General features: G+C 43.2%; 1 protein-coding gene and 1 long non-coding RNA gene across 2 annotated transcripts; one reads left to right on the top strand and one right to left on the bottom strand.

Annotated features, from left to right (window-relative positions):
* Positions 1-24781: 24781 nt before the first annotated feature.
* On the bottom strand, positions 24782-44646 carry LOC146062611 (uncharacterized). The gene is made up of 4 exons (XR_014471419.1): positions 44537-44646; positions 34761-34845; positions 29063-29228; positions 24782-25205 (listed from the first exon to the last, which is right to left on the bottom strand). It is a non-coding gene; the product is annotated as an uncharacterized LOC146062611 (long non-coding RNA).
* Positions 44647-58482: 13836 nt separating this feature from the next.
* On the top strand, positions 58483-60386 carry GPR6 (G protein-coupled receptor 6). The gene is made up of 2 exons (XM_083176909.1): positions 58483-58688; positions 58996-60386. Exon 2 carries the CDS (start codon positions 59015-59017, stop codon positions 59996-59998), a length of 984 nt encoding a protein of 327 aa, XP_083033035.1. The 5' UTR covers positions 58483-58688; positions 58996-59014; the 3' UTR covers positions 59999-60386.
* The last annotated feature ends 11703 nt before the right edge of the window (positions 60387-72089 follow it).

The raw sequence follows: 72089 nt of genomic DNA, 5'->3' as shown, positions 1-72089 counted from the left end.
CATAACGGGTGCCCGCTTCTCCTCGTTATGCAGGAGAAGCGGGACCCGTTATTTGAGAGGTGCTAAGGGGGGGGGGGTAGTACATCTGCCCCATTGTATCAGAAGCAGATACAATCGCAATTACATACAGTATATAGGCATTCTCTATATCATTTTAATGAGCAAAAGCTGCTTAGCATTGAAGTCAGTGATCCTTGGTGGTGGTGGTGGGGGGGGGGTTCATGGTGCACTGATCAGGTGCTGGACTAAGTTCACTGTGCGTGCGGCTTTTGTTAGTCTCTCTTCTGCTAAAATTATATTTAGTTAGCACTCTCCGATCTGTCAGTTTCCATCTTGCTACTGTACATTGCGGTGCACTACAAGGTCCAATGTAGCGGAGTGGCAAAGAGATGAAGGTTTGGTAGGTAGAAGCCTAGCTATGGAGACAATGAAGTTCATGAATACTCGCTTACTCACATGCACTTTGCACCCCAAATTATGTATGCCAGCTTACACATGTAAAGGTGAAAGAAAAAACAAATATATAAAATTCAATTGCTTCTGAGCGAGATCCGGAGCCTAGGCACAGCACATGGCGTGCTGTAGCCTTACCCACTAGGCCATATGGCTACTGTACTATAGGACCGGCAGCTCATTCATACCTAATGCAGCTGAGCTCACTGTGTGAACAGATTTGCAAATGTCTTCTCCGCGAGAAGAGTATTGTTTTGTTCTTTTTACAATTTTCCAATCAGTCAGTTAAACATCCAATGCAGCTTGGGGACATACTGTACCATACAGGAACAGATAGTAAGAGCAGAAATAAAGGCATGAGTGATACGATCCACATGAATTTAAAGTTACCTGCAGCTCTGCATCCAGGTGGTGGGCAGACGGTACTGTACTATACTGTATCTTTACATTTCTGGTTACTGTGCATGATCTGTATTCAGCGATCATGTAGCCCAGGGCTCATCTGTAAAGCATATTACTGCATTTAACATACCGTAAAGTAGTTATTGCGCTATTTTACTGTAATGTATTTCATGGGAGACCTATGACATGTAATGATGGTGATAAGCCATAACCATAGATAATGATGGCTTATTTGCATTTTCACACTGCAGCACTGGGTGATTGACCAATATAATAGTGACATTACTTGGGTGCCCTGTGACATTACTGCATACCTAATATACCCGTGACATTACTGTATACTTGCATACCCTCCCAGAATGGCCGGCAGGCTCCAGAAAATTGGGTGCTCCTTCCAGCCCCTAAACCAGGCATGTCCAAACTATGGCCCTCCAGCTGTTGTGAAACCACAAGTCCCAGCATGCCTTGCCACAGTTTAGCTATTAGGGAATGCTAAAACTATGGCAAGGCATGCTGAGATGTGTAGTTTCACAACAGCTGGAGGGCCATAGTTTGGACATGTCTGTCCTAAACAGATGGATAAGTCCCTGCATGTTGCCCGGTTACCCCCTAAAATGCCACAAATCATGTATTTTTAGCCCCTCTCCGTAGACCTGCAAATCACAGCATTTGACTGGAATGGGGTCAGGGCTTAATGGTGTCAGACTTCATCCCTGCCTGTCCCTGACCTCCAACAGGCAGCCTCTGTGTCTCCTCCATAGGCTTCACCTGGGGAAGAGCTGAGAAAAAGCTGGGGGCCTGGCTAATAGAATAGTGACATTACTGGGGTGCCAGGGAAATGGCACACTGCAAGCACTGAGTGCCTGGCTAATATAACAGTAATATTACTAGGGTGTCAGGGTAATATTACACTGCAAGCACTGGGTGCCTGGCTAATATAATAGTGATCTGTAATAGGGACAGTTGGGAGTTAAGTGTATACAGCTCCGCTGGAGTGCCTCTGTTTGTCTTCAAGCCGAGCCATATATATATATATATATATATATATATATATATATATATATATAAAATCTCTTATATATTTGGCTACATCTGTCACTCAAAGTGTGTGAGTGTGTCTGTAACGCTGGGTGGAGCCTCTGACTCACATGACAGAGAACCAGCCCAGTGAGCCCCCACCCGCGATTCGCGGAAACCCCCCCCCCCGCGCGCGTGATCCCCCTTCCCACGATTCGCGGCACCCCCCCTCCCGCGATTCGCGGCAACACCCCCCCCCTTGTGACCCCCCTCCCGCGATTTGTGGCACACCCCCCCCTGCGACCCCCCCCACCCGCGATTCGCGGCACACACACACCCCCGTGGCCCCCCTACCGAGATTCGTGGCACCACCCCACCCCCCCGTGCGACCCCCCTCCCGCGATTCCATAAAGCTTATTGAAACGTTGACTGCACACAGGCTGCTGTTGTTAATTATTATACCTGAGTGCCGCCGGACTTCGCTGCTATTGTGGGAACTATATGTTTCCTAATTACGGAGGGCAACAGGGACAGTCATCGCTTATAGTGAGTGCCAGAACCCACTGCTGCACTATATATATATATATATATATATATATATATATATATATATATATATATATATTTAAAGCATACTGTAGGCTTTAGAATGCTGAGAAAAAACAGAGGAAACATTAGACAACATAGTAAGGCCTGACTTTAAAAAGAAAAAAAAATCAACAGATGTCAACAGTTTGACCTGACAATTGAACAGTCTGCCATGCAGTACACTTCAGAATGATTTCTAGTGGAACATGAACAGCTGTTGTACAATTAAGGACTTTAATGTGGAACGAGTGATTATGTTCCATAGCACAACATGCATCACTTGAATAATGAAGAGAGTAAAGGCGTCAACAACAATACAGATATGCACCATTTTGCAATGTTTTATGTGCTTGTACTTATCCAGTGCCCTTTTGACTGCTTTATGAGTCTGTTAAAGACCTAAGAAAGTAAGTTACATTTATATTTTGTCAATGTAATAAAATGCAGGAAAGCATTAGACCCTAAATTAATAATAAATTCCAATTTATTGGTAGTGCCATAAGAACAAAAAAACACTTCATTATTGGCAAGATGTTAGCTGGTGCACTCCAAGACCTATTTAAGTCTCAAACAGCATAAATTATTATCTCTATATTTGATATTAGCATTCCTGACAGTAGAATACAGTAGTCCAGAGAGAAGTCATGTGTGTAAAGACAGAAAGGTTGTAATCTATTGCCAAGAGGTCATATACAGGACTAAACCAGAACCACAGGAATTAAACATACTTGTCTACTTTATAAATTAATTTAGTGCCCAGGACAAGATAAAAAATACACCCAAACAAAACAAATAAACAAACAAATACTTTTCTCCAAGCGCCCTTCTTCACTGCCCTTGCACAAAGATCCCCCTCACATACTCAAGAACCCACTCTTTATTGATACATACTCTGCATGGTGGTCTGTCTCGCGTTCAATGGGCTGCGACCTCCAATCCTCCCCTTGGCTACACATCTGGGGTAACCCAATGTTCACGCCGGGGGTAGATAGTTCCATCTGCTATCGACTCCGATGTAAGGGCCTAAAGAAAATTTCCCAAGTCTTTGACCCAGGAGGAAAGTTATACACTATATCTGTAGATCAGCGGTTATTTGGTCTACCACCAACAGCTCCTTCTCCCTTTATCAACTACGCCACTATGCACAATCTCTCCCTCTCCTATACCCACTATCTGTAGCATCAAATAAAATGCTAAGCATAGCACATAAGTTTCAGCTAGGCAAATTTAAAGCCAAACACATATACAAAATATTATCATCCCTGCCCGCAGAACGGGTTTGGAAAGATATCACACTTCAATGGACTAAAGAAATTCCTTTATTAACCGAACACACAAGTATATTTAAATATTATCACAAAACACTTTGAATCCTGAAATCCTCAGTTCTCCAAGAAGTCCATGTGAAGTTTGTCCATAAAGCATACATAAGTTTCTATGTCCAGGAGGAGAGGGGAGACTGCTTGAAATAAAGATTTCACGCGGCCTCTTTCGTTTATAACTTGTGGTCCTGTGGCCACATAAAGAAATTTTGGTATAAGATAATACACATTATCAAGGTTAATTATCACATACAAGAACAGCTTGACCCATTACCATTATTATTATTTGCGAACTGCAACATCTGGGCCCTTAACCCAGCTTACTTACACCTGATACCTATCCTAACATTAACGGTCACGGTGGCAATAAAGGTAACCCTAAATCCGTTGATCACTTCTCATATTCCCATGGTAAATGAGGTCGAGCAACTATTACTAAAATACCTATACTATGATAGATATGACACCCTCAGACACTCAGAAGTCCCAGCTTCAAGGTTTTACCAAATATGAAACCCATTCATTGAAAGCCGGCCAGCGGCCCTAAAAAAGTCCATCTGTTAACTACTGGAATCCTCGACATGTGTCGAGAAGCCTTAAGTAATACTCTTTGATTGTCTAGAAATGCTAAGTACTGTCATTACCATCTGTCCCCCCCCCCCAATATCCCCAGCCCCCTCAACCCCCCCTCTATCCAATCCCTATTACCATGTTATAAAGTTATTCTGATTGTTACTAGAGATTATTACCAAGAAAATTGATAGTTTATCTGTACTGTTCTTATTTTAATGCGAACCTGAATAAATATATTTTCAAAAAAACAAGAACAAACAAATACACTTGAGAGAAATAGGGATAAGATGAGGGGGAGGGGGGTTGTTTACAGTATCTTCACATGGGGGATGGTGACCTCTAAGTTCTTTTGCAATGTCACATTCTCCCTATGGACTTCCATGGTCTTATCTTCAGTCTTAACCTATAGGGACGCAGCCTTTATGATTTATACATGGTCATGGCCAGGCCAGTACTTCTGCAGCATCTTCTTTGTTCATCACCTGGGGGTGGGTCTGTAAGCTTTTTTGCATGGCCATCCAGGAGTTCAAGGCATCTTCTATCTTCAGAAGCTCTTCGTCTCTCCTCCGCCACCATCAGATTTCTTTCCGTCACCTCACACTGGCTCAAATTAGCTAGTACAGAGCTATCTCCCGATTAGGTCTTCCATATCTCTTTAAAAATGTTTAATACACTGTAAAATCATATTTATTTATTAAAGTCTTCCAGCTCACATCCAAACCAATATCTCTATGGTCCTCACTCACTTTATCTCCCCTCTGTGTCACTTGTTTGTCTATCCCTCCCCTTTAGTTTATACTGTGTGATCTCACAGGGCCCTCTCCTCTCATGTGCTTTTCTCTCCCTTACTTATAGCCTCATCTTCTCCCCAATGCTCAAAACAGCACCAATCCTTTAGGATCAACAGTCATTACTTTTACTGGGGGTTTTGTGGGTGTTATGACTGCATATGCAACAATGTTTATATAGCTTGTACCCATCTACTGCAATATGCTGTACCGTGTTTGTATTATTTTCATTTTTTTTTTGCACTGTTTATCTAGAAATTACACTATGTAGGGTGCTGGAAAACCGGATCCATAAAAATAAAGAATAATGCGCCTAGTATGACCCATTTTAACTAGTTCCCTACCAATTAGAGTAATGAAAGTCTGACAACCCCAGACATGAAATCCCATGAAAACGTAGAATGAAAATAGCAGGAGAAAAAATTACAAGCAATAAGCTGTCAGGATTCTTGGATTTGAGGACCCAGTTGTGACCAAGTGACTTGGAGACTTACTATACCGATTTCGGAGATGATGGATAATGTCTCTGGATGAGAACAGGGAACTCAGGAAATGCCTCCTTGGCAATATAACAAATAACCTGGAAGAACTCAGGAATGCATCCTAGGCAATAAGGCTGGATCCAAGGATTCATGAGTACTTGATACTGGGGAAGACAGGATCCCGGAGCACTAGAATAACCAGGGAAACCAGGAGCACTGGAATACCCTCATGGATATGGGCAGCGGCTATGCTTGTATGTTCCAATTCCCTGCCTTGCATTGATTGGTTGACAGGGAGGATGGTAATCAGCAATCTGAGGCATGGATTCTGAAGTTTCAATCAGAACTAGACAGGAGAACAAACAGCAAACAGGCCACCAAAGGGTTACAGCTGATATTAGCTATAGACTGGATTCTTTTCCGATGCACAATCATTGAAGGGCTGAGCACAGCCTCTCACACCATGATTGACAGCATAAGTGCAGACTGCACTGATCTAAACTGTGTAGAGACTTATGATCAGAGCAACAAAACAAGCAGTTTGTGACACTGACACACCATATAAATGAATTATCATATACTGTAACTTTGCCTAATATAGAGGATGATGGTGATGAGTCTGACATGATACTGTACAGTAGCTGAATTAGCAGGTGATATCTCAGTTGAAGACATGGACATGGGCTGAACCATACTTAAACACTCAAAGGAAAGTAATATAATTTACCTATGCTATGAGCAAACCATAACTTACTGTAGCTTGTCAAAAAAAGTTTAGGAAAATTGTTCCCATGCATGTTCAAATGGTCTTCTGCAAAACATTTACAACATTTTCGTAAACTGCATACTACAATATTAGATATTTAGGGGGAAGGAGAGCAGCAAAAAATACCTGCTGGTGAGTATGACTGGTCCCAGTCCCAGGCTGCAAATGTTTTTTCTTCAAATCAAAAAATCAACCAGAAGCTCAACTGGAATAGCACAACAATAAAGCAGTGTAAAGGTAATAAAAAGACATCATCTTCAACTTCTATACCAGTACCTACAGTCTACTCCACCCAGAGAGCCTAAATGTGCTTTCTCTGCAGTTCGCATTACAAAACTTGAGCCAACTGACTTCCAGTCTGCAAAACAGAGGTTTCGGCTGTCTTATCTTTTTCCTTTTAGTTTAATTTCCATTTTTTCCCCCTTATTGCCAATCCTGAAATTAATCTCAGGAATAATTATGGGACCACCAGAATAACCACTCTACAGTGCATAACTTTAATGCTTGTTGATGTACCCAGTACGCTTTGTTTGGATCCTGTACATAAAAAAAATATTTAAAAAAATTGAGAAATCAGAACATTTGTATACTGTCCAAGATGTTTTTTTAAGGGAATAAGATTGTATACACTTCTTATTTAAGAAATAAAGTCAGGTTCCATATTCCAATGATAAACATTTAATATATAGTACATGTAATTATAGTTGATAAAGGCAACTGCAATCACATTTATTTTACATTAGGGACTACTGGTACAGTGTATTCCATTGCATGTTAATAAAAAATAATACAGTAAGGTCAACAATTTAGAAAACCAGACAAAAAAGATTTTACAAGTTAAAATTAATAAAATTAGCTACTGTACAGTAAAAGTGCTGTTTCGTACTGACTTCATTTGCCTGCCAGCAGAAAATGATTGTCAAATGTTCTATCCATAAAAACATGTAATTTTTCTTACCTTGGAAGTGCATCCAGGATTACTGGTATAGCATGACCTTTACAACTTTTGTGCCCAATTACTAAGTCCCCAATGACTCATATGCATCAAAGACGACAAAAATCACAATTTGTTCTACAGCCATTTATAATGTAAATGTTAAGTAAAAACTAAATATTACTGGCTTCTGGAAAAAAAAACTAACATCTCACAGTGAATACAAGAAACAACAAATAGCACGCCAATTGTTTTAGAGCATAGATCGTTTTTAGTATGTTTAGTATTTCAAAGAATCCAAAAGATGTTGAGTACACATTGCATGAAGTCTGTATGTTTCAAAACACATGTTTTACCCACGCATAACTTGTCAAGTATAAAACTGAAAAAGAGTGGAAAAGCACAACAGTCAAAAAAAGACTCCCACGGGTATAAATTATAATATTGTTATACATGGTGAAAACATTTGGTGGCACTTTGAATGGAAACATCTATTAAAATAGGCCATGTCCCATCAAGACAAACTTCCTTCCAGTGTCCCATGCCAATTTGGGGCCTGATTCATGTTGAATTTTGCGAGTTCGTCCCCGTCCCTTAGTTTTGAGAATGCGCATATGTACAGTATGCTCTATTATGCGCTTGTGCAGCCCCCTTTGTGAATGGCTTCGGTGACTTGCATAGTCACCAAGCTATTCGCATGCATTGGGGGCAGGTGCATGGGAATGCCCAGCATTTCCTGGGTGTGCCCAAAAAAACAGTGAGTGTGCCCAGTAAAATGCTTGGCGTCCCCATGTGTCATCACCAAACTCACCAAAAGTCTTCACCAGGGATTCCCACAAGGAAGTATATACGTCATTATCATCACTGTGTACTTGCACCTGCTCTATAGCAAACACCTGTATAAGCTGTGTCATTTTTGTGCTTATTGATAAACTGTCACTGACATTGGTATTCCTCACAAGTTTCATAATTGTAAAATCGGGACCTGCTGCGGCGAAGGCAAGTCTATCAGGTGGGTGTGGTCATGGGCAGAGGGGGCTTAGCCAAGCTTTATTCCTCCCTCCTTCCCTCATGACATGCCGTCAACGCCGCTGCTCCTCCCAATCATATACCTGCATCTGGTAATCGATGTTTCATTTTAAAACTGTGTCTGACTCCAGCCTGCATACCTACTGATGTATAATGGGCATCATGTGTGTGGCATATGTTTAATGACTCATTAAAGTTTAATGAGTCATTAAACATATGCCACACACATGATGCCCATTATACATATGCCACACACATGATGCCCATTATACATATGCCACACACATGATGCCCATTATACATATGCCCCACAGCGTGATGCTCCATTAAACATATGTCACACACATGATGCCCATTATACATATGCCCCACACCTTGATGCTCCTTATTATAAGCATCAAGGTGTGGGGCATATGTATAATGGGCATCATGTGTGTGGCATATGTTTAATGACTCATTAAACTTTAATGAATCATTAAACATATGCCACACACATGATGCCCATTATACATCAGTAGGTATGCAGGATGGAGTCAGACACAGTTTTAAAATGAAACATCGATTACCAGATGCAGGGAGATGATTGGGAGGAGCAGCGGCGTTGACGGCATGTCATGAGGGAAGGAGGGAGGAATAAAGCGTGATTTGTAGCGCTGGGGAAGGCAAGTGCTGCTGTGTGCTGTTCCTCACTTGGCGGCAGGAGGTCAGATAGTGACCTCCTGCCGCTCCGCCGTTAGGAAGCGCTTCATCGCTTGGCGGCAGGAGGTCACTATCTGACCTCCTGCCGCCAAGCAAGGAACCGCTACACAGCGGCAGCCCAGCAGGAGGAAAAGTAAGTGACAAACTACCACTGAGCGAACCCGGGACTAGGAAATATGTGCCCCGTGCTGAGCGCTATCCTCCCCTCCCCTCTGAAGTGGCGGATAGTGAGGGGAAGGAGAGATGCGAAATGCACTCTGTCTTCTCTCTCACCTCTGCATGGAAGCGGCGGTGGGTGCGGCAGCACGGTTGATGTTGGTGTCACCCCACTAACTGGTGACACCCGGTGCGGGCCGCACCCCCCGCACCTGCCTAGTGATGCCACTGCATGCACATGCAGAGCAGTGATCTCCAATCTCCTGCCTGTGGGACATTGCCACCAGCGGGAGGGACAGTCTCCAAATAACGGGACTGTTCCACTGTAATCGTCACAATTAGGAGGTATGTATTGGCCTACTGTCAGGGCCATCTTAATGTGCAATTCTAGTTGCCTTTGAGCGGGTGGGTGCTGGTCACACAATTAGAGTGGTGAACACGAGGACATGCACTGAAACTAGAGGGAGAAATGAGTGGAATAGCCTCCCATCAGAGGTGGTAGAGGCAAATGCAGTGGAGCAATTTAAACATGCTTGGGATAGGCATATTGATATCCTTGAAAAGAAATAAGGATCAAATATGGTTTGAGGCAACATGTTTAAAAAGGGGCAGACTAGATAGGCCAAGTGGTTCTTATCTGCCGTGAAATTCTATGTTTCTATGTGAAGCATCACTCTCTATTATACCCCTTTTACACCGCCGCAAAACCCCGGGTCTTCGGCGGGTCAGACCCGGGTCAGCGACGGTGTAAATGGGAAACGGTGTGTCCCTTTACATGGGACTTCTACCCAGGTCCTGACCTGGGTAGAACATGGCTAGGACCTGGGTAGAGGGTGGTGTAAATGGGTACGCCTGAGCTGTCTGAGCCCTCCTCCCTGTCCAACCTGCGGACGCTGTGGAAAGCAGCAGCTCTGCAGGCAGCGGCAGTGGAGGAGGTGAATGGATGCCTGTGTGTGGCATCCATTCACCTCCCGGACAAGGGCTGGGGAGGTGCACGGGGGCTGGGGGCAGCCCAGCAGAATACCTTAGTAAAAGGGACCAAACGCCGGGTTGCATCCGGCTTGAAGCTGGGTCCAAAATCCAGCGTTTTGGTATAAAAAGGGTATAAGCCACAAAATGGTGATCATTTGCTGATTGGTGGATGGCTAGGGCTATCCACCAATAAAAGTGTTGACAGCTATTCACTTTATAGAAGAATGTGGTAAAATGCTGTTAATACCCTTTTCACGTTGCATAGTGACTTCGGTCTGGTGCTTTACATTATACCTGGGTTTAATGTGTAACCCTTCTTATAACCCGGGTCAAATTGCCAGGTTGGTGGCCCCGGGTTATAAGCTGTAGTGCTTTCACATCGTACCTCGAACCGGGTCCATACGTCACCAACCCAGCAATAACCTGGGTCCGAGGTGCAATGTGAAAGGGGTATCCGACTTTGTAACGCAGATAGCGTTTGCTACAACTGTAGCAAGTAATAATATAATTCCTACAGCTGAAATTAATCTTATTACTCAGGAACGTGGGAAGCTGCCTCTGCTTCTCACTTTGGAAATATCACATTTGTTTAATGGAGTTGTTGAAAACTGATTTTCTAAACAAGTAATATAAACTTCACAACCTGAAAGAAATTCTGTCACCATGAGAATGTGGGAGAATGATTAACAATGCACTGCTAATTGGCTGGTTGCTTCTGATGATTATGAAGTTGCACCTATAGATTGAATCTCTCAGGAGGTGCAACGGGTAATGAGTTTATACAGCTTTATATATGCTTTTGTGTACATGAATAATGAAGAAGAAATGTAGTCTCTATACAATCTGTTTGGAATAAAACAAGTATTGCTTTAGTTTTATAAATCAAAAAGAAGGCGCTGCATTAGTTTTTTTTATAATATTTAATCAGCGTTTTCAGTTTTCAATCATGTCATGACTGGGCGCTACTTCCGGACACAGAAACAACATACAGACATTATAATCCCTGTACCCTACTGACTTGTAAATGTTTTAGGATAAAATGTAACCTTTATAGATATACATAAATACACCCATCACCAAGAATGTTTAACATGAAAACAATAAGATAAAGACATGAAGATAAAATTTATGGTGGGCTCTGTTAGAAAAACCCTATACCAGTGGTTCCCAAACTGTGTGCCTAGATACCCTGGGGTGCTTCAGGACACTTGCAGGGGTGCCTTGGGTTAGTGGACCAAGATCAATTCATATTATTTATGGTCAATGTACCAGGCAAAACCAGTGCTGGTGGCTGCCAATCATAACACTCATGGGTGTGCGCAGCACATTTTATTAGGGGGTGCACCGTCAAAGTGGTGTGCCTAGCACCACCTATTGGGCATGTCTAACATTGCACATTGGGTGTGTCTAACATCACCAATCAGATGTGTCTACCATCATCTATTGACACTCACTACAGTATAAAATGTTTCTCAGTCACACCATAAACTCCTGCCTATTTCAGATTTAATCTTCTAATTACTCTGTGTAACAGAACATGCAGATAAAGTCAAAAACATTTATGGATGGCGCAGGTATGTAGTGATATGACAATGGTCTCTAGTACGAGTAACAATGCCAAACACACATAATTGATTTATGGCAGTGGCTTAACTAGAAATGTTGTCCGTCCCCCCCCCCCCCCGCCAAAAAAGTTTCTGGCGCCCCCCCCATATATTAATTCTTTTTTTACCTATATGCTCATTGCCAGGGGTTTCCATGCTCGTTGCCATGGGTTGCGGGCACTGTACGCACTGAGCACCCCTGACAGAGAGAGAGGGGGAAATATGGTCAGAGAGGGGGGAGAGATGAAGATGGGGATAGATGCTGGCAGGGCTGCCATCACATATTGCGGGGCCCGAGACTGACATAATGGGCAGGGCCCCCATAGGGGAAAGGCGGGGTGCTACAGCTTAAGTGGCACACACACACACACATTATATTATATTGTTGTGGCTGTGAGAGGAGAAGGTTCGGCTGTCGGAGGAAAGGGAGGTTAGGTAGGCTGCAGGGGAGTGCTCGGTTAGATTTAGAGGTAAATCCAGCATCTTCTCCCACTATTGCCAGCAGCAAAGCATTACTTATGTACAAACACTCTGGCCCCTCCCCACTCTGTCCAAGGTGATGCTTCCCTGCAAGCTCCCATCTAAATCAACTGTGGGCTGTACCCCCCACCGTCATGATCATAGCGCTGGTACTGTAGGAGATGCATAGTAGCAGCCAACCCTGTCACACAACTGCCCCCATCCCCGCTCACCTCAGTGTGCTGGAACCTGCTGTCAGTGCATGCAGGAGGATGTCCCTGCGGCGGTTGCTCCTCCTGAGCTGTCAGGGAGGCGGGCTGCAGTGATGCCACACACCTGACGCCGGGTTACACGGATGCTCCATCAGCGTCTCTCCTTCCCTTCCTTCACTGTGTGTCCCTGTGACATCAGCCAATCAAAGCTCGCGGGCCGGCTCCTGATTGGCTGCCAGCACGTGAGCTCTGATTGGCTCACGGGCCGACTGCCAATCGCGGGACATTTTTTCAATCCTGGGAATTCGAGATTGAAAATGTGTGATCCCGGGATTACCTCCCTAATAACATAAAAGCCCCCACCCCCTAAAACCAGCCACCCTGCACATATACACATGTGGCCGGCGAATGGTGTCACCAGGAGCTGTGGTGCGACAGGAAGCAGTGTGGTGTGGTTTGGTCGGGAGTGCAGTGGTGCAGGGATTTTATCCTGTGTGCTGTGCAGCATGACCTCTGACCACATCACACTGCGCAGAGCTGCATAGATGGGATCTGAGCTTCCTAGTATTAGACGCTGTATGGACTGAAACTGCCCATTCACAGTCTAATCCCGGAATCCCAGGATTGGAAACTCCAATCCTGGGATTCAAATCCCGGGAATTTTAGGACCACCCTAAATATTATGCCATATGTAAAGAAAGTAATAATGGGGTTAGTTCAATTCAGCATGCTGTGAATAGTGCCAGGAGGGAGCTCCCAGTCAGGGATGGCAACAGAAATCTTGGGGCCCGGTACACTGATATGGCTGATATAGCTGTGTTTTTCTATTGTTACAAAAGAAACATAATTCATAATCACTAATACTGGAGGGGGGTTCAGGTAAGTACCCTTACAGGAATCCAGGTGAGTACCTTTATAAACCATTGCTAGGCACTGCAATGCTTACAGCCCCTGAGCCACTCAAAACTTTGGGGCCCCTCATAAGCTTGGGGCCCGATACAGGTGTCCCCTTTGACCCCCCTGTCGCCTGCCCTGCTCCCAGTCACTGTGTATTTGTCCATATATGTTAGGGAAGTAAGTACAGAAGGAAGCTAGGTGTGTGATGTGGGCCCCCTTGAACCTAGGAGCCTTGCACACATTATAAAAATGCCACTGAGTGCTAACCTTAAGAAATGTAAATCATGCAGTCTAAGATATATATACTGTACATGTATAGGCCTGAAAAAAAAATAGGTGCTGGACTTGGGAAAGGGAATTGGTGCCCTCTCTACCCCGTACATAAAATAGGGCCAAAAATTTGCATTGCACAATGGGGAAGGGGCGTAGTTACATAATAGTACCATTACTATTAGCGCAGATGCACTGTGTGCATGACTCACCTAGCCATGACCCTGGGAATCTAGACAAACCAACCAGCTTCCGGTGTATCCCGTGATGACACTGGTAAAGTAAATGAAGGAGACCCTAAGTAGCCCCCAAAATATGGTATGGTCATTTTGGTTTTCGGAACATAAAGCATTGTAGCTTGCGCACATAAACACTGCAATTCTTAAAGATCCCCGCTCAAAACCACGACACCCCGTCAAGGAAAGTGAATCGAATCCCGTTCTATATTCCCATTAAGATCAAATATCTCCCTTCCAGGTCTTTAATTATCTCTGAGGTAGTAAATGTAAGGTGACAGGCAAAAATAATAGACACAGTTTTCATTTTGCCAGTGGGATCACAAAGGAAGCTCCAGCTGTATTTTCAGCCAAAAAGATAACATGCAGATCTGGGATACATCCTGTTTAGATTCGTATTGGAAGGCAATGAGCTCCTCTTTCTTTTAATAGCATTGATCTTGGAGCCCAAGGTAGCCACTTCAATTTTAACTCCCGTGAGAGCATCTTGGACTTCCCTATGTATAGCCTGTTTGGTGTTTTTCATTTAATTTTTGTGAGGAGCAGTGCATTGTCTGCTTTACCAACCTGGGATTGATGAGACATCCCCACGTTTGTATCTTTATTAGGGCTATTACCATTAGAAGTGATAGACTTTTGATATTAGAGTTATGAGAACCTGTCCCCCCCCCCCCCCCCCCTTTAGACATGAAATAGAGGAATGAACTTGATTGCCAACAATGGATAGGGAGGGAAAGTCCTCACTACACACAGGACTAGTATCCGGACATAATAATATTATTACATATCTGACAGCATACAACCTGTAGATATATGAATAAACTTCTTGCTGTTAACACTTGGATCTGAAACAGGGATTCCCAGCAATAATTATATCAAAACAGGCAGACAGCACATTGCTTGTGGCCACTGAGTGGCAGTATACCAATAGAGATGCTCCAAATTATGGTACAGTCAGCCAGGGGAACCCTTTATCTCTATTACATTGTGAAAGTATCTACAGTACATGTATCATGCTGTGAAAAATCTATATGGATATCATGTTTTAATTGTACGCTGATGATTTTATGTATAATAAAACTTGATCTTCAAGTTTGAAAATGTTTTCTTCTTTTTGATACTTGTATTGTAATATTACATTGATAGTATATACTAAGTGCACCACAATATCACTCTAACATTTTATTATCTATCCTCCACTAACAGGGAAGCTATATAGTTGTGCAGCTTGTCAATCCCTCCCCCATTAGCGCATCCTAGAGTTTATCCTATATATATAGACTCCAGCTTTGGGATACAAGCGATACACATCACTTATATACGATAGTTGGCTGGGTATAAGGCCATAGATTATAAGCTCTTTTGAGCAGATAGCAGATTATTTCATCAACGGTTGAATACCTCTGATTTCTATTGGATTCTGGATTGTTTGTATGATTTACACAATGATAAATTCATCGGTTTATTCTTGCCCCTGAGGAAGTCTTATTGTTGATGAAATGCGTTGGGCCTTGAAAGTGTTCATAAATTGCCAAAACTGCCATTTTTATGTCATTTTTATGTCATTTTCATATGAATTGTATATTTTAGTGTATTAAATTTTGTTGCAATACAATTTCTAAACAATCTCACAGTGCCCTCTGAAACTCCTTTTTTCTTTTCATACCTAATTCTGGATTCACTTTATTCCACTTTATCACTTTTTGAAGCTTGATACATCTGGCCCTAAAGGATGCTGAGCTTTACAGAAGTGATGTATGACTGACTGCACAATGTTACCTGGTTGCACGGTATCTCTGTAAAGCTAGGCATCCTTTAGTATCAAGCCAATAGTGCAAAATGTTGATGTATAAATACTGCTAATAAACTGCTGTGTATAAGCAAATTATATGTTTGAAGCCCCAGTTTCTCCTTCTGCTTTTAACTATTAACATTTGACTAAGAATCTTCAATATTTACCAGAAAATTATTTTAAGTTTTGATCTTGGAGCCTCCCTGTCTTATGTGCCCTGGGTCCCTCAAACCATAATCCAGCTTTGGTTCTTTTGCATTTGTTGTTTAATAAGCCCTTTAGAGCACTCTCTTCTCACTGTATCAGGGAAGAGTACACTATAAAGTCTTATTATAGACTGTAACGGGAATGAACTTGAAAGTTACTGTGGATTTGGGATGCTTATATATTGCTTTACAATGCCAACATTATTAAGATGCTTCCTGTGGATTTATGCCTTTTATTTTGGGACTCTAAATGCATTCTGGTAATGTAGAGATTTATATGTCCTAATTAAAGAGCAAAATCCTTTTAAATTGAATTGTTCATTATAAGGGTGTTGCTGTATCCTATTTACTTATTCGGTCATGTAATAAATGCATTTTAAATTTACATTTAATATTCTCCCCCTTCTTCCATATATTCAAATGTGAAATTGTTTTGATATATTCTTAATATTTATTTTGTTGATCATATCTTATAAGGACAATTAGAGCTAGATTTATTGTCAACATTCTTCGTTGCATCGTTTTATTGCGCTAGTTAATGGAATTTGGAAAATGTATTAGATAATTATTATATATTTATGGTTTGAATATAGAAATGGGGATTCATACAGTGGGTAGTTTGGTAGGGACATTGTTCAACAACTGTAAAGTAGGTATGCCGTGCTCCTAAATCTAGAATGGTGTTAGTTCTGTTACTGCCTGCGATGCTGGGAGTTCTTTCTGGACTGCCATGTTTTTAATAAATGGATAAAGAGATATGTGGTGCAGCCAGCTACTTGTTTGTAAGCTTACCATGTATAGTACATAATGCATATGGTATTTTAAAAATACTGTTTTAATTAGAAATAGGAACACAACATATATGTCATAAAAATAATGATAAACAGATGCAATGCAGATATATAAATACAATTACTATTAAATCTTTAAATAAATGGTCAATCTAATTCTGATGGTGTGTACACATGGTTGAGACCTGGTTTTCAATTCAATTTGGCCCATTCGATTTGTACTATTTGATTTCACTACTGCTTTTTGATTTTCACTCTTTGACATGAGATTTATTGTATGTAGTCTTGCCTGGCAAGTCTACTTTTCTATTAAATTTACACTCCAGGGGAGCACAAAAAACATTCAATGTCCATACAATGTTTAATTGACTTGAACTATATAGTCGAAGGAGAAGTCTCACGTGTGTACACACTGTAAGAAATATCATGGAGTAACAATAAAGATAATTTGCTAAATGCATTTGCCAATGCACCTACCTCAGGATGCTGGAAGTTATTCTGGAACTATCCTTCGGTTTGTCGATATGTTTATCAGTGGGTGTGCTGTGATGGAGGTGCTCTTAGTACTGGTGTAATTGGCGAGTCTAAACGGGTGCACTGAACAATCACTGAAACTCTTCCAGATTCTATCTTGTGCCTTCTGGCTGAGCTCTTTCAGGCTGAACAGGCTGCTGGTAGCCCTAAACTATTTGGAAGGTGCAGAAGACCAACACATGTCCTCAACTCTGCAGCCAGGCTTATCTTCCTCTCCCAACGCTCTAATTCTGCCACTCCCCTTCAACAAAATCTGCACTGGTTCCCATTCCCCTACAGAATCCTCTTCAAACACCTCACACTCACATACAGGGCCATCTCTAATTCTATTGCTCCATATATCTCTAACCATCTCCATACATACACATCCCCCCCCCGCCCTCTACGGTCGGCCGGCGACTGTCGTCTCTCCTCCACCCTGATCACTGCTTCCCGTGCTAGAGTACAGGACTTTGCCCGTGCTGCACCCCTTCAGTGGACCGAACTCCCTTGCTCCTTTAGACTCTCCCTGACCTTGCAAAGCTTCAAACGGGCACTGAAAACTCACCTATTCATCAAAGCGTACCCTTCCACTGCCTAAACTAGTCCTGCATAAACTAGTTGGTTCTCCGACCCCTTGCCTGTTTACATCCTGCTATCTAGCCACCACCCACTTGCTTGCACCTCTTGTAATCTGTTTGTCTCCCTTCCTACTAGATTGTAAGCTCTGAGCAGGGCCCTCTTCCCTCCTGTTGTCAAAGCCCTCTTCTCTTCACATTTCACTCACAGCTCTCCTACACTTAAACACTCAGTGACCATCTTCGTCCGCATACTCCTCTCCATCATTGGCCTCAAGCCTCTTATAGTATGTTGATTGAGTCCTCACTACTTATATTTAAGCTGTAATGTGTATTGAACTGTAACGCTCTTTATTTGTACTATTTTGGTTATTTATTCAATGTTATGCCAAGTTTTGTCTCCCTGTACTGTTCCTTTGTACGGTGCTGCGAAACACTTGTGGCGCCTTATAAATAAAATTATGATAATAATTTCTCTTTGACAATGCTTCTTTGGGCAGTGATTCCTAGCTATGGCTACCGTTCACCTAAAAAACAGTACTACAGTGGGTGTAGTTTATATAGAATATTCTTCTCTCTGAAATATAAGAGTTCTGGGAAAGATAAGGAAATCCCTCTCAGTGGAGCTCTCTATAGTTTATACTTAATTTCTGAATTGTAATTTTAGGAATAATTTAGGAATTAGTGGCCCCAAACACAGTGGAAAATTTATACATTTATAGTTAAACAGTTTATGAGCAATCAGTATACAAACAGAATGGATCTTCACAGAGCTAATTCCTGGATCTTATTAGTCTCCCTTGGTTCAAGGGGGAATGTTCCAAACACAAATCTCCAACGTGGGGAAAATAAAGAAATTCTCTAGGTTAGCACAATATTGAGTACTTTTCCACTTCCACACGTCAAACCCCAAAACTGACTCACCTAGCCTTGCTAGGAGACGTTTACATAAAAGGTATCTTAAATGGTGCTCTGAATAAAACACATGAACAGAAACTCACCTAGGGAATGATCCCTATTTTCCTCAAAAGGTATCTTTATTGTGTAATACAACAGGCCATGTATAGTCACTCCAATGGTAGATATGTCGGTTGGAGATTTGTGTTTGGAACATTCCCCTTGAACCAAGGGAGACTAATAAGATCCAGGAATTAGCGCTGTGAAGATCCATTCTTTGTATACTGATTGCTCATAAACTGTTTAACTATAAATGTAAACTGGCAGTATTTGCGTGGGTTTGGTATCCCACTTTTTGGTTCCTCTAGCAGCAAATTCTGTATGAGCGCAGGTGGCCACTATCATCTTCTTTATTGTTCAGTTTATGAGCAATACTTTTACAGTATATAACCAAATTCTGCATTCCAGAGGTAGGTTGTTCTTAAACTGACACAATAATCAGTATTATAATTAGAGATCGCGCCATCCATCGTTTTTTAATCTGTATTACCTTTGTGCTTTGGTTTTGCCAAAACTAGCCTCACATCTTTGGCTTTGGAGGCAAAAACCAAGGGAGATAGAGAGCGTGCTGGGTAGAGTTGGGGAGAGAAAGACTGTCATAGAGGGTGTCAGGGAGAAAAAGGGCTAGAGAGAGAGAGCACAGGTAGAGAGAGGGATTGGAGACTGTCAGAGAGACAGGGAGGAAAGAGAGAGGGGGAAGCGTGGGGAGGAGAGAGGAGAAAAATCAGGGGCAGAGTGATACAGAGGTGGAGTAAGAGATTTGGTTGATAGAAAGAAAGGTGCAGAAAAGAAAGGGGAGGAGGGCAGGGCAGAGAGAGACCAGGAGAGCCCACCCCCCGTATAGATGGCGCTGTGTGCCTCCTACTTTACCCCCTTCCTTACAGATGCCGCTGTGAATCTTTTAATTAGCTCCCCTACCCAGTACACATGCTGCGGTGTACTTTTTAATTACTCACTCATTGCCAGTAAAGGTGCCGCTATGTATCTCCTCCCCACCACCCCAGATGACGCTGCCTCTGGCAGCACTGTGTCGCCTCTCCACTCAGGGCTGGTGTAAGGCTTCTCTGCACCCAAGGCAAAACTTCAACCTACTGCCCCCCCCCATACTGCCACCTACAAGGGAGGAGGAGACAACAAAGTAGGGAGGTATGCCTCAAGGGAAAGTATGGAGGTGAGGTCTTAGAAGTTCCACTGCAGCCACCTGCATTAACTACAACAAAGATCCTCATAGGCAGCCTTAATATTTTGATAGGTAGACTTGGTGGCGCCCCTCCCCCCCTCCCCAGATCCTGGCGCCCTAGGCAGCTGCCTAAAGATGCGTAATGGTAGTGCCGGCCCTGTCTCCACTGAGACTTGACCCTGCCAGGTCTCCTCACCTCCGCACCGGGACTCCGCACCACTGCACCAGGTCTCAACTCTGCACATACAGTAAGCGCCAGAACTGAAGCTGCACAGGTCATCAGGCGCTTTTGTACTTCGCGCCAGGGCTGGTCACTGGAGATTGACGTTGAGCACTCAGGCAGTAACAGTGCTGTACTGTCACTGGGGCACTGGACAGTGGTGCTGTCAGCCTGCAACTGCCCGCTGCATTATTGAAACAAAAAGGAAAGAATGTAGGGGATTGCTAGCTTGGCCTCACCCCCCCACCCCCCCACCCGAGTCACCAAGCTCCATAGAAACTGCATCTCCTGCACCCTCCATTGTTACACAGGCTTGTGTATTGTATGTATGGAGTAACAGGGATAGGGCCCAAGTCTTTATAGTAGTAAGAGGGGAAACAGGGTTAGGGTATTAGGGTTAGTCTAGGGGTTTTGGTTAGGGTAAAAGGGATAGGGTATGAGGGTTGGTGTAGCAGACTGGATTAGGGTATTAGGGTTAGGTTAGAGTAATAGACATTGAGTATTAGGGGTAGTGTAGCAGTTAGCGGCTTGTGTTTGTGCGTACGGTAAAAGTGAGGTTTGGGTTTAGGAGTGAGTTCTGTAGCCCATACACTAGGGCAATATTGCATACAATCCTTCGATTTCGACCGCATCTGTGCAACAAATCAAAGGATTGTATTCATGAATAATGGGTCCCCCAACATGATGCGCAGATCCGCTGATCACATGTAGCATAGATAAATATTATGTGCTGCAGGAGGTGGTAGAGTGGGGACCGTAGCACTGGCAGTGGAGGGGGGGGGACTGTAGCGGCAGCAGAATTTGAAAAAAAAATATTTAAAACACTGGGCTCTCTGATTGGCTGAGACAGAGCTCTTTCAGACAATCAGCGGCTTCCTATTCAGGGGCCCCCCCAGTGTTTTAAATATTTTTTTCTAATTCTGCTGCCGTTGCTGAGCCTTGCCGCCGTCAGCACTCCTTCACAACCCTGTGCTCCACTGCATTGTGATTTTGTATCGCATCTGATCGTATAAGTGTATGAGCACCATTAGGGTCAGGATTAGGGTGGAAAAGCTGTGCATTCTTTGTTTACTGATCTAAATATATTTGTGTAGATTCAAGCCCAGTCCCAGAATATATCGTTTTCAACTGCTGTTTGAGATTATTATTATTATTATTATTATTATAATTTGATTTATAAGGTGCCACAAGTGTTTCGCAGCGCTGTACAAAGGAACTGTACAGGGAGACAAAACTTGGCATAACATTGAATAAATAACAAAAGTAGAGTACAAATAAAGAGTGCCACAGTTCAATACACATTACAGCTTAAATATAAGTAGTGAGGACTCAATCAACATACTATAAGAGGCTTGAGGCCAATGATGGAGATGAGTATGCAGACGAAGATGGTCACTGAGTGTATCAGTATAGGAGAACTGTGAGTGCAATGTGAAGAGGAGAGGGCTTTGACAACAGGAGGGAAGAGGGCCCTGCTCGGAGGAGCTTACAATCTAGTAGAAAGGGGAGACAAAAAGATTACAAGAGGTGCAAGCAAGTGGGTGGTGGCTAGATAGCCAGATGTAAACAGGCAAGGGGTCGGAGAACCAGCTAGTTTATGCAGGACTAGTTTAGGCAGTGGAAGGGTACGCTTTGATGAATAGGTGAGTTTTCAGTGCCCGTTTGAAGCTTTGCAAGGTCAAGGAGAGTCTAATGTAGCAAGGTAGTGCGTTCCACTAAAGGGGTGCATTAAGGGCAAAGTCCTGTACTCTAGTGTGGGAAGCAGTGATCAGGGTGGAGGAGAGTTGACAGTCGTCGGCCGACCGTAGAGGGCGGGAGGTTGTATGAATGGAGATGAGGTTAGAGATATATGGAGCAATGGAATTAGAGAAGACCCTGTATGTGAGTGCGAGGTGTTTGAAGAGGATTCTGTAGAGGAATGGGAGCCAGTGCAGATTTTGTTGAAGGGGAGTGTCAGAATTAGAGCTGCGGGAGAGGAAGATAAGCCTGGCTGCAGAGTTGAGGACAGATTGGAGAGGAGCCAGTTGGGATCGAGCGAGGCCAGTGAGGAGAACACTGCAGTATTCGAGCCGTGAGATGACCAGTGAGTGGATGATAAGCTTAGTTGCACTCTGTGAGAGAAAAGGCCTGATGCGAGCAATGTTGCGTAACCAGAAACCGGCAAGAATGGGCCAGGGCTTGAATGTGGGGTGCAAAGGAGAGGGAGGAGTCGAGAGTGACACCCAGGCAGTGGAGTTGGGGAATGAGGGAGATGATGGTGTTGTTAACAGTGATAGAGATATTAGAAGGGGGCATTGCTCTGGATGGGGGAAAGATAATAAGTTTGGTTTTGTCCATATTCAGCTTCAGAAATCACTCAGACATCCAGACGGATATGGCAGAGAGGCAGTTGGAAACCTGAGAGAGAACAGTGGGGGACAGATCAGGAGAGGAGAGGTAGATTTGGGTGTTATCAGCATAGAGGTGATATTGGAAGCCAAAGGAGTTAATGAGTGCATCCAGACAAAAGGTGTATAGGGAGAACAGAAGGGGGCCAAGGATGGAACCCTGAGGGACCCCGACAGGAAGGATGGAAGGTGGCGAGGTGGAGCCAGAGGCAGAGACTGAGAAGGAACGGTTGGAGAGGTAAGAGCAAAACCAGTTGAAGACCGTGTCAGAGAGGTCAATGTTTTGGAGTGTGTGGAGGAGGAGAGGGTGATCCACAGTGTCAAAGGCAGCAGATAGGTCCAAAAGGATAAGCAGGGAGTGACCCTTGGATTTGGCTGCCAGCAGGTCATTGGTGACTTTCACTAGGGCAGTCTCGGTGGAGTGAAGTGGGCGAAAGCCAGATTGAAGGGGATCAAGGATGGAGTGGTCAGACAGGTAGCTGGTGAGACGCTTGTAAACTAGCCGTTCTAGTATTTTAGAATGGGAGAAGAGAGAGAGGACGGTAGCGTGTGGGAGATAAAGGGTCCAGGTTTGTTTTTTTAAGAATAGGTGAGACCAGAGCATGTTTGAAGGGTGAGGGAAAGATGCCAGAAGAAAGGGATAGGTTAAAGAGGTGAGCAAGGTGGGAACAGCCAGTGGGGGAGAGGGAACTGAGGAGACGGGAGAGGAGAGGGTCCAAGGGACAGGTAGAGGTGGGGAGAGGATGAGATTAGGGAGCGGACTTCCTCAGCTGTAGTAGGGCAGAAGGATGACAGAGTTGGGTAGTTGGTGGGGAGCATGATTGGGGTGGGTGGGCAACAGAGGGGGTATGGGAGGAGATATCATGTCGGATTATCTCAATTTTAGAGAGGAAGAAGGAGGCAAAGTCAATGGCAGTGAAGGATGAAGGGAGGATGGGTGTTGCAGGGCGAAGTAGAGTGTTGAAAGTTTCAAAGAGACGGCAGGGACTGTAGGAGGAGAGAATAAACTTGAAATGGAGGAAGTCTGCCAGAGAGTGAGATTTCCTCCAGAGGCGTTCAGCAGAGCATGCACATTTTTGCAAGAATAGTGTTAATTTGTTGTGCCAAGGTTGGGGTTTAGAGCATCGGAGGGGGACAGTGTGGAGAGGGGCTACAGAGTCGAGAGCAGAGGTGAGAGAAGAGTAATAGAAAGAGGCAGCCTGGTTAGCGATTGTCATGGTGGAAAGAGGAGAGAGGAACGTCTCCAGGGAAGACAGGACAATAGGGTCAAGAGACCCGAGGTTATGTATGGTTACTGTGGGTCTGGGCAATGTGGGGAAAGGGGAGGAGGAAGGAAGAATTAGAGAAATCAGATAGATTACAATGGTGGGTGAAGACTAGGTCAAGGGAGTGTCCGAGATTATGAGTTGAGATGGAATTGAACAAACTTATCTATATACCTAGATATTGTCCAAGAAATACAAGGTTCTGAACTAATAATCCTGAGAAAGCAGCCTACTAACTTAGTATGGACTAGTGACAAACATTGTTAAGCGATGTTGATTTATAAGATGAGAAATGTTTGGACACACAAGTGGTTAATCAGTAGACTGCTCATATGCCAAAGTACTCTAGCAATGCTGTATGCAATCAAGAACAAAAATGTAGTGCTATAGATTGTTTGAGGTAGGGGTGAGATCCAAACCATTGTATTGCCTAAGGCCCCATGAGGTTTATATCTGTCACTGGTGGTGACACTATAGGATCCATTCCACTATAGGATCCATTCCTTGGTGCTGTGAAACTCTCAGGCTCACATCCTGTCTCAATGGAGGATGGAGAGATAAGATGCACAGAGGTCACGCTAATAGGTCATCCCAGGTCAGAAATGGCAGTGAGGAAGGGACAGTCAGAGCTGTAATGTTATATTACAAAGCTACTTGCTTACTGCCATCAACTTGAATTGCTATATTCATGTTTTGTGTAACTTTTTGTGTGGCAACATTTTAAAAAAGTGCCCAGGCTATACTCTCACAAGCAGGGCCCCTTTCTGCTCACCTTGGCAGGACACTGGGCAGTGACGGACTGAAAAAAAATATATATATATATTCATGTGCTGCAAAAAGCTTTCTTTTAATAGAACACATTCCAGTTCACCTAAAAAGATGACAAATGTAAAACGGAGAATCATGGCGAAAATCAATGGAGAAATCAGTTCTCCATTTGAGCATTGAATACACTCTCGGCGAATCCCAGTGAAAACCCCATTGAAATACACCAGCGAATTGCAGCGAGCATGAAACGGAGAACTGGCTGTTCGCTCTTGGCTATCATAAAAATGTAATTCTAATACTGTAGGGTGCGGGAATCAAGAAAGTTTAGGAACCCCATACCTAGACACTGTTCTCCTATAAACCTTATACCTTATACACAGTTGGTGCCATCATTTATTAATAAAAGTAAAAAAATAAAATAAACAAAATATAGTAATATCATATATGTGCATTTAAAACATCTAAACATTGTAAAATTTATAAATATATATTTTTCTTTTGCATAAAACTTGGGCTTCCTGTATTTATTGTCCAGATGAAGACACTGCTTTCAATTTGATCTTTTTTGACGTGATGGCTCCTTGCAACAATTACTGGTAACTGTGCTGGTGATAGTATCTGTATCACCTTACTGAAATATAGGCAGCTTTCTTCCTAAGCTTTGCACATTTCTGATAAACGTAGGATGCCTGGAAGATGAACATTTGGCAGTTATAGAAAAATAAATCAATGTATGATGCAGCATTTCCTCCAGCTTGTTTATATAAAGCTAAGTGTTTAAGTTACGATAATGGCTGACACCTTCCTGTAAACAATCTTTTCCTAAATATTTCTTTATGAGACTACAGTCAATTAGATTGCCATGGACTGCAATGAGAGGCATAGATGAAGATATGTACAATAATAGAGATAACGGGGTAAATTTACTAAGCTGCTACAACTCGGCTGGTTACAAATGTGAACTGGTCTGTTATGTGGAAAACAGAGAAGCTTATTTACTAAGATGCCGTGTTCACAGGATTTGTATTTTATGATGTTGAAGTGATTTGTGTTTGGCTGCCGAGTTTGCCAGCAACCAAACACTCCCAAACATGAACACGCCTGATATTTATATTCATTATTTTGCCTTGCACCATCCCTCTATGTTAAGCATGTCCAAACGATGGCCCTCCAGCTGTTGTGAAACTACAAGTCCCATCATGCCTTGCCACAGTTTTGCTTTTAGGGAATGCTAAATCTATGGTAAGGCATGCTGGGATCATAGGCGTGCGCAGCCCATTTTATTAGGTGGTGCACCATTGGAGGGGCGTGTCTATCACCGCCTACTGGGTGTGTCCATCACAGCCTACTGGGTGTGTCCATCAACGCATCAATGCAAACTTAATAGAAGGTGACTTATTTATATCTATTCCATTCAGAATAAATCATCCCCCTCCACCACCACACACACATATCAGAAACAGGGACAGTGCGCGCCTTAGGCACACTGCAAACATTTCCACTGTAATGCCCATGAAACATAATTCCACACACTGTAATGCCCATTACACATAATGCTAGGCATATTAATGCCCATCATACATACAGAGATGCCCATTCCACATAATGCCACATACCATAATGCCCACAACACAATATGCCAGGGCTTGACAATTAAAAAAAAAATATGAATAGCTGGTACAGTGCGTACCAAAGACATGCACCGAAATTTACACCGCAATGCCTCACACTGTGATGCCCATTAAACGCTGCACCACACACTGATGCCCATTACACCTCACACCGTGATGCCCATTACACATTATGCAACACACTGTAATGCCCATTACATATTATGCCAAACACTGATGCCAATTACACATTATGCCACACTGTGATGCAGATTACACATTGCGCCTCACATGTGATGCCCATTACGCATTATGCCACATACTGTGATGCCCATTACACACTATGCCACACAAATAATGCCTATTACATATAATGCCTCCAGTAATTACCCTGACACATAATTCCCCATAAGTGCCCCTTACAGATTTCACATATTAGTGCAGAGGATGAGAGAAGAGGGAAGAAGAGCGCTCACCGTCACAGCCCTGTGTGGTGCGTGCTCAGCTCCTGTGCTGCTGAGCGGCTCGTACCAGCGCTGACAGACATTTGATATATGGTGCTGGAGAGCTTGCGGTCAGACAGCCAATTGCTAACTCTGGCTGGCGATTCTTGAGCTCTGACAGGCTGGTAGACAGATGCCATATTTCAAATGTTTGTCAGTGCCAGTGTGCAGCTCAGTGGGCATGGAGCTGAGCAGGCACCAGACAGGGCCATGGCAATAGGCAGTGGTGGGTGAAGAGTAGCCAAGCACTCCTTCCCAGGACCCAGCGTTCTAGGCTGTATTCTGCTCAGACTGTTGATTTATCAGGCACCTTACTAGTTTTATTAGCATACAACAACCACCTCCTTGTGGTTCTGTTATTAAAATTTTGGCAGCCCCCACCCCCACCCCATACATAACTTAGTTCTTCTGATATTACTGTGCCCCCTCCCAACCCGTTTCCCCCTCCCCTTAAATTAGTTTATTGTACCTACATTATTACACTGGTTTAGACTTGCTGCTTCTTGCATCACGGCCATATATGAGGCTCCTCATACTGCTCAGATCACTCGTGCCTGAGGCTGAGGGCTGAGCGCAGTGTCTTGTCTTCTGGCCCGCCCCCAATCAGCCTCACGATTGGCTGCCAGCCGGATGCTATAACGACTGAGAGGAGGAACTGCCACTTGTTGTCTGTCAGTGTCCTCTTCGTTTTTCAGCATCGAGCAGCGCGCAAACTGTAAACCGCGCAGTAACTGCACCATAAACGAAAGTTCTGCCTGTGGCGGGCGCCAGCCTCAGCACTAGTCAGCAGCCGTCCCGGCCGAGCCGCATCTTCAATGCTGCTGCCGGAAGCTGCTGCAATCGTTCGGTGCGGTGGGGGTGCCAGTCATTAGGAGGTGCCTGTGCACCCCTGGCACCCCCCGTGCGCGCGCCTAAGGCTGGGATGTGTAGTTTTACAACAGCTGGAGGGCCACATTTTGAACATGCCTGCATGTGAAGCAGTGTAGTTTTTTTTATATAACATGCTTATATTTGGGATTTTATCTTAGCACAGTGATCATCTTTTTCTTCTTTTGAGCCGTACATTATTGATATGGACCAGCCCTTGTTTGGACTTGCAGTTTAACCTATTCCTCTTATTACTTAATTCCTAGATTAGCACAGAGGGACAGATACTGTTTATATATATGGCACCTGCAACTTGTTCTTGGGGAATGCTTTTATTGCACATGAGCAAATCACCAGGAAAAGGGTCAACCTGCCATTTCCCCTGTCATTTCTGTCTGCAGAGCCCTGCACTCATTATAGATACAGTATGCCAATGCATTTGTGGCATTTATTAGAATGGTAGGCACCACACATTTACATGATGTGCTTTTGCTGCATGTGTTGCCAGAGGTCACCTACATCAATCTGTCTTTTTTAAACTCCATTGCACTATTATTGGACTGCTCATGCAGAATGTATATAGCAGTGTCCACTGATCATTTCTTCTCACATGGGGCCAGATGAACTTGAAACTGATAACATGGAGTTTGATAAAGTACCAGCCAAACAGCCCATAACTTTTTTCAAAGCCAGATGTATCAAGCTTTAAAAAGTGGAGAGTGATAAAACAACCAGCCATTCAGCTCCTACCTGTCATTTTTCCTACCAAGCGTGTAACATGACAGTTAGGAGCTGATTGGCTGGTTGTTTATCATTCTCCACTTTATCACTTTTAGAAACTTTATACACCTTGCCCCAGTTAGGATCTGATAGGCTGGTACTCGTTCACTCTCCAGTTTATCACTTTTCATGGCTTAGTAGTACATCTCACCCATAATCCTTTGCAGTCCCTCCTTCTTATATTGAGGTGATACTTAACATTTGTGGGTATATGATAATTAGGACCCAACATTAAGATAACTTAATATTGCTTGAATGCAAAGGCTTGAAATGTTAATATTTGCTACTGTCTGCCTACTCTTCACTTCACAGTCAATGGTAAAGGCAAGGCAGTGAGAATACTGTCAGGGGTTGTTATCCATTTTTCTCAGCTTGAGGAATAAAGTCTAACGGGGTTGGCTAGTGCTGAGCTGCACAGGTCATACAACGGCCAATCAATATGCCGCATACCACTTCTGTTGTGGTCAACTGTGATGTACAGTATTTCATTGCACTTATGAGACTTTTGTTTATTCATATATTGCTTCTGAGAGCACACTATGCCTTGTTCAGTAAGTACCCTTTAAATGTTGCTATATATAATATATATATATATATATATATATATATGTGTGTGTGTGTGTGTGTGTATAATATATATAAGTAACAAGCTGCTGCTGGACAGCACTCGCACACACAACCAATTTAAGCAGTCAGAAAAGAAGAGTCTATACACGGAGGTGCAGTCAACGTTTCGGGTCTCTGACCCTTTATCAAGACAGAACAAACATGAAGAACAGTACTTACATTTATAAGTGATACCAGTGACAAACCCACCCAGTGCTCAGTATCGTGCTTGCCTCCTTGAGTACTATGACGTCCACCTTGCGCCTCAGCGCCGATCAGTCCGGTCATCACAGGGGGCGTGCCGAACACAGTGCACCCGTAACCATAGTGACAGCATGAGTGACATCTAAAATAGGGGGAACATGAGACATGAGTGGAAAATAACATTGGTGCATGTAAAAGTACATCATTGGATAATCCAAACATTGGAGAAGGGGGACAACTGGGTCCGGGGGATGCATGACTGAGAAAAAGCAACGAAAAATAAGTGATGGGCCGCATTCAATGTGCGTACGTGGACCCGGCTAATTAACAGGGAAACAATCAATGTAATGAGCAGGGAAACAATCAATGCTGTTTGTCAGAATGCGGTACTGAAAACTTAATCTAAGAGCCGTGTGGGAACACTGGGCATGATGTGCAGTGGCCACTTGTACTAAGTGGCGGACACATCAGGAGTTACAGAAAGCTAGTGAGCGAAAGTTGCTCGTTAAGTCCAAGGGGGGATACCGTCTGTAGGCGGTGTATCCATCTGGCTTCACATATGAGAAGCAGACGGTTGCGATCACCTCCTCTGACACTAGCTGGGATACAGTCGATCATTTTATATCTAATAGATGGTAATGGATGGTTATGGGCTTTCAAATGACGGGCCACTGGCTGGTCAGAGCCTTTGTCGGATAGCGCAGCTCTTATGCTGGTTTTATGGTTGGCTATCCTTTCTTTGAATTGGGTGATGGTTTTACCTATATAAAGAAGCCCGCAGGGGCACTTTATATAATAAATGACATACCTGCTGCTACATGTCAAGGGATATTTGATGGGTATTTTTTCACCTGTGTGAGGGTGAAAAAAATGATCTCCAGTTTCCAGGCTGGAACAGGTAGTGCAACCAATGCACTTATAGGCCGTGAAAACTGTTTCTGGGTCATTATTGCTGAGAGAGTTTTTCTCTTCTAAATTGGTATGTAACACCATCATAGATATAGCACCTTTACGATCGCTATTTTTTCACTGATTACAGTGAGTAAAAATCATATATTGTAACCTCTTTTTGCGGCCGTAGGTAACCCCAACAAACGTTCTAGAGATCTTCGGCCACAGTATACAAAGGAGATATCTCCACATATTTGCTTCGGTATGTGAATACCCTTGTACCCACCCAATTCCTTGCAATTTCTTCCTCTCATCTCCATTTTTCCTCTATCCTCCTTCCCCATTATTATGAAGGTCCTCCTGGCCTTTTTTTCTGGGATCATATGCACCCTTCACAAATATATATGCTGTATATGATATATGCATATTATATTATATAACTGATTTTTTATCCGCACATGTTGTATCATTATTTTATATTATGTATACCTTTTATCATTATGTGTTTGTAACGGCATGTTTCACCACTTATATAGATTGGTTCATCGCCCCTGATGAAGTCCCAAGGGACAAAACGCGTTGGGCAGCGGATCTGAACTATATGTGGCACTAATCAAAAAAAACCTGTGAAATGAAAACTGAATGCTGGATTTAACCTTCCAATAAATGTTGACTTGTTTTTATTCATTTTATTTGATTTATTGTATGTAAAGCCACAGAGTGGTATACTTAGCGCACCCCTATCCTTTCTCCCTTTCTATATATATATATATATGTATATATTGGCATATTGTACCATGCTCGTAATTTGTTTTTACAGATCTATGTACTATGCCTTGGAGAGAGATAAAGTGGATGTAGGTAAAGTAGCAGCCAATCATCCATGGTTGTAAAATTATAGTTAGAGGTAGTAATTTATGTCTGTCTACAAGACCATGTATTATTTTTCTATCACCGCTTCTCACAGCATTAGAAATCCACCTAGTACATTTACTAAAAAGGAGGTTCTATTGAAGATGGGATATTGCTATGGGCAACCAATCAAAATCTACTTATTTACTTAGTGCCTTTAGAAGATAATAGGGTACTTGTGTACTTTCACGGCTCCCATCACATGCCATCGCATGCCAAATGTAGTGGCATGTGATGGGATGCAATTTTTGCAGTTTTTTAAGCATTTTTGAAAAATCGCATGCGATCGCATGCGATTTTTAACAGAAATGCATCCAAATGCATTGAAATTAGTTTCAAACATGTTCAATGGCCCCCAAATGTCATTTTTGAGGCTGTACCACCCCCACTATCAACGCGAACCCGAAGCGTGGCGAGCGCGCGGCGGTACGCGTCCTAAGACTTTTTCATACCCCCACCATCCACGTTGGCGTGGAGTTGAGAATAGAAAGTGTGGCGAGCGCAGCGAGGGGACGCGGACACCTGTGAAGCCCGCGAGGGGATGCGTATACCTGTGAAGGTATCCGTGTCCCCTTGCGGGGCTCGCTGCGCTCGCCACGCTTTGGGCTCGGTGGCTCGCTGCGCTCGCCACACTTTCTATTCTCAACTCCACGCCGACGTGGATAGTGGGGGTATGAAAAGGTCGTAGGACGCGTACCGCCGCCACGCTTCGGGTTCGTGTTGATAGTGGGGGTGGTACAGCCTCAAAAATGACATTTGGTGGCCATTGAACATGTTTGATACTAATTTCAATGCATTTGGATGCATTTATGTTAAAAATCGCATGCGATCGCATGCAATTTTTAATATGCGATGGACATCGTGGGAGCCGTGATTGTACACAAGTACTGATAATAGCTCCGCCCCCCATCGCTGCCCATCGCATACATAATTATCGCATATGCTCTAACATATGCGATAATTATGGCAAAGGACAGCTCCTGCGTTAAGAGCTGTCCTTTGTGGTGAGTCAGCAAGTCCCATGGGGTTCCGGCGGCGCACCCATCCCTCCCTTAACCGGCGCTGCTGCTGAGCTGGGCTCTCCTCTTCCCTGCACCCGGAACAGGATCATAGTGCAGGGAGGAGGAGGTCACAGGTCCGGGCAGCACAGCTCTGTGCTGCCCAAACACAGGTGAGGGGGGGTCGGTGCGGGGCGGCGGTGGGTCGCGGTAGAAGCCCATAGGCTTCTATGGGGCATCGCCAGATTTTTCTGGTGATGCCCCCCGCCACGGTACCCTGGCGGGGGATGTTTAGAGCATCCCAAAATGCGGCAACAACCCCGATAACTGGGTTTTTACTGCATTTTTAGTTTAGAGAATCTCCCCCAGACTCTGATTGGTTGCCCACAGCAACATCCCATTTGAACTAGAACTCCCATCTTAGTAAATTGACCCCCTAGTACATTGACCCCTATATATTTTCTTCCTGGTGAAGGACCTGAATAACCTCAGTGTAACTCAGATGGCCAATGGCCTCACAGATGATCCAATGCTACGCCCTAGGATGCAGCACTCATAGGTGTCTTATTCCTCTAGAATCCTCTTGTGGCATTAGCATATTTTCACAGAAGTGGCAATTTGAGCAGCATCCATCTCTGTACAAAGCCCAACTGTTATCACAGGCATTATACGGTAAATCAGCGGTGGGGAACCTCCGGCCCGAGGGCCGTATACGGCCCCCTGTCTGGCCCAGCGGTTGTGCAGGGAGTCAAGTACAGGGGAAATCTCACGAGAGCTACCGACCTCTTGCAAGATTTCCCCTGTATCAGTCTCCCTGCACAGCCGCCGGACCACACAGACCGGCGACTTGTAAACTGCAGCAGCTGCCGGAGCGTGGGACTGCTGCAGCAGGGTGATTTGTACGTTTTTTTTTTTTAATGGCCCCCAAGGCATTATGACCCAATGCAAAAGGCCCTTGGACCCCAAAAGGTTCCCCACCCCTGCTGTAGATATTTACTTTTGGGAAGCATTTAACAAGGGAGTAACACAGGAGATATAGGAAATATCTGCAACATTGCCCATTGCCTTTTGTTACATTTTCATATGCAATCTCGCTAGCTTTCTATGGAGACTGTGGGGGTAATTCAGACCTGATCGCACAGCCGCAAATTCACATGGGCAGTGTTCAGTTAAGCCACTGCCCCGCTAGAGTGAAATCCTGCCTTGCGAATTAATGTGCTCGCCGTATGTGGCTACAAATCTATTCACAGCCGAGTGAACATGTCAAAAACCCATGTGTACTACAGGCCGTACATGTGCGCAGTCTATCGATAATTGTCCACCATGCGAATAAGCGTCCATGCGATCAGGTCTGAATAACCCCCTGTTTCAGAGGCTAGTTTTTCAGAAATTATTGACATTAGCCCCATATCATAATTTATTATTGCTGAACTTATCATGAAAAGAAATTATATTAATAAATAGACCATATGTAACCTAATAATGTGATTATTATTATTATTCATGCGGTTCAGCAAAATTCCATTTCTACTATTATGCTATGATTGTTTGTGTGTGCTTCCTTATATAGATTTCAATTATTTCATTATTGCAAACAGATTATGTTCCTGGTCTAGGTTTAATATTTTCCTCTGACATTGGTATATTCTTTATACCTGTTTAATACCAAATGAACCCTATCTTACAAATGTTAGCTCCATTTATTGATGTTTCTATTAACAAGCATTGCTATCTATATTTATTGTATGTTTTTTACCCAATTACTTTGGGGGTGATTCAGGTTGGCTCGCATTTGGCTGAATTCGGTCCGGGGACTGATGTTTTGGGTCTGCGCATGGGCAAAAATATGCATGGGCAGAGCTGCTGTGCAAACGCCTTCAGCGAGTATCACACTCGCTGAGGTGCTCGCACAGAGCAGGGTGGGAAGGGACGGGCAAGCGGCTGTCGCATTGGAACACCCATCGTTTCCTGAGCGTGCCCACAAAAACAGAGGGTTTGCCTAGAAAAGCGCTGGGTGACCCCATGAAAATGTAGGTGTTTTGAAGCCTGCACAGGGAAGATGGCTGATGTCACATGACGTCAGTGCCCACCCCAAATTTAGAAATCTCCAGGAGACATAAAAGTCAGCCTAAACTGACTTTTATTTGCCAATAGTTAAAAATTGTATTTATTTATTAACAGTTTCTTATATAGCGCACACATATTACGCAGCGCTTTACAGAGCATATTTGCCATTCACATCAGTCCCTGCCCCAGTGGAGCTTACAATCTATATTCCCTACACATGTACACGCACACTAATTCATTTTAGGAATAATAATTTTTTTTGTTAGGAGACAAACTACCTGTATATTTTTGGATTCTGGAAGAAATCCGGAGTACCCGCAGGAAACCCACGCAAGCACGGGGAGAATATACAAACTCTGCACAGTTAGAGCCATGGTGGGAATAGAACCCATGACCTCAGTGCTGACCATTGCTAACCATTACACCATCCATACTGCTAGCGACCGTCAAATAATTTTTCGCCCGTAAGGCCGCATGCGAATGTTCATTTGGTTGGCGAAGGGGAATGGACCTTCACTCCCCCAGTGGGGTGCGTTTACCTGCTCGCTAGGCAGCAAAAGAACGCTGCTTAGCGAGCGGCTCTGAATCTGGCCCTTTGTTTCCTAACATTTGAAGATGTGTTTTTATGTTCTTAACCTGAGCATTAGGAATGCACTCTTTGTGATGGTTTCATAAATGTAGATTATACTGCAGTAGGAATTTGAAATAGATGCTTCAAGAAAGTAGTCCTAGTAAAAGGAATGAATTTACTAATGATGGTAATGTACATAATTGCTGTCTAACTCTGTCTTTGTTTTTATACTGACCTCAAAAGACTTCCAGGCACATGGCGGTAGCTTGCTTGCATCTAGAAGTTCTATTTATGATGTTGGCCTCAAAGAACACAGACTTCTGTAATTAGATTGTCACCAAATAGTGAGTGGAACTCATACATTACATTCATTAACTGCTGCAGAAATTTTCTCCATTTGTTAGTTAACAACGCTATAACACAACAGTATACATTTGAATTTTAATCTAATTTCCAGAATACCTGTTATGTTAGGTCAGGGTCGAATGAGTTTACAGTTTTATTTTGCTATCAGAACAAACAGCTGCATGACTTTAATTGTTTTCATTTAAATGTGCAAATATATGTAATTTGTACATTGGCATAATAACAGATTGGTCCAATTTTATATGAGACTCACTTCTTAGTTATATATGAAATATACTTTTCCATATTGTAAGTTGGAACATGTTCACTTGCACTGCACTGGGGAGGGCCGATTTCGAGGCAGACACACATGGATGTAGCTGCAGGCAGCTGGAGACACCTGATTAGTAACCTTATGCTAATTTCCATTAGTGGAGGTTTGTACCGGAAGACACTGACACCTCACCGCTGGGACCCAGAAGAAGACAATGGAAAATAGAAAGCAGGATACTGCTAGACCGTGAGGAACAGTTTGAATGATGAATGTCTACATGGTCACTGCCAACATGCTGCATGTTGACAGTTCAACTATTTTGACATTCTCTCTCTCTTTTTTAATTGATACCTTTGGTTGTGCTCCAATCACCTAGTTCTTGGGCTTGGGTCTTTGTACCCTCCACAAAAGGAAAAGGACCCAATTTATCCCCATTCCCTCAAAGCTAAAGGCCCCCAAATAGTGGAAAAGAGTCAATCTTCGCTGATGCTAGGGGTCACCCCTTGATTACCATGATTCCAGGTGCCAAAAAGCACATTAGGGGGTCAAGCGATTTTTGTTTCACCCAGCCACAGGGCTCAGGGTCACTGCTATTCTCACCAGGGTTGGCCAAAACATTCTCCTAGGGAACAGATTTTGTACCTTGTCTCAAAAGGAAGAGAGAGTCTCAAGTAACATAGAGAGAAGGTAGCCCATAAGGGTCTACACCCAATCTTCACAAAATCGCGACACAAACAACAGACATAAAAGTTTTTTTGAAGGTGCAAAAAGTGCAATAAATGAATAAATAAATTGGGCCCAGCCTTATGGCTGGGAATATAAAATTCTTATCACTTACTAGTGTAAAGGTGCAGACAAAAAGCAGTGCATTTTCTTAGGCACAACTGTCTCAAGCCCCACAAGGGCAAATAACACATTGTGCTTCAAATAGCTGCCTCTTTATGTGGGGAACAGATGATTGTCGATCACCCACAGGGGTCATATTTAAGCCCCACAGTTTACATAAGCATACTGTATATACCTGGCTTTAGCCAAAAAGCAGAGCAGATATTCTTTATAAGAGCTCTAGTGTTTTATTTGCATATTCGGTATCCAGGTTCATCATTGTAAGCTGTATACTGTAGATATTCAAATAAAGGGGGGTGTAGAGGGTGTCCTGAATTTCCTAAGGACTAGGTTTTAATATATCTAAACCAGTATAAAAGGTAAAATTTAATTGAGAGGTTGGATGGTTTAAAAAACCTACCAAATATACCAAAAAGATCACTGTAACAGAGGTTCTCCAAAGAGGTTTACAATCATGAAATAGTTTTTAGAAAGCAAAGAAAATTCTATTTGTTGGAAAACTATTATGTTTATTTAAAACATAGCTTTATTATGATACAATTAAAACTTATCATATACGGACCAACAAAAAGACAACAATACATAAAGTTGGGGAAGTTATTCACAGCTTGAAACTTAACAGTATACTATATAATGACTCTCTTCCAAAAACAGATTATTGTCAACCTCTCCATATATTTGTACAATGAATGCATGGTATGGATCAATGAGGTACTGTAAATCACAGAGGCAAATAATGATATCAAACAAGTGAATACAGTAAGTATACTCTGGTAAACATACTGTATTGTGCAAAATATTACATCCATAGGGGTAAAGCTGGAGAATGAAGGAAATGTATACAGTGTATAATATGAATCTGGATTCTGCTTGTGGTCATTTTATCAGAATGACATTGAACCAACAATGAGAGAGCATCTACTTTTGGCTTAAATATTTCCCCTAGTATTGCTGGGTGATCCCACATCCAAGTACTAACAAGCCCCACTCTGTACCACTTCCATAAGATGGAATAGGCCATTTGCAGAGTGGTATGATTTTAAGTAACTTTGTATGTGCAAACCTTGACCACAGCGATCGAGTCTGAATCGTACCCACAGAGGAATAAAATATAAAATCTATCTTGTAACATGGAAAAATAGCAGCAGCCTTTGTACTAACACCCTGGAACACGATTAAGGAGGACTCTGTGTGTGTCTCTCTTTACACCCAAATGCTATCATTAAATAATAGGTTACACAAGACCCAGACACCGGAGGCAAGGATGGAGCGGGGATATCTGGATCACATACAGCTAGGGTTGCCACCTCACTCATTATCGATTCCTGGAGATTCCCTCCCTCCCCCTTTACCCTAATGCATTCTCCGAAGGCGTGCACGCTCCCAAGAAGTGGGCATGGTCTCACAAATGGGTGTGGTCTATTCAGAAAAATGGGCATGTCTCTGTAATACCTTAATATCTAAAATAAGCTTTTTGTCCATTACATTTATACATATATCCAAAAGGAAGAAAAGTGTTGTGGATCTCCCAAATAATTTTGTATATGTCCTTTTGCAGCCTATGAAAGGATCATCTCCCAAGTGTCCCCACACCTTATTTAAGACGAGCAATGTGAGGTGTAAATATACACATATGGTGTGATCCCTCTACCGGCGCAAAGTGCAGCGAGATGAAACAATACCTCCCTACTTAGGGGGTAGCATATCCTCTTCTCCGCCTCAGAGGTGGGGATATAGTGTTCAGGACTTTCCCCGTTACTTATATCAGGATCCTCCTCTCCACCTCTCCACCTGCAGTGGGCTTGCTCACCAAGTATATTCACTGTGGGTTGCAACAGGGGAATAAACACAGATGGATCCAAATATAGTGTAGTATTTATTGTATATAAAATATTCACATAAAAATAATCACATAAAAATGGCCAGGTTACATAAAGGGCGTGAATGGACAATTACCCTTAAAGGTGGAGAACTGTGGTTTAGGCAGATCGCATAAGGGCCAGAGGTGATAATCTTGGCAGGCACCGGTAAACCTTCCTCAATTCCCTGGTCCTTCACTGGTCTACCACATATCCCCGGGCTCCCGCCAATGCGTTTCAACCTCCACTGAGGTCCTTTGGTACTTGTTTCCAAGCAGGACGCCCAAGTTCACTACATACGGTACCGTACTGAAATCGCATCGCATGACATTATAGTGGCATGAGATGCATGCGATGCAATGCAATCCGATGCAATTTCAGTAATGCTCCCGTTCCTGCTCCCTGTCAATCCCGCCCCCTGTCAGATCATCTCAGATATCATTCTGAGGTGATTTTCTGACAGGAGTGGAAGCATCCCTCAGAGCTGGTGGTGAACTAATTGAAATTTGTGTAATGGCTTCATCAATGAATACAGTATGTTTAGCTTGCCTCAGACGATGGCGCAGAATTGCGCGAATGGGCATGTAAAACGCCTATCAGTGATGGAATGTATGTGGCGGTGCCATGTTAAAGCTTGCTGGCTCAAGGTGGGCCCAGGAGCTGACATCCATTGAGTACTGTCAGCAACAGCTGGACATATCTAAGAAGAGCGCTGTTTTGTATAACAGATGGATGCGGGAGGCTTGCACGATGGACCTCATGGCACAGCCACAGCGTGGTATCGGTGGTCCAGGCCACATCTTGGAGGTCGATAAAAGTTTATTTGTGAAAAGGAAGAGTAATGTCAGCCATCTGTTACCCCAGCCTGGGCCGGTGACAGGGGGGGTCACGGGGGACATGTGTGACGGGCCCCGGCAATCTGAAGGGCCCCAGAGCCCGGCCGCAGCCGGGGCCCGTCTGTAACCTGTGTTACCCCCATCTACTGTGCAGACTGTGCATGCCGCCCCACCCCCACCCCTGTGTACTGCCTGGCTCAATCCAACTGCCGCCGCCGGGCCTCCAGCAGCACCACTGATCCCACCCACATGCCCACTGCGCCGCGTCTCCAGCCCACCCACCTGCCATGGTATCTGCATGGAGGAAGCAGCCCATATAAGACAACAAGCAAACAGGTTGTTTTGGGGGAGGGGTGGGCTACCTGCCATTGCTATTGCCACATTTAAATCAATGGCAACCCTACTATACATACCTGCGTCACCCATATCACTACACACCTGCGTCACCCATATCACTACACACCTGCATCACCCATATCACTACACACCTGTGTCACCCATATCACTACACACCTGCGTCACCCATATCACTACACACCTGCATAACCCATATAACCACACACCTGCGTCATCCATATCACTAAACACCTGCGCCATCCATATCACTACACACCTGCGCCACCCATATCACTACACACCTGCGTCACCAATATCACTACACACCTGCGTCACCCATATCACTACACACCTGCGTCACCCATATCACTACACACCTGTGTCACCCATATCACTACACACCTGTGTCACCCATATCACTACACACCTGCGTCATCCATATATGTTGGTGACTCTATTTGCATGTACTGTTACACAGTAATTAGAAGATTAAAACCAAAATAGGAGATTATGGTGTGGCTGATAGAAGTTTTATATTGTAGTGAGTGCCAAAAGATGATGGTAGACATACCGGATTGGCGGTGTTAGACATGCCCGTTAGGTGGTGCTGGACACAACCCAATGACGATATACCCCCTAATAAAATGTGCTGGTACATGCAGAAGAGGGTTGTGTGGGATTACGTGGGGGCCCCCAGAAATATTAGTGTACAGGGCCCCAAGATTTCTGTTGCCGGCCCTGACCACAGCAGTGGATTTTTGAGGGAATTTGCATGGAAACTGGACAGTGTTTCCTCCCCATGGTGCCCAGATGCAATGCCAGCACTTTGATGGCGGCTATTATTGATAACATAGAGCCAGGCACCACAATTTACATGGACTGCTGGAGGGCATACAGCACTGAACAGCTGGAACTTGCAAGTTATCAGCACGCACAAGTGAATCACCGTTTTAATTTCATAGACCCGTCCACAGGGGTACATACCTAGAATGTGGAGAGAATGTGGGGAGCATGCAAATGGCGCAATAAGCACCACAGAGGCACATCACGCCACATGCTCCAATTGTATTTGCAGGAGTTATGTGGAGAAAGACATTGGGTGGGGATAACCCATTTCATCGCATCCTGCGAGCACTTACGCTCCTCCCTAAGGATGATTAACTGATTTTTTTACTAATTAATGTTTTACCGTTCTAACTTGATTCATTGTTCTTAATTAATGTTTTACTGGTTTAACTTGATTCATTATTCTTATTATCATTATTGTTCTTCTTATTATCATTATCATTATGCTATTTAATTACTTAAGTAAATTACAGTTCTTAGTTAACACATGTTGTCATTACTGTGTCAGCTGTATGATTTTGCAGGTGTGAATGTGTTCCTAAAACACCACCACTATCCACGGCATCCCAAAGCGTGGCGAGCGCCGGCGGATCAAGTCCTCCGACTTTTTTATACCCCCACTATCCACGCCAGAGTGGAGTTGAATTTATAAAGTGTGGCGAGCGCAGCGAGCCACCGAGCCCGAAGCATGGCGCGCGGACACGGAATACATGTAAAGTAATCCTCATAGCATCTCATATAAGTGTATAGTAAAGTAAATGGCATCGCACCCTATAAAATCGCATTGCACCGCCCGGGGCAAAAAAGAGCAGTGAATAAATTACATAGGAAAATCGCATCGCATACGATCGCATTGCACGCAAAAAACGCATGCGATGCAATTCGATTTTCTTACGCAGAATCGCCCACTAAGCAATTTGCTTAGTGGGTGCCCTGCTAGGAAAGAAGTACCGGTCTTTTTCAGGAGAATGTGCAGTATCTAGTTCAGGAAGTGGTTTTATACCTCTGACGCCCAATCAGAGGTTTTCTAGCAAGACACGTGTTTCCTATCTAGTTAGCCAATCCAGTGCCGTCTGTGTTCGATAATTGTATACAATGATTTAACATCGATCGTGACCATATAATGGCCACTTTCCCATAGAATGGTGGGTATAAGATCCTATTCCATGGGAAAGTGGCCATTATATGGTCACGGCCGATGTTAAATCATTGTATACAATTATCAAACACAGTTTTGGAATAAATACCGTCCAGCAGTATCTAGAAAACAACGAACTGGAAAAAGGAGTACAATAACTACTTGTCGAAGGAGTCGACTTCATTTTACACAATAATCTTTTTATATTCAAAGGAGACTTCTACATACAGAAGGTAGGGACCACCATGGGCACCTGATTCGCTCCAAGTTATGCTAATATCTTCTTAGGACAATGGGAAAAAGAAACAATATGGAACAACAACCCATTTGGAGCGAATCTGGTGTCTTGGTCCCGGTACATAGATGATGTCCTTTTCTTCTGGTGAGGAAATATGGAGGAACTTGAAAACTTCTGCACTTACCTGAACGATAACAGATACAATATACAACTGACATTCAATATCAGTAATGTGTCAGTAGATTTTCTGTATATTACTATATCTTCAGAAAATGGTCTCAAAACAAAAACTTTTCAAAAACCCACGGACAGTCAATCCTATATTTTGAGTGATAGTTGCCATCATGACCAGAGGTTAAGAGCAATACCAGGAGATCAGATGAAAAGACTCAGACGGCACTGTACCGAGGAAAACACAGTTGAAGAACAAGCCAATAATATGGCCGAAAAATTCACGGAAAGCAGATACGACCTGCAAAATACGAAAGATCTAATCAAGAAGACCAAAGAAATCAACAGACAGGAGTTATTAAAAGAAAAAACTACAATAACCAGAACATGGGATAAAACATATGAATGGTCTTTATAACAGGTTACAATACTCAATTTAAAAGTGTTGAGAAGATTTTCAAGAAAAACTGGGGAATCTAGAAAAAGGATCCAATCCTAGGTGCACATTTAACTGAGGCTCCGAAATGTATCTACAGACGGGCACAAACCATTGCTACTAAAATCGGAAGAAGTGCACTACCACAAGCAAAACCAAAAAGGCTGCGTACTCACAAAAGGATTCCATAGATGTGGCCTATTTAAAGGATGCAGAGGAGTAAAAAGCAAAGGACGAAAGAAAGTTGACACAATAAAAATAAATGAAGAAAACTGTAAAATAGAAGACTTCATGACATGCAATTCAAAAAACGTCATCTATGCAATTGAGTGTTCATGTCACCTATACTATATAGGTCGTACTTCCAGAGCCCTAAAAATTAGATTAGGGGATCATCTGACTAACATTTCAAAAGGCTTGGAAACTCACTACTCATTAGCACAACACTTCAAACAGGTCCACAACTCTTCTACAGCTCATATCAAACAGTTTATTGCCCTTGAGATTCTTAGGGGCAATGAAAGAAAACCTTTCTTTATCTCCGCTCTGGCAAAAGAGGAAATTAGACTGATATACAAATTCAATACCTTGAAACCCACAGGTCTAAACACAGACTTTGAGCTAAAATGGTTCCTTCAGCTATATGCACCCATGTACTCTCCCCATCCAGCTACTAGTCTGCCTATTGTATCTCTAACCCCTATACCTCGCTATTGTTATGTTTGTAATATTATATTTTATTCATGTTTATGGATTTTAACCTTCTTTCCCCCTCTATTTTATGTATATAAATGTATGAAGAAGTACTGGCAGATCTGCCCAGAACAGAAATGGTGCCCGAAAAAACAACACATAACACTGATAGTCTGATCATGAAGGTATAGGCTCCTAATCAGACTAAACAGACTTTATGAACATCCGGAACAGGGCGCAGTTTAAGAGACACTTTTAAGGGTAATTGTCCATTCACGCTAATTCATGTCCATTCATGTTAAGAGATTACCTTTAAGGGTAATTGTCCATTCACGCCCTTTATGTTTCATCTCACTGCACTTTGCGCCGGTGGAGGGCTCACACCATTTTTGTATGTTTACACCTCACATTGCATTTATACATATATATCATATATAAATATATATATATATGTCCAGGTAGACCGCACTCTCACCATCAAATTGCAACAGTTGGGGTGTTCATAAAGAGGTATATATGTAAACCATATAGCCTCATAAATAGTCCAAGTGTCCCAGCAGATCGCTGCAGGGAAAATGAACACTCTCCAAATAGGTTAAATAATTTAGTCCATCAGAAATAGTGGTATAATAAGACAATTTATTCCAAGAGGATATATTCAATCATCCTGCCCCGACGTTTCGGTCTCAACCAGACCTTTATCAAGGAGCCTATGATTTAAACAATAATGACAACAATATCAGGGTGTATCCAGAACATAGCAAGGTATACACCCACACATAATATAGGGTTAACATACGTTTTAGGATGCATCAAACATGGAACACATGGAGCTTCAACATCAGCCCAGGAGTGGGGGTACAGCTACAATAGGAGAGTGGCCCAGGTCCAGCTTTTATACCCCACTACAGAGTGAAAATAAGAGACACGTGCGTCTCCATCAGCCACAGCGCCATGATCGCGCTGCCGCACTTCCGGTGGTGCCGGAAGTGCGTCCGGCCGGAAGTGACGTTCCGTGGAACGCATATGACAATGTGGACCCGGAAGTCACTTCCAAATGGAACGCAAACAATCGCGGTGATGCGGCTTGGATTCCCAGCTGCATCATCCGGCCAACATATTTATTCTGTGAAGGGGCATTCTATTTTTATTCATGTGCTTACAGCACACAAATATATATTTAATTTAAAAAATATATATATTTTTTTTACACAGAGCAGCCAGCAGGGGGCCGGGGGCCGGGAGCCGAGCCGCTCATTAGATATTCATATATTCACTGCACCCGATCATTACATATGCACGATCGGGAGCAGTGAATATACCCGGTCCCCTGCTGGCTCTGGGGGGGTGGGGGGGGGGGGCAGCTTGTGCTGCCTGGCTCCCGGGGAGCCCTCTTACCCTCCACAAAAGTTCTGGGGCAGGCAGGGAGACTTCAATCTCCCTGCCTGCCACCGTCCCACGGCTCCGCTGCAGGGGTTAAGATTCGCCTCGATGGGCAACTCGCCCCTGCGACGTTGAATACTGGGAGAGCGAGTGGCAGCCAGCCCTCCGGAACACAGCGAGTGTGCAGCGAATCCTAAACAGGATTCGCTGCACACCACGATTTTTTACATTGAATACTGCCCATAGTGTAATTAAAATGGGTGGTTCAAGCATCACATGAGTCTCTAAAATGAGAGTTTATGTATTTTAATTAGAAAAACTGAATCCACAGTTAGAATATAATAGAAGCAGCGAGCATTGGCTGATATTAGCATGTTTGTGATGTACAGAGTGAATAGCTTTCCTTTACATTGCAAACCCACACTATGCTTGTACAGTGATAAGGGACTGCGTGGGTTGGCATGTCTGTATCAAGGCAGCGCTCACTTCAGAATTTTTGCTTGTTGGTTTCCTGTTCATGCTAGATACACTCAAGTGGAAACGGTATCTAACCTGATTCGATAAAATGTAATTGTTGATAAAATAAAAATTCACTTACTGTATAACATACCTGTAAAAAGACTTTCCCATTATTGAATATGTTGTGCAGTGTTCTTCTAGAAGAGTATTTAATTGGATTTCATGTGTCATTTAATTAATTTCCAAACTTCAGGACACCCTGTCATTTGGAAAATGTGGGCAGAGAGAACACCAATGAGACACCACTCTAAATCTTGTTAACCAACCTTCTGGCACAACATTATGACCCTTAAATTTAAATATCAGCAACATCTGCTATATCTAATAGTAGGATGCAATGTATTAGTTTTCTATTCATTACCTTCTCTGAAAGAACATAAAAATAAATCAATAGTGGTATTGCCACATACTTTGTATACATGCAGAAACTGCAAATGATTTCATTAACACACAGTGATCTTAATTATTATTTACAGCAGGGGTTCCCAATCTTTTTCTAATCACGGCACCCTAGATTATCAGATTTTTTCCACGGCACCCCTAGGCCCCAAAAAATCTATATCAAATTAAGTAGATTGTGTTTATATGTGCTTCTTAGGTTCAGTTATGTGGTAAAGGACAGGATTTGGTTCTGATTGTAAACATTTTATGATTGGCAGCCACCAGCACTGGTTTAGTCCAGAAATAATTGATCATAAATAATTTGAATTGGTTCTGGACCACCAACCCGAGGCACCCCTGCAAGTGTACCGAGGCACCCCAGGGAGCCTAGGCGCACAGTTTTTGAACCACTGATTTACAGGATACAAATGTCTTTTTTGTCAGAGTGACCTATTGTTGCTAAGGAAGTAACTTCTCATCTAGTTTTATGCAGGTAGAGCAATTTCAAGTATGTGCCGTCTAACTGCTAGAAGCATTTTTATTAATACAAAGTTAAAAGTTTTTTTAATTTTTTTTACTACCTATGTCTATATATCAGTTTCTATAGTTAGAAGCACAAACATAATCTTACAAACTTTTACAGTGTCATAGCAACCAATAGTAATATGTGACTTGACAGGTGTAGTTCAAACTATGGAATGTTTATATATCTGATTTATTATTGATTAACTAATATCTCCAGTATACCCAAGGTCCTACTGGTCTGTATTAAATTCCAAGGAACTCTGTAAATAGCAAATTCGTTTTACTTGATATGAATGTATAAATGAACATAGCCTGTATTTACAAACAACTGACTAGACCAAAAGTGAAATAATAAATAAAGTACAAGATTACATTTATTCATTTGAAGAACAAGCCTTGTTTTAATAGATGCTTCACGTTTCCAGAGAAAGTGGCCATGTCACAATGATATTACTAACTTAATAATATTATAATACTACCTACTGTATCTGCCATAATAAAATATCATTATTTTAAACAAACATTCAGCTGTATAGTGGCTTTGTATGGTCTTTAGGTTTTGCTGGAGTAGCGATCTGAGTGGGAGTCAGCAGACATTATGGGACCTGCTTATAAATATTGTCCCTGTAACTACAGTATAAGTTAGCGATAAGGATTTATTATTTAAATTCATTTCTGTTCTTTAAAAGGTTTGATTTATAGCATGCCAAACAATGCATCACAAATATATACATATCTATGCACTGGGACCACTTGTATATTGTATATGTTTTCCTAGAGTATGCATAAATGACTACAGTATCATGCATTTTTTTTCAGTTGTTACTCTTGTACCCACTTTGATTGCCATTTTTATGCACAAGTTGAGTTTCAAAATATAAGCAAAGCACCTTGGCATTATGGGTAAATTCACTAAAGCTTCTACAATTGCAAAGAGGTGATGCCCATAGCTACTAATCAGATGATTTTCTAGGGTGCAACAGAGAAGTGATAGACAAAATTTGATTGGTTGTTATGGAAAGCATCAATTCTTTTCATTTTCAGAAGCTTTAGTAAATGTACCCCTTTGGTACGGTAAGAACGCAAACCAATTTTCATGGAGTATTACTGAATTGCTGTGCTAGTTAAGGGCCTGATTCAGGTTCACTCTCTAAGCAGCAATTGTACACCGCTTAGTGAGCGAGCTAACGCTCGCTGATCATCAAATGCTTTCTCTACCGTTAAGTAATTAAAGTCAGTCTATACTGACTTTTATTTTTTACACAGGTCACCAAAGACAGGATGGACACTGACTTCATGTGACTTTAGTTGTCCGCCCCAAGCATGCATCGCCATGTCTGCTTCTATACGCCTAGGGGATGCCCATAAAACACTGGGCATTCCCCTGCTGCCACCCCCTGCACGCCTCCGGCCTTCCCTCCCCGCATTGAATAATGGTCCGGCGCCATTATATATATATATAGCATTAATGTCACAGTGGCATTTTAGTTCTGCCATCTTTCTATTTGAAATGCTAAATATGTTAGAAACATTTGATCACCATCTTATATTGTAAATGTATTATTGCCCCCCCCCCCCTCCCCTAAAAAAACCCCATCCTTTCTATATTTCTCCAATAATTGCTGACTACTTTTTTCCTGCTCATGGAAACCTTCAATTAATATTGATCTCACAAGCGAATGTATGTGCCCAGGTCATTAGTCTGCCGATTAGTAACAGTGGCATTTCCAGGAAAAAGCTGGATAGCGATTTTGTTCAAGAAAAAAAAAACTTTAGTATACTGAATATTGGGTAAATTCTAACAAACTGCCTATATTTATCAGAATACTGAAAAAAAATTTTTTTGTGTGTATCAACCTTTACTATACATGCATATGAAGTACAAATACTAAGTAATTGGGGTGTATCTACGCTGGGTGTCAATGATAAGGTAATAATATATTCAGAGAGGGGACACGTTTAATAACACAGATTTAAAAATACAACGTATTGGTATTGTAAAACATTTGAATTGGGAATACCACTTCAGCACTCCAATTTGTAGATTATCTTAATTTAAACACACATAATTTAATTTTCACCCACTATCTACACCCCAACTGGATGACTTTCCTGGATGCTCCTAGAGGCCAGAAACAGCACTATATATATATTTATAATCATGTAAAAAAAAGTAGGCACTAGGGCCCTTATTCAGATCGGAACGGTACGGCCCGCGTGCGGCCGTACCGCCGATGTTTTTGGTCTGCACATGCGCAGAGGTGAATCTGCGCATGTGCAGCCCCCTTCGCCGCAGACGGATTTCGTCCGCCGCAAAGGGGGCGGATAGGGGCGTGAGAGGCATCATGCCCTCATTTCCCTATGTGTACGCCCCGCGTTTCATGGGCGTTCCCATGCAAACGCGGGGCGTATGCATGGTAATGAGGGCATGACGCCACTCATGGGGGCGGAAAGCTGACGTCGCCGGATGTCAGCTTTCAGCCCCCATACAAGCTACCACACGGACGATTGTCCGTGTGGTCTTAGCTTGCGGGAGCTGCCGCGGCGTGCGGACCTGCCTTCGATGGTCGACGACCATCGAATGCAGGGGGCAGCTCCCACCATGGTGGAGGCGTAGCCTCCACCATTTTAATGGTGGGCGGGGATTGGTGGGCGGGGTGGGGATTGGTTAGGGTGGGCGGGGATTGGTTTGTGCGGCCGGAGCCCCGTGTGCGGCTCTGGCCGCACCAACCAGAATAAGGGCCTAGGTTGGCCAACCCGAGGATTGGTATCGGCAGGATCCCGGGATTTGGCTCCAAAACTTTTGGGATTTCAATCCTGGGATTGGAAACTCCAATCCTAGGATTAGACTGCACAGGATGAAGCTTTTTTTTTGGGGGGGGGGGGGGTCTCTGATGTCAGAGGTGACCACTTCCAGCCTGGGCCTTCAGTAGATTAGTGGAAGCTTGAAGGTGCCCATACATGGGCTGGATCCCATCGCATCGCAATGCATGTGTTTTGCACATGATTTGCGTGCGATGTGACGCAAGGGCAGTACAAAAAGTATGTGCAGCACATCATTTTTGTACTGTGCGATGAGATGGCCGCAGAAGCCTGCATCGCATGGTGCAAATGCACCGTGTATGGCTACCTTTATACTAGCGCAGATGGAAAATAACTCTGATATTTTAAAATTTGCCATTGGATCTGTAAATACATCGCTATTTATGATGCATCCGCAAATCTGCAATTTATTCTTTCTCTCTGGGCTGCGAATTTTTGATCGCATACAACTGCTTTTTCTCTAGTTAGCAATCCATGATGAATTAGGCTTATTGTCAGTTACAGATGATACTGCTTTTTGGAATCCTCTGCATAGATTACTGGTCAAAGCGTCACAGAAATGAAACAGAATGTATTAGATAACTATGGAATCTTTTAACATCATTACTATGTGGTAATTGACTTTTGCTTGAGTGCCATTTACATACGCTGAAGGCTATTAAATGCTACAGAAAGAAATCACAGAATTTCTTTTGTGTAACAATTACAGTCACCACTTCATTAAAGGCCATACAGGCTGTAGCTGAATACTGTGATGAGACTTATTTTGATTTATACTGTAACATCCAACAAAGCTTAAATGTAGATGAATTAACAGCACAAATAATGACATTTCTATGGAAACTGATATAAATGTAATTACTTAACTATGACTGCTATTATTATTATTATTATTGGTACTTGTGTATTATCAGGGCGCCCGATGTAATGTGAATCGTATACGATATCGCATCCAATTTATTGGCCGATTTGCGGCTGTTTTTTGACCGATTCAATGTGCGATGCGATTTGCGGGCGATTTTCGGACGATTTTTTACCGATTTTCGACCATTTCCTGCCGATTTGTATACTATTCCATCCTTGCACACCCCCAGGTACTATGCGATGGTATGCGATGCGATTTTCGGGAAAATGCCCCCGATTGTACAATTAAATATTGCATAGCATTGCATGCCAGCAAGTGGCATGCGATGCGATTCGCAATGTTAAATGCACCCCCATTGTCAACGATACCCCCACTATCAATGCCAACCAGAAGCCTGGCGAGTACAGCGAGCCCACGAGGGGCGGTAGTAGGCGTCCTCTGATCTTTTCATTCCCCCACTATCAACGTCGGCGTGGAGTTGATTTTAGATAGTGTGGCGAGCGCAGCGAGCCACCGAGCCTGCGAGGGGATGCGTATTACTTTACATGTATTCAGTGTCCCCTCTCTGCGCTCGCCACGCTTCGGGCTCGGTGGCTCGCTGCGCTCGCCACACCATCTAAAATCAACTCCGCGCCAATGTGGATAGTGGGGGTATTAAAAGGTCGGAGGACGCGTACCGCCGCCCCTTGCGGGCTCGCTGTGCTCGCCATGCTTCGGGTTGGCGTTGATAGTGGGGGTGGTGTTGACAATGGGGGTGTATTTAACATTGTAAGCACCCATCAGGGTGCTTGTACAATTAAAAATCGAATTGCATCACATGCATCGCATGCCGCTATATTGCATGCGATGCGATGCACTACGATAGAAATTGGGGGTGTGCAAGGTGTGCAATGATGGAACAGCATGCAAATCGGCCGGAAAATGCGAGAAATCGGCTAAAAATCAACCGAAAATCGGCCGCAAAATTGCATTAGATTTTTGCATGCGATTTGCGGCCGATTTGCAGCCGATTTTGCGGGCACCCTGATAATACACAAGTACCTTATTAAATCTCATGTATATCCCAGCAGATCCGATGAGAGCCCAGGAGACGCACCGACTGCAGAGGAAACCTTTCAGGCTTGGCTTGATATATCATATGCAAAAAGACTGCATACCATAGGCATTTGTATAATGCGTGCATTGTGCACTGTGCACATGGGCCCCTGGGTACAGGGTGGCCCACACCGCACACACTGCACCTATTTATTATACTTACTCTGCAAAGTCCAGTGGCGGCACAAATAACTTCAAAAATGCCCATCGTGGCCCTTTCAGAGTGATTAGCACATGTGCACTTCGATATGTCCATAGGAACAAGTCTACTCGCCGTCAGAGAGGAGGGGGCCCACAGCATAATAGGCATCCCAAGGATCATTGTGACGTCTCCACTCAGAGAAGTCTTTCTAATGTATGCCCAGCTTATGAGGGGTGAGGAACACTTGGTACATATAGTATAGAAATGCAATAACAATTGCAGATGATAATTTGTGAATAGTGTATTTGTGAGAGCACTCCACTTAATGTTTTCATTGTAGAATTTTTGTGAGTCTGGAAAATGTTAATAATTAAACTCACTAAACTCACAAAGCAATACTGGAAATACATATTTTAGGATATGGGTAAAAACCGGACCCAGACAAGACCCCGGACCGCCGGACCAGACATCAAAATCTGCAGTCCGGAGCCTATAGTGTCCAGTCCAGAGGGTGTCCTGTCCGGGGGGCTTCACGTGACAGCTGTCACCAGGGAGAGGAGGAGAGGGAAAATAAAGCCTCCCTGCATGGTCCGGGCATGTAGCGAAAACTGGAACAATCCGGACCACACGAGGAGGCTGTAATCTCCCCTTCCCTATGTCACTGGTGAAAGCTATCACTGGCATACCTCGGACAGGACACCCCCAGGACGGGACACCCCCCCCGGACCGGACACTACAAGCTCGGGATTTTGATGTCCGGTCCGGCTGTCCAGGGGTCTTACCAGGGTCCGGTTTTTACATGATCCCGAAAAATACTAATTATAAAAGCTGCAAAATACAAAATATATTTTGGGAAATGTAATATGTAATATATGTAATATATATATATATATATATATATATATATATATATATATATATATATATATATAGCAGCGGGAGGTAGTACAGCACTCACTCATGTAGTTATATGACTGTAGTACAACGTTTCAATGTCGTTTAATGTGGCATTTTCATCAGGTTTGTATGTGCTTTATAATCAAGACAGACGGACGGAGAGCTGGTTCCTCTGGACTTTACATATATGAGACACACAGTACTCTCCTTGAATTTAAATCTGGTGAAGACATCAGTCGGATAGTTTATATATCCATCCTGAATTTTTGATATCCTGCCAGCCTACACCCGTTTCTAGGGTGTTTGATCCAACTCTGGAACTCCTCCCATTCGTGATAGAATACATGTTTTGATACCTTGTTACCCCTGAGGAAGTCCCTATGGGACGAAACGCATAGGGTCTCTCGGAAGTGGTATCTCACATCAAATTTATGATGCGAACATCTGTATGAAATACATATTTTATATACTTTTTATTGTATGAAATAAAAACTTTTTACTGCTTTATATGTGTGCATATATACAGTTTTGGTGAAACTGCCATCAGCGCACCTCTACACTTTCTTTCTCTCTCTATGTTTTCCCTATACCTCTATTAACAGCGAGGTATTTAGAGGTGCTGCTAACCCCACAGCGCAGACAGGGTCACAACCCCCCATCCTTATATATATATATATATATATATATATATATAGTTATGAGCAACTTAGCATATACAGCAGTGCTGACAGCTGTGCGGTGTCCAGGTACTTGGAGGGGTGTGGCCAATGCATAGAGGTGTGACCAGCTCCCGTCCTTAGTAAATGTAAAAAAAAAAGTTTTGTGAAGGGGCAAAGCAATCGCGCACTGCACTAGTGTGTGTGTGTGTGTGTATGGGGGGCTTTGGAAAAAGTAACTGCTCCCCATTTCACTTTAGCCATAGCCATAGCCCTAACCCAAACCATTAACCCCTACACTATGCCTTAATGCCCTATTCCTAATAACCTAGCCTGACCCTAACACTCTAACCCAATCTGCTATAGCACCTCCAATACCCTAACACAAACCCTTAAACTAACTCTAATACCATAACCCTATGTTTTTTTCCCTCTTAGCACTATAAAGAGGGGGCCCTTTCCCTGTTACTCCATGCATACAGTACACAAGCCTGAATGAGCGCTAGGGATTAGACAGTCAATGTAAGGTAGCATCTGCAGAATGGGCTGTGGACACAAAGGGGTACATTTACTAAGATTGGAAGATGGGATGTTACCCATAGCAACACCATTCAGGTTCTATTATCTTCTAGAAGGAGCTAAATAAATAAATAAATAAGTAGAATCTGATTTGTGGCTATGGGCAACATCCCATCTTCAATAGAACTCCCATCTTAGTAAATAGACCTCAGAGATCTGTGTGGTGTGGTGCATTAGGGTGGGTGGTACACGCACAGTAATGTGTGAGACTGTGCTCAGCTAAGTGGCACATGACTTGTAATGATGGTGATACAGTAAGTCATCACCACAGACAATGGTCTCTTATCCCTCCCCAGCTGCCTGGCACAGGGCTTTCATTTGGATATTAACACTGCAGCACTGGGTGACTAACTATTAGAATCATACAATCTCTGGTTTTGAGCTCCAATTTTACTGTTAACACCATAGTATACCTTATTGCTCACTACATGCTGTATCACCAGTGTATACCGGATCACACACTACTTGCTGTATAAATAATGCACACATACAGTATATTGCATACCGTATTGCATGCTATCAAACTGCCACCTCTTGGAGTATTGCAGCTTTGCAGAAGCAACATTCCAAGGCTTCACACATATGACAGCATACTTAATCCAACCTATTTCACAATTGGTATTCTCCATATTGTAGAGAATGCACCACTTTCGATCCCTGCTAAATATTATTTTGCTCTATTGAGGATGATTAACAGCAATTCAACCCAATAATGCATTACACTCAACGATTGTTCTTTATAGAAATTCTAAGCACCATATAAGAAAGGAGAAGGAAAGTGCCAGAAATGCATCTAAATAAACATGTACTGTGACCATCCATTATTTATAAAGTATCAACATATTGTTAACCTCTCCAGATAACAAACAAAGGCCTGTATTCAATGCGGCCAGCGAGGGGGTTAAACAGCAGGGATCACAGAAAACCAGCGATCCTCGCTGTTTTACCCCCTCGCCGGCCACTCATCCTATTCTACATTCCTTGGAAATCCTCGCTGTCGCAGGATGGTAAGGATTCCCCCAAACAGCGAGGCCCGCGGCTAATGCAGGGATCCTGCTGCATTTAGTCACGCCACGCTTCGGGTTCACGTTTATAGTGGGGGGTGGCGTGGGGGTGCATTTAATATTGTAAGCACCCATTAGGGTGCTTATACAATTTTTAATCGCATCGCATTGTATGGCATTGTATGCCATACACAATGTCATACAATTTTAAAATTGTATGACATTGTACAATATCGCGCGATATCGCATCGCATACCATCGCATGCCTTATGGTATGCGATGCGATGGGTGCCGCTATAATACACAAGTACCGAATTGCTATATCCAAAAAACTTACTTCTATAGTGCAGATACTTGTTAATATGTATTACTTTTTATATGTGGAAGAGGTAATAGTGGAATCTGTGACCAGAGACAAATGTAGAAAATCCATAGAGGACAAGTAATGCAGTATTTGTGCGTGAAATGAAGATTATGTGATGCATGTAAAAGCATGTTAAAGGCCGCACTGAGATTTAGCAACTAAACTGACAAATTTATAAAAAGCCATGACATAATCCCCTATAATTTTCTAGAATTAACAAAAATTTCCAGTGCTTCAACTTTCTTAACACACCAAATAATAAAAATATTGACTTTACAATGGCCATAGAATACCAAGTCAGCTCCAGACTTGCCTCCTCACACATGTAGCAAGACTTAAAACAGCTCACATATCAGTCGGCATAGCTTGGGGTGAACAAGGTCCCCATGGCTGTCCCCATCGCAGGCAAGCATACAGTATGGTGTAATTAAACAAACAATTACATTGTATGATAATAAACAACCAAACCCATGAGAAATGTGTGATACCTCTCCAAGTACAGTATCGTGACCCAAAACTGTTTCCATAACTTTCATACTCTCACTATATACTGTACATTATGATATTTATACACAGAGTCCAAATACAAAGACTGTAACATTATATAATTGAAAAGAAAATCTTTTAATTAGTGTCAATCTTAATTATTGTACTGCCACAGTTTTTTTGGGTCTTTGTCAGATGGGGCCCCATTTTTGTATAACCCATTGTAACCTACAGTCTTTTATTACCTTTACATTGGTTTTTCTTCAACTGTAACCAATCCAATAAATAATATGTAAATAGTAACCTGACAATGAATATTTGGGGGCTTAATATAATGCAATTTGTTTTAATACAATGTAATTCTCACCCTCCCACTATGTGCACCCTTGCCAGACCTGGGTGGTTTTGAGCCATTACTGGTGTGTGTGCCAAAAGCAGCATCCAAAAAGTCAAACTCCTGAGGGATCCAGGAAACTATTTTAACTTTACCCTCACCCACTTCAGCATAACCCTAACCCAAACAATCCTTTCTAGTCTTCCCCTTCCCCTAGTGCCTAAAATTAACCCCTGTACCTACCTTTTGGGTTTCATTGGTATTCTGACTATAGTGTTGCCACTGTCAGTATTTTGACTGTCAGGTTTCCGACTGCTTTCCTCTAACACAGGGGTGGCCAAACCTGTCTTCAAGATCTACCAACAGTTCATGGTTCTCAGGCAACCTGAGGATCTATAGTAGGAATGAATGTGAAAAATGTGACAGTAATGAATACAGCTGTGCACCAGCTAGGTGATCTGTAAAACAAGCATCGGTTTGGCCACCCCTGCTCTAATACTATGGTTTTATCAACACCACACATGAACGTGCACAACTAAAAGTGAGCAAGTATACAGAGATGAATATATCCCTTGAAAAAGAAATACAATTTTCAGGCTCTTTCGAAGCACCTGAAAATTGTCAGTACCTCTTTTTCGAGGAATCTCTTATATATAGGCTGCTTCAAAGCACACTAACATATTCCAATCATTGTATCTGTATTAGAATATATCCCTTGTTGGATATTAGAAGTTCATCCAGAAGGCCTCAATTCCAATATTCAACTATTTCTCAGGAAGTACCCACTGCAATGGGAAGACAAAAGGGATGCAACAGTTCTATTCTGCCAGCAGTCATGGTAATGATAGGATCAATGGGTGAGGAAGTAGCTCTAGTAGCTCTAGCTGATGTAACTGGGGGGTAGATTTATTGAGGTCAGTGATGTGATAAACTGTCTGTTTTTTTTTATCATCAGCCAATTAGCTCCTACCTGTGAAGTTACAGGGTTTGTTTGAAAAATGACAGGTAGGAGATGATTGGTCGGTGATAAAACCAAACACTTTATCACTTCATCAAGCTTGATAAATCTACCCCTCTGAATGATATGATTAGGTTTCAGGTTACTTTATGCAATTGATGGAATATAGGGTATATTGTGATTACTGTGGGTATGTTGAGTGAAGTCTATTGCGATTTTGTTATTTGGATGCTTAGAAAGTGAATGCACATATATAATGTGAATTTAACCATTGCATACAATGTGTGTGCAGTGCTGCAATCAAAACTTGATCACGCTGTTTTCAAGCTGGCAAAGTACAATAAAGACCTGTTCATACAAATGTGGCACATGCAGACCAGAGAATATTCGCCTATATACACCTGCTAGGAAGTATGTACTGTTTGTTTTTGAGTGTTTATTCCCCTTTTGCTACCACCTTTGCATCATTTCCTGTAACTCCAAAGGAGAAGCAAGGCTGCATTTAGACTTCTGGAAATCTGGGGACATCATTGTGACATCACTGAGGACTGCAACTTCCAATAATCATCTAAAAGACTATTCAATAAAATGCTTACTAAGATTATGATCTTTCTGTTGTACATTCAGGCTGTTATTACTGTGCACAGAATAATCTAATCAATATAAAAAATGTCCCAGCACAGATCTTCAGAGAAGAAGAATATGTTATGAATAAAATGCCATCCATTGAAATGTAATTGGCTTATTGAAACTGATATGGTGATGTTGCCAATCCTGCTTTGATTCTCACAAAATAAAATGAATTTGTTTAGCATGAAATCAATGATTTCACAGTAATTCTGCATCAACAATCTCACTATGAATGTGTCTGAGTCTGCAATTCACCTTATGAGTAACCAGCATGAAAAAGCTGAAACTGTCTGACAATGGTCAGTGTCATTATAAGAAGTATCTAAATCCAATATAAATGTGTGTAATCCTAGAGCCAGTAATATCAAAGAGTAACAATCTTGTCTGCAGTTCAATGCAATAATTTAGGAATTCACCATTAAGTGCATGATTCAGAGGAGGACGTAATGACGATGTTTACGGATCTGTGCTACTGTATTTGGTCACATGCAGAAAATTAGGTTACTGATGGTGGTCTTAGTAAGGAATTAGATGCACAGTGATTGACAGCTAAATAACATTTGTTAGTTTTGGTAATGGCAGGTGGCAAATGAAACACAGGCATGTTTGGACCTTTTTGTGCTGTATTAACACATCCAACCTTAGGGTTGTACAGAAGATTGGGGGTGACTGTGACAGCTGGGAGATGGGAAAGGAGAGATTACAGCCTCCTCCCTGTATTATCTGAACATTCTGGTTTTTACTAGGGGCTGTAACCTCTCCCTGGACCCCCATACTCTCTCTGGTGGAAAGTGTCACAGGCATCCACACTGAATGGGACCCACAGGCAGGCACCCCCCCCCCCCCCCCCCCCACCCGGGTTTGGTCCTGTTACACATTCCTAAATCATCATGTTGATATGCTCTTTTTGTGTGCCTCTAATAAGTATATTTTTGATAGGTTACCATTTTTTTACTGTTTATGTGTAAATGTAGTCCTTTATTGCTTATGAAGAAGTATTATTTTAAGGGCTAAACACCTTGATTTTAATACCCCAAAAGGTCATGAGTGACACTGTGCTGATTTAAGACACCAGATTGGGTAGGTTAGAAAAAGAGCTACAGTATAGGGGTTGACTGATGTTTCACCAAATTGCCAAAAATGGATCCAAACAGTAAATAACTGCAAGCATAAAGAAGACTGGAAAAACGTAGGAAGCTGAGCTTATACACTGAGCGATTGTAACACTGAAGAATAGATGTAATTTCGTGAGCAAACTGTATCCAAGTTAATAATAGACGGCCAGTCATAATGTAAGAATTTTCAAAGAGGTTCCAGAAAAATAATGTTCTCCAAAGAGCTAATATTGAAACATATATTTACACAATACATACAAATGCAGGCTGAGTGCACTATTCATTTTCCTAGCAACCAATCCTATGGGTTTATCAGTTTTAGATATGAACTATTTTCAACTGCTGACTTTGTAGAGCGGCTGACGACAGACTGCACAACAGCAACAGATGGGAGACGAGCTGATGGACTCCTTGGCTTTCTCTTCCATCAGTCTCTACTGTGCTAGTACGTTCGTGCTACAGTCTCACAATAAGGTCCACTACACATATTGGGACAGATGTATTAAGCCTTAACGAGATAAATTCAATTGTGATAAGGAGAGATAAACGTCCAGCCAATCAGCTCCTTACTGTCTTTTTTCAAACAGAGCCTGTAACATGGCAGTTAGCAGGTGATTGGCTGGATGTTTATCTCTCCTTATCACACTTGCATTTATCTCTTGCTAAGGCTTAATACATCTGCCCCATTGGATCTTAATAATTGTTCACCTACATTTCAAAATCAAGTCTGGAAAGGGGACTTCATATTTATTTTGTTGTATATAATGCAGAACCTTTCATCAGAAACAAATACATTCTGAGTACGGAGGTGAAAATGACCATCACACTTTCTCCTAAAATGATGTCAGTGTTTGGAAACAATGACTACACAAGAGACCCAATTACAGGTACCTTACGCTATATGGTAGCTCAAACCTTATAATGATAGGTTATCTGTACTGCTGCTGATGCTCGTTTGGTGCTGCTATGGTCTCTGCCCTATGGAAGACGCATCTGCGTGCGGCATGAGTGAGCTTCTGCTTCTGATCAGTTTGCTCTCCTTGGACGTCAAAGGCTTATAAGTCATCCCCTGGTCCCATGCAGCGCTACCCAGCTCACACGGGCTATGATACATCTGAGCAGCACAGCAGTGCCAGCCAGTCCTAGCAGCGTCCTCTCCTGTCTCCTCCCCTGTATACAGCCCGCCCCGTCACAAGATACAGTCAGCGAGTACAGTACCTTGCTTCCCCTACATCATACCTCTGCCCGCTTGCCGCAGCACCAATTCCTCCCTCGCCGGGTCAGAGGACTGAGCTCTGCATCCTCCACACTGACTCCTATCCATGCTGCTCCCATTCTACATGCTGGTCACAGCTCACCTATGAGATACCCTACTAAGCCTTGCTAAAGGTAAGTGATGCCTACAAGCGAATCATTTCTATTTATTTTGGGGTATTTTTTGTAGAAGAGTTATTAAATATAGATTTTTATATTAATACAATATAGCTTCCTTGTAACGTTATCAGTGTAAATGTAGCCTATAGCACTGGATTGTTCTGTGCAGAACATGCGTGCCCCATGTCTCTGGTGCCCTGCGAGGCTCTCACTGCGATTTCAGCACCATGGACAGAGGCGTCAGGAGAACTGTTCATTTCATTGTGTAATTTAATCCCTCAACATCTATTACATTATTTTAACACCTATTATTTTCCCCCAGGCATTCGTACACTGGAGAGATGAATGAAAGCCTTAATGACAACGACACCAGCTTCTCTCTTCCCTGGACGCAGGAGAGAGATGTCAACGCTTCCCTGGAATTGTCTGCGTTCTTCTCTGTGTTCACTATCAACCCGTGGGATATTATGCTTTGTATCTCAGGAACGATCATCGCATGTGAGAATGCAATAGTCGTGGCCATTATCTTCTACACACCAACACTGAGAACCCCGATGTTTGTCCTTATCGGAAGCCTTGCTACAGCCGACCTCCTAGCTGGGTTTGGCTTAATCCTAAATTTTGTTTTTCAATATGTAATTCAGTCAGAGACTATTAGTCTGATTACCGTGGGGTTCCTGGTAGCTTCATTCACTGCTTCTGTGAGCAGTTTATTAGCAATCACAGTGGACCGATACCTCTCATTGTACAATGCACTGACTTATTCTTCAGAGAAGACCATCCTCTGGATACATCTCATGCTGGTGGTCACCTGGGGGGTGTCAATATGTCTAGGACTCCTTCCAGTGCTGGGCTGGAACTGTCTAGACGACATATCTTCATGTAGCATTGTCAGGCCACTGACAAAAAGTAATGTGACTCTGTTATCAGCTTCATTCTTTTTTATCTTTATTCTGATGCTGCACCTCTACATAAAGATCTGCAAAATAGTCTGCAGACATGCTCACCAGATAGCACTACAACAACATTTTTTGACAGCATCCCACTATGTAGCTACCAAAAAAGGAGTCTCTACTTTGGCCATCATTCTTGGGACATTTGGGGCCAGCTGGTTGCCTTTTGCTATTTATTGTGTGGTAGGAGACCATGACTATCCGTCAGTTTACACTTATGCCACCCTCTTACCTGCCACTTATAACTCAATGATCAATCCTATAATATATGCCTACAGAAATCAAGAAATACAGAGATCCATGTGGGTTCTCTTCTGTGGCTGCTTTCAATCCAAAGTGTCCTTCCGCTCCAGATCACCGAGTGATGTTTAAGAAGAGACATTCCTACTTTACAGAAGCACTAAACAAGTGACAGTCTAGTGATTTAATAGTGCCTGTGATGGACAGCTAGATATGTGTCATGTAATTGTAGGTAAGAGACTTTGAAACATAGCACTTTAAATAAGTGTACAGTATATCTCCAGGATTGGTACATCCTGAGTATGCGGTGCTCTTGTGTCCCTGAACAATGTGGATGTTACTACAGAATGTGTATGACACATGTGAAGTGAATACATCTCCAAAATGCTTCAATATTGCACTTTATATTGAGCTGCTGTACTGCCAAAACAGTGTTGCAAAAATGTTTTATGTTAGAATATATTTTGCGACCAATGTTGATACTTTTTGTATACAACGAAATAAAAATCGTTGAATTGTAGATATTTATGTGTTGGGCTTTTCTTTCATTTGACTTTTTGCATGAAGTGGGTTTTACTGCAATGATGAATCATATCAATAGTCCGTAGCACAGGTAATGTATGGAATATTCAGGTTTATGACTTTTAGGGGGGAATTTACTAAGATGCGAGTTCTAGTTCACATGGGATGTTGCTATGGCAACCAATGAGATACTATCTATTGAAGGTGCTAAATTTGGCCCTTAAGGCACATATTTTAGTTGTATCCATTCTTGAGTAAAGGTGACTTACAGTAAGTACCTTCATCATTTTGATTTAACTGTCTGTGCTGAAGCCAGAATATCACTAACACCTGTACTGTTGGTGTGTACAGGATGCGAATGCCTGACCTGAGGACATAAAAAACACCCTAAAGAGATAATTGACACGCAATTACTTTTCATTTGTCATTTTACCAAACATTACTTGTTATCATGCACAGGATATACAACACATTGCCTTGAGGTTTAGCTGTTTTAGCAGCCCTTAGAGATGCTGTCATGATTTGTTGTGGATATTCCTAAGAATGTTGCTTACGTCAGTGCTCTTGCAGTAAAATATGCTTTCAATTTGAACAGAGCACTGATCTGCATGGATACCTGAGCAGAATACCATTAACACCCACACTACACTCCAGATCTTAACAACTCACCCATTCTGCCTGAAGACTTCAGTATTGATGTTCTTTCCAAGACACATCTTGACTTCACATCTTCAGCTAAGGGGCACAGTGCACAAAGTGGTTTAGGCTGCACTGTTCTTGGGGTCTGGTCATGACGGAAAAGGGAGATGAACTGTCATAATACTATCTGATCTAAGCTATAGAAGGTAGATCCTACAGTACAGTTTATCATGTTTTTACAATATAAGAGGACCCATTAAATGTTTTTAATTCTCTGGCACCATAAGTGCAATTATATGTTACACAAAAAATAAGATGTGCCAAGGAAAAAAAAAAAAAAAAAAAAAAATATATATATATATATATATATATATATAAATATATTTTTTAGATATATCTAAACTAGTGTGGCACTTTTTAAAATAATAAAAACACGATTCTTCTTAGGAGGTTTAGTGCGCAAGTTAACTTTCATATACTAGATATTTGTCATGGTTCATTTATGGCAAATAAAGATGAGACTGGCCTACTCAGGAACAATGATCTCTATAATTAACTGTTCAGACCATGGGCTTCTTTTTAGCAAATTAAAATGATGCTTAACATTAAACCAACATTAAATTGGTTATATTGGTATAAATAAAAAACATTAAACCTTTTAATTGCAAAAATAAGGACTAGTACATTCCTGTTGTAGGCTGAGGCTCCTTAGCATTGTGGAATTGAGTCTAAAGGTCCATACACACTGGGCAATTTTGCCTGGCGTGTTATGGACAGTGATCACTGGCCTAAAAATCATCTCCCCCCTGGCCAGCGATTTTCACAGGGGTGGAAGACTTTCCATTGCAGGACACTATGGAAAGCCGTCCACCCCATCATTCAACTGTCGGTAATACCAGCAGGTGAACTGCGGGGCCAGTGATGATGAGGGAGCGCACATCAGTGCTCATTGCTGGCCTGTACACAATGGGTGGCTACTCAAACAACAAAACTGAGCAGCTTTCAAGTCAAAATTGCCCAGTGTGTATGGGCCTTTATGCACAACCTGATCTTCATCAAAAGACCACACTGGTTTCCATATATACACTGCCTTAATATTTTATAATACGTTGCCCTTATTCTGATTGAGTCGGACGGCTGCATGTGCGGTCAGACGGCTGATGTTTGGTGTTTGCGCATGTGCAGAGGCGTTTATGTGCATGTACAAATGCCTCGCACGTCCGAACACGGAGTGAGGTCTGTGCAGAAACCGATCGTACGGAACCATCCAAGCAGGGGGTGGAGAGGGGCGTGAAGGGATGTTTGGGCTCATTACCATATGCATACGCCCCACGTTTCATGGGCGTTCCCATGAAAACACTGGGCATACGTATGGTAATCCGGCCGTGACACACGTGCGTGTGTGTGTGTGTGTGTGTGTGTGGGGGGGGGGGGGACATCTGACATAGCCAGATGTCAGCTGCCCGCCCATATCCCTGCTTTCATACGGAAAAATGCCAGAGTGGTCTGGAGCACTGCCTGACCGATTGGTCCATCATTCGATGGTAGGCGACCATCGGAGAATGGGGGAGGTTCCCACAGATGGGGGAGGTGTTTGCATGAAACATCCACATGCGGTCCATTCAATCGTCTTCTTACCGTATTCGGACAGTGTGAGCGATCAATATGGTAGGCGGGGCTAAGAACACTCTGTGCCCATCCGAAATACGCATCCGTCCAATTCAACTAGAATAAGGGCCTAAATGTATTTAAACACAAACAAACTGTGAAGTGAACTGTACTGGAGTAAAATATGTAAGTGAAACAGCGTAACAGGGAAAGCATAACATTAACAAACCATAATACAGAAGGCAAAACTCTCAATCTGAAGCATCATTCATAATGATATTAAGGTGGTTTAGGTTTAGTAAGCCAATTACAAATGTATCTAGAGTTGGTAGTTTTGTGACACTCACCTTTTTCTATATAAACCAAATCTCTATACAGTATATGTTTTACTGTATGATAATAAAAGGGGGGGGGGGGGGGGATTAAGCAGGCTCTCACAGTTAGCAAGGCTCAAAATTAAATAGCTAACATGGGAAATTAGATCTTTGCAAGGTATAATTAAAGCTTTAGTACTATTTATTCTCTTTATAAACATATGTAAAACAATAAAAATTACAAATATACCTGACAAAAGCTACAGTAGCTATACACTATTTGATTTTTTGATAGAACGGCAATCAGTGTAATGTTTCCGCCAGTGGAAGGTCATGATATCACAAGTTACTGATATTCTGCCACACTACACTGAACCTGAATATATCCAAAGGAGGAGATAATCAGAATAAACCATAAGAAATACGGCCAGTGAGGGTTATTGAGAATGCATACACTGCATGATACTGGGAACTTTTGACCAATATCTTATGACAAAAATGTGGAGGAGGGGGGCTGCCGCTGGCCATGATGCCAGGCCCCCCTCCTCTACTGCTGCTGCTGGTCCCTGCCACCAGTGCCAACTGGTCCCAGCCACCACCGGTACCTGCTGGTCCCCGCTACTGGACCCGGCCACCTTCACGGTCACGGGACCGTTGCATGCGCAGTAGCTTCTTTGGTACTGCGCATGCCCTAGCCCTCAGCCTATATGGGCTGGTTCGACAGTAGTCCATAGAAGCATATTCACGGTCCCAGGTCCGGCGCGTGAGCAGTATCACCTGCGCAGTACCCGTTTATATGTGCTGCAGCCGCAGCAGCCCATAGAGGCATCTTGGATGACTGGAAGGTCAACTTCCAGTAGGAAGTCAGTGCCAGTCACAGTGAAGCCATTGCAGTTTCACAGACTGCATCCGGCTTCACACATTGGTAGATATAAATTAATTTAGATTACTGTTTGCTTTAAAACCAAGCCAATGTTACAACATTTTTGCAACATAGTGAAAGTCCAACTGCATAGTTTGTGCATAGAGAAACATCATTCGTTAAAATAACATATTGAATAAGTTTATGTATGAGACAGAAAGATTAAATAGAAATGCATTGCTTTCAGAGAACAGATGTTGGGGGCTGAACACTTTTACTAGAAAATTGAATAAACATTCAATAAAACACTATCACATTATAAGAATTATTAACTGTCTATTAATAAACTTTAAATGGCCGCAATAACTGAGGTATTTTCATACCAGTAAATTTGTTGTGGTAACGCTAAACTATATTGAAATGTTTGCTAGATCTGTGTAATCTGGATTGTAATTACGGTAAGTGGATAAAGCTAAACTGGGCATTTCAGTGAGAGGCTGTTTTTTGCTATCTTCAGTTAATATATAATGCAAGCCTCTCATAATGACAGTATTGATTTCTGGTCTCATTCCTCAAGTCGGTCATTGACACCTTAGGTAAGTTTTAATTCTGAACCTGGATTGCCTCACACATTCCTCTTTGTCCAAACAACTGCAAAGCCTGTAAGTATTTTATTTAACCCTTTTCAATGAAGCAAGAAACAAAAGTACTGCAGAAAATAGGTTCTCCTTAATATCCAATTATAATAGATAGCAACTGTTTTTCAATTCCATATAACAAGACAAGATTGTATATTATGATAATTATAATCACATTCACACGGTTTCCAATACTCCTAAAAAACTGTATATTATGGGAAGGATTTAAACAAAGCATGGTATGCCTCTGTGAGTTCAATTAACATAACTTGATGCTGGTGTTACCTAGTGCTAGCACCTAGGAGTTTATATCACGTCTCTGCAGCATTTTCCAAGTATTTTATGGAAAGCCATCAGTTGCAGGCATAACCAGATAATAATAAGGTAGCTCCATCGCAACACAGACATGACAGGCTCTTTCACAGATAATAGCAACATATTGTTATGAGACCAGCGAAACCTAAACAGAGCCTGGAAAATAACTGGTAATGGAGGTCCTTTGGAATCCAAGCACATGGGTTCTAATTACCACTCACTGATAATAGTTTATTTATACACAGAAGGAACACAGTTTTGTCAGTATTACATGCTTAAAGATATTAATAGAAGCAAAGTGTAATATCTTATCTAAAAATGATTGGTTATTTGATAATTCAATGGTATCATTGAATAGATTAACTTCAATTCATACAGTTGTTTTTTGTTTGTTTTTTATACTCCAATATTGTAAATTAATCTGGTTACTTAAGGTGAGGTTACTTGTAATCTAAAAATGTGTTTTAGCTTCTGCACATGCGCATTTATGGGCGTGGGGGGAGGGTCGGTGACGGGCTGCGCCCATAGGAACACCTAGCGTTTCATGGGCATTACCATCAAAAACTGGGTGTTCCCATGGTGATTGGTGATTACCCAATGACGGGGGTGCGGGGGGCGGGCAGCTGAAAATTTCTTCACACTTTGCACACTATAGTACCTTCTCATCTAAAAGGACAATCTACAGTAAGTCCGAAGATGACTTTAATCGGATGAGCCCTTAAGGGTGCTGTCATAAGGGTTTTCATGCATTGTGATATACGTTGGAACGCTTATGAATACAACACAATAAACAGACTCCCTTAAGTGGACCCTTAAAGTCCTATAAGGGTCCATTAAATGAAAAACCTTTTCACTTTACTTTTGACAGACTAAAATTGGTACTGTTTACCTAGAACGGCGCCCACGATCTATATCGCGGGTATCTTGCCGCAAATCGCAGGCATCGCATGCATCTTATGTGTTTGTAATGTTAAATTACCTTCCAATCAACCAGATCAACCCAATGGACCCGATTTTACATAGGGAACAATGTTAAATTCCCTTCCAATCAACCAGATCAACCCAATGGACACGATTTTACATAGGGAACAATGTTAAATAGCCCCCAGACCACAAATTGAATTGAATAACCACCCTGAAGTGTGAAATGCCCCCCCCCCCCCATTGTTAACGTCACCCCACGGTCAACGTCCTCCGACCTTTTCATACCCCCACTATCCACGTCGGCGTGGAGTTGAGAATAGAAAGTGTGGCGAGCGCAGCGAGCCACCGAGCCCGAAGCGTGGCGAGCGGACGCGGATTACGAGCCCGAAGCGTGGCAAGTGCAGCGAGCCCTGCGAGGGGACGTGTATTATTTAACATGTATTCCGCATCCCCTCGCGGGGTTTGCTGCGCTTGCCACACTTCGGGCTCGGTGGTTTGCTGCGCTCGCCACACTTTCTATTCTTAACTCCATGCCGACGTGGATAGTGGGAGTATGAAAAGGTCGGAGGACGCGTACCGCCGCCCCTCGCGGGCCCGCTGCGCTCGCCACGCTTCGGGATGACGTTGACCATGGGGTGACGTTAACAATGGGGAGGGGGGGCATTTCACACTTCAGGGTGGTTATTCTATTCAATTTGTGGTCTGGGGGCTATTTAACATTGTTCCCTATGTAAAATCGTGTCCATTGGGTTGATCTGGTTGATTGGAAGGGAATTTAACATTGTTCCCTATGTAAAATCGGGGCCATTGGGTTGATCTGGTTGATTGGAAGGGATTTTAACATTGTTCCCTATGTAAAATCGGGTCCATTGGGTTGATCTGGTTGATTGGAAGGTAATTTAACGTTGTTCCCTAAGTAAAATCGATACAATCGCACCCATCGCATCGCAGGCATCGCATGCCACTATAATGGCATGCAATGTACATGCGATCAACGCGATGGGCGCCGTGCTAGGTAAACAGTACCCTAAAATGAATAAGAGATTTATCGGTAGAGTGGTCTTTGAATCTAACACTGTAGATATCATTGTAAAATCCATATGATTGATCCCCACCCCAGTTGCTCCAACAGAAATTTGGGTTTGTGGGGGTTATTTCATGTAATAAAGCAGGAGCCATATATAGCCTATGTATAAGTTTAAAATGTTGTTCGATGTGGGATATACACATTTTGAAACACATATGGGGCGAAATGTAATAGGGTGCGATTTTTTAGACATGTGCGATTTTTGGTCAAAAACGGCCGAAATCGCACATTTTCCGAAAATCGCACATTTAATAGGTTGAAAATCGCGGTAAAAAATCGCACTTTTTACCGCGAAATCGCACTTTTAGAAGTGCGATTTTTAGTCACATTTCAATTCGCATCCAGATGTTTTCCCATTATAAAGTATACAACTCGCAAATGTAATAGGGTGCGATTTTTGGTAAATGTTACCAAAAATCGCAAAAAAAATAGACCAGGTTCTGACAGGCGAATTTGACAGAACCATGCACAGATCATTGAGATCTGTGCTTGGTTCTGTTAATAAAAATGTGTAAAAGTGTTTTTATAAAAAAAAAATGGCGTGGGGTCCCCCCTCCTAAGCATAACCAGCCCCGGGCTCATTGAGCCGGACCTGGTTCCAAAAATACGGGGGGACAAAAAGCATAGGGGTCCCCCGTATTTCTGAAACCAGCCCCGGACTCTTGGACCGGTCCTGGTTCCAAAAATACGGGGGACAAAAAATCTGGGGGTCCCCCGTATTTTGAAACCAGCACCGGGCTCCAACAGCCCGCGGTGTCATGCCACAGCCGGGGGACACTTTTTATACAAGGTCCCCCGGCCAAAACATGAGCACCGTGGCTGGTCAGCCTTGGACGGGGTACCTGGAGGAGTGGGGACCCCCCCAATAAAGGGGTCCCCCCCCCAGGCTTCACCCGTCCAGGGCTGAAGCCCGGGGCTGTCACCGGCGTCCGTGGCCAGTGGACGCCGGCCTGATAGGGTTAAATCCATCATACATATCATTACATTGCTTTTTACCGGCGAACTACAAGTGCCAGCAGACCTCCCCCGCATGCTGGGACTTGGAGAACCACAAGTCTCAGCCAATCAGGACTGAGCTATGCGTCTCCATGGAGACGCATACTGTAGCTCAGCCAATCACGCTCTCAGCCTCTGTAGCACTCGGACAGCGCTACAGAAGCTGTTAGAAGCAACGGAGAAAGCCGGTTCTCCCCGCTGCCTGTCAGTTTGGGGGGAGCCGGCTGTAAAGCAGCCAGACCAGCGCTGGATCCAGGAATGGTAAGTAACGCTGGTGTAAAAGTGAGGTGTGTGTGTGTAATAAACTTTTACTTCTCTGTGTGTGTGTTTTTTATAAACATTCTTTTTACAGGTGGACTACAAGTCCCAGCGGGCCCATTAATGCCCCGCATGCTGGGACTTGTGGTTCTCCAAGTCCCAGCATGCGGGGGAGGTCTGCTGGCACTTGTAGTTCGCCGGTAAAAAGCAATGTAATGATATGTATGATGGATTTAACCCTATCAGGCCGGCGTCCACTGGCCACGGACGCCGGTGACAGCCCCGTGCTTCAGCCCTGGACGGGTGAAGCCTGGGGGGGGGGGGGGGACCCCTTTATTGGGGGGGTCCCCACTCCTCCAGGTACCCCGTCCAAGGCTGACCACGGTGCTCATGTTTTGGCCGGGGGACCTTGTATAAAAAGTGTCCCCCGGCTGTGGCATGACACCGCGGGCTGTTGGAGCCCGGTGCTGGTTTCAAAATACGGGGGACCCCCAGATTTTTTGTCCCCCGTATTTTTGGAACCAGGACCGGTCCAAGAGTCCGGGGCTGGTTTCAGAAATACGGGGGACCCCTATGCTTTTTGTCCCCCCGTATTTTTGGAACCAGGTCCGGCTCAATGAGCCCGGGGCTGGTTATGCTTAGGAGGGGGGACCCCACGCCGTTTTTTTTTTAACTTTTTTTTTTTTGCACAAAATCGCATTTATGAAAATGCGCACATTTTCATGACTGAAAATGCGCACATTTTCATGACTAAAAATCGCGGCAAATCGCATTTTTTGCCGCTAATTCGCATCTCATTACATATGCGAATTCGCGGCAAAAAACGCGATTTTTAAAGGTGCGATTTCTGGCGAGTTTGGAACTCGTCCAAAAATCGCACCCTATTACATTTCGCCCATGAAATACTGATTGCCACTCCTCCTCCGAGAGGGTCAAGCCGATATCGGATTCCCATTTAACGTGAGAATGTTGAGGTGTTATTAGGAATGTATACCACTTAGATATTGCACCTTTACTATTTTTCTTTTTAAGTAGTGCCCATATTGTTAGTACGACGTGCTCTGCACCTGTCCCCATGGCAACCACAGTATCAGCTACAGCCCACAGGCTGTTTGTCCCCTTGAGGCCACCGTTATCAGTGATAGGTGGCCCCAGCATCCACGCGCACTGTCACATCTCAAAGTGACAGCGCTCTAAGCCCATGAGCAGGCAGCATGCCTTTTGTGTCCAGTCAATGCCCTGCTTATCACAGTGTGAGGGAGGACAATGTGAGCGCTTCGTTACCTCAGTGAGGAGAGCGTCCGTTATTACTGTGAGGAGTGCACCCTGCAGCGGAAGCATCCTGAGCTCCATACAGCTATCCCCGCCCGAGTGAGAGAGGGAGCTGTCAGTCACCACCGACAGCATCCCTGCACATAGCGCCGCGGCACTACCATGCTGTTCAGCATTCACAGGCCTGTTAAAAGTTTGCACACTGTGCAGATTTCTTATACTACAAATAGAGACTTCCAATACCCTCCAGTATCCACTGCTGCTGCAGGATAATGATAAGTACCTGCACCATACACCTGTACCAATTACACCTGCCTGTGATATCACATGCTGCATACTGCAAGTTAACCCTTGACAACCCTGTTAACTCTGTGCATATTACTACAATAAACCTATATTCCTGGTTAAGCTTCCAAAGACGTGTGTCGTCTAACAACACCACAAGCACCACTATAAACTCTGCCAACACATACCACTCTTGGGGAAAGGAGTGTAATGTGCCTGATTCTGATATGCCCTTCAGCATACAGTAGTCATTTTATTACAGTAGCTATCCACGAGTTGAGGGACAAATCTGGGATCAAATGTGCTAATCCACTCTGCATTATGCAGCTTTGAATATGGTGACACTAATATTACAGCAACATGTTACTTAAGAAAATTATCTACAGTATACAACTTACTTCTGATCATTTTGCTACTACTGCTAGAATACTTTGGTATTTGTTCAAATAACCGATTGGTGTAGTCAGTTCTGTGTACTATATTTCCTGTGACATCTTGGCATCATTCATAACTAGAGGGTGATTCAACACCAATTGGAATGGCATTGGTGCAAATTCAGCCCCATTCCGATGGTGGGGGGTCTGTGCATGGGCAAGTGCGTGTTTGTGTATGTGCAGACCCCGGCCACGAATGGCTTTGGCTGCTCATTGTGGGGAGGGAGGGCCGGGAGTTGGATGGGGGCAGAAACGGGGCTCGCCCATGGGAGCACCCAGCATTTTATGTGCCTCCCCATGAAAACGTTGGGCATTCCCATGGGAACGCAGGTGGGCCAATGCCTGCTGGGGGTGTGCGGCTGATGTCATAGGACGTCAGTGCCCACCCCCTCTTCAGCAGATTCTGAAGGGAATAAATGTCATTTGAGACTGACGGTGCGATTTCTGGCGAGTTTGGAACTCGTCCAAAAATCGCACCCTATTACATTTCGCCCATGAAATACTGATTGCCACTCCTCCTCCGAGAGGGTCAAGCCGATATCGGATTCCCATTTAACGTGAGAATGTTGAGGTGTTATTAGGAATGTATACCACTTAGATATTGCACCTTTACTATTTTTCTTTTTAAGTAGTGCCCATATTGTTAGTACGACGTGCTCTGCACCTGTCCCCATGGCAACCACAGTATCAGCTACAGCCCACAGGCTGTTTGTCCCCTTGAGGCCACCGTTATCAGTGATAGGTGGCCCCAGCATCCACGCGCACTGTCACATCTCAAAGTGACAGCGCTCTAAGCCCATGAGCAGGCAGCATGCCTTTTGTGTCCAGTCAATGCCCTGCTTATCACAGTGTGAGGGAGGACAATGTGAGCGCTTCGTTACCTCAGTGAGGAGAGCGTCCGTTATTACTGTGAGGAGTGCACCCTGCAGCGGAAGCATCCTGAGCTCCATACAGCTATCCCCGCCCGAGTGAGAGAGGGAGCTGTCAGTCACCACCGACAGCATCCCTGCACATAGCGCCGCGGCACTACCATGCTGTTCAGCATTCACAGGCCTGTTAAAAGTTTGCACACTGTGCAGATTTCTTATACTACAAATAGAGACTTCCAATACTCTCCAGTATCCACTGCTGCTGCAGGATAATGATAAGTACCTGCACCATACACCTGTACCAATTACACCTGCCTGTGATATCACATGCTGTATACTGCAAGTTAACCCTTGACAACCCTGTTAACTCTGTGCATATTACTACAATAAACCTATATTCCTGGTTAAGCTTCCAAAGACGTGTGTCGTCTAACAACACCACAAGCACCACTATAAACTCTGCCAACACATACCACTCTTGGGGAAAGGAGTGTAATGTGCCCGATTCTGATATGCCCTTCAGCATACAGTAGTCATTTTATTACAGTAGCTATCCACGAGTTGAGGGACAAATCTGGGATCAAATGTGCTAATCCACTCTGCATTATGCAGCTTTGAATATGGTGACACTAATATCACAGCAACATGTTACTTAAGAAAATTATCTACAGTATACAACTTACTTCTGATTATTTTGCTACTACTGCTAGAATACTTTGGTATTCGTTCAAATAACCGATTGGTGTAGTCAGTTCTGTGTACTATATTTCCTGTGACATCTTGGCATCATTCTTAACTAGAGGGTGATTCAACACCAATTGGAATGGCATTGGTGCAAATTCAGCCCCATTCCGATGGTGGGGGGTCTGTGCATGGGCAAGTGCGTGTTTGTATATGTGCAGACCCCGGCAACGAATGGCTTTGGCTGCTCATTGTGGGGAGGGAGGGCCGGGAGTTGGATGGGGGCAGAAACGGGGCTCGCCCATGGGAGCACCCAGCATTTTATGTGCCTCCCCATGAAAACGTTGGGCATTCCCATGGGAACGCAGGTGGGCCAATGCCTGCTGGGGGTGTGCGGCTGATGTCATAGGATGTCAGTGCCCACCCCCTCTTCAGCAGATTCTGAAGGGAATAAATGTCATTTGAGACTAACTTTTATCTCTGAAGGCAGGAGAAATCATCCGATGGTTGGCGACCATC

This window comes from Crinia signifera, chromosome 3 (assembly GCF_055691185.1).
Source record: "Crinia signifera chromosome 3, ASM5569118v1, whole genome shotgun sequence".
NCBI lineage: Eukaryota > Metazoa > Chordata > Amphibia > Anura > Myobatrachidae > Crinia > Crinia signifera.
Note: the sequence above shows the minus strand (reverse complement) of the source record. Positions and strands in the feature narration are given on the sequence as shown.

Coding starts and splice junctions, on each gene's coding strand:
- GPR6 (XM_083176909.1), top strand. CDS start 59,015: ATGAATGAAAGCCTTAATGACAACGACACCAGCTTCTCTCTTCCCTGG.